Source organism: Cydia amplana, chromosome 25, assembly GCF_948474715.1.
Source record: "Cydia amplana chromosome 25, ilCydAmpl1.1, whole genome shotgun sequence".
Classification (NCBI taxonomy): domain Eukaryota; kingdom Metazoa; phylum Arthropoda; class Insecta; order Lepidoptera; family Tortricidae; genus Cydia; species Cydia amplana.
Genome location: NC_086093.1, coordinates 8529809 through 8584893, shown reverse-complemented (window position 1 = coordinate 8584893; position 55085 = coordinate 8529809). Strand labels below are relative to the sequence as shown.

Sequence of the window (55085 nt, the reverse complement as noted above, 5' to 3'; positions counted from 1 at the left end):
CCATTTTGGCAAACAATGGATATTTAGGCTGCACTAGCACGTAGATATCGGTTTGACATTTCAGTTTGAACACGCTTTAGCGTTTTTGTTGTCGATATGCAGCTGGCATTAAGTTACAAGCTAGGATTATGGTTAATTAACATATGGTGGAATAGTTCTTGAGGCGATCGTTGTGCGATACTGATGACGTGTGGACAATATTAAATTGTTTACCATAAAGCAAGTATATTTTAATATAACACTAAAATACTAAATAGTAGACATATCATTGATTGAATTTCTACTAGTTCAAATTTCTTTCACTATTAAAGTAGATACAAACTGTATAATCAATACATATAAGTTCTTGTATCTCTAAAGTATGCGTTATGAATGATTATAAAATAAAATAAAATGCAAATTTAGAAGAGACTTGTGCAGTTGGATAAAACTAGGTATGCTACCTACTTCTGTCTTTTAAGGTTATTGCATTTTAATTTAAAATAATGTTTCTTTATTAATTTTTAATAAAAATGAAAAGGTGTAACTAACATTTATAACCGAGTTTACCAAGTGTACTATATAATGTCCATTGGGCATCACATGCCGAAATCATTATATGGCATAATATGCAAGGGTATTGTTGATATGAATCGGTTATGGAAACCAATTTCATATATCCACACGTTTCTCGGTAACACTGCAGTCGTTTCTCTAAAGTTACCTTCTCCGAGTCGCACATATACATTCAATATTAAAGAAGTTAGCCTTAGGACTGAGGTGAAGTACCTAATTATGTTTGAAATGTATTTAATGACCCCCCTTTGTTTCCTATAAAGTTTTAAGTCATAATGTATTGTTTGTCATATTATCATTAGTCATAAGACTGAAACCGTTAACTTTTCAGGATTTTCGTAAGGTTATCCTATAGATAGGTGAGTTAAATTGTTTTATGGCAATCCTGAAAAGTGACGCGTTTGCAAACCAAATGAATTATGTCTAACAAAAATGCGGGCAAACAATACATTATGACTTAAAACTTTTTGGAAAACAATAGAGACCCGTATTCAATATATTGACTCTTGACGAGTACGGTCCAGTTCACAAACACCTTGGCCAAAGTTCCAAAAATATTTGTAGGTACATAACCTTATTGTTAGTCTTAGAGGCGTCACAGGGCGGACACGGCATACATCAAAAATGATTTGCGTTTATATGTGTGCGCGGCACGTCTGTACACGCGTCAATGTGTATCTGACGGACTTCTGGCATGCTCTCAGTAGAGCGACTTACGCACACATTCATGTCGCGGGCGAGGTAATCCGAGTCGGGGCGGGGCGGTGCGTGTCCGTTCTGTATGATAATACTATTACTTATTCTGTGGAGGCGTGTAAGTATATTTTTGGAAGGTTGACTTGAAAATATGTTTGTGAACTCGTCTGTACCCAACAGCCAATATGATACCTCATGTACAGTGAAAGATTTAAATTTCGCACCCATTTTATACCTTGTCACTGTGACAATAGTATGAGGTCTCTAGCGACTTTCATATTGATTGTCACTTTGACTAAAGTTTCATTCAATAGAACTTGCGAACTATGTAAACAAAACTTACTAGTAATTTGACATTTAGTGTCAATTTTAGTATGGCGGTTTGTTTACATAGTTAGCAAGTTCTATTGAATGACACTTTAGGTACGAAATGGGTCAAATTAAAATCTTCGACCGTATATCAATATCATCAATGGATTCCAGTCCATAGTCTACATATAGTTGGTCAAACCAATTTGTCAATCAGTAAGAACCAGTAAAACTACACTCATCCTTTTCTTTTGGGTGCTAGTACTAGTGTAAGACAAAGATAGTTTGATTCTCTGTATATTTGAAATGAGACAGTCCTTTGACATAAAGTAATGGGTTGTGTAATAATCATATAATTGTCCTATTTAAAGCACAGTGCGTCTCGGAGGCCAGTGCCATGTCCCCAGCCTCTGCCCGACTCCCGTCTGTACACAAACAAGCGTCAGTTCAATTGTTCTTTATAAAGGACTAACGGTCCAAAATATCCATGTCCATTAAAAAATACATTTTTGCCCATAAAAATCTGAATATTACAATGTCGTTTATGTACGTTTTTTCTGATAATGTTGTGTACGGCACGGCCGGCGCGCGGTGACGTTAGCCGTAAGTCCGCCTCTAACACTTGTGCAATATCCATGTTTGGGGGGTGTTTGTCTAAGCTTCTGTTTTGCATAATTACTTGCTTCAATCAATATAACCTTATGTAAACCTTGAACACAACAGTATCACTATTTTTTCTGTATTCAACAGCAATTCAATTTTACTTAATGTTACTTTACGAGATTAAATACAAAAATAAAATATCCAAATTAGTTTAACGTTTAAAGAGATCAATTATTGAAGAATGAGATACCATCATCATCAGAATCTGATCTGTGGCCCGTTTATCAAAAGCTTGTAACGAGTAATACAAGTGGAAGTCCCTTTCTAACAAATGCTGTCAAAAAGTGACATCCGCTTGTATTATACAAGTTACAAGCTTTTGATAAACGGGCCCCTGCTGTAAATGGGACGAACTATTTACAAAAAAATATCCCAAATCAGCCTAACAGTTTTCGAGACATCTGGAAACATAAGGATTTTATTTAAACGAACTGAGAAATATCAAACAATTGTAATTGTAAGGCCTGAGTGGAGGCTCTTGTTGTGCGTGCAGCGGGGCGGGGCGTGCGGCGTGCATGTTCAACAAATGCGCACGTATAGGAGCGGCCTTAGTGCACGCTGCTCACATCACAAGTGAGCCCACAGCCACGCCGCACGCGTCGCCGAGCGAGCGTCCACTCAGGCCTTACACTAACAGTTTTCGAGACGTCTGGAAACAAAAGGATTTTATTTAAACGAATTGAGAAATATCAAACAATTGTAAGAAGTTTTGACAAACGCCGCCCGCGTCCCCCGCGCCGCATCCTTACTTTACGTTACTTTAATTCGTTGCGTTAAGTTGTCTTAAGTTCTACTTTAGTTAGTTAGTAGGGTAAATGCATTTCCATCGTGTAGGCTTTCTTCCTTTGTTTTTCGGGTGGCGATTATGTAAATATTGTTAAAAATAACGGCGATCATAACTGAGAACTAAACATTTTAATTTGACTGTATTGTGGTTGTTGTATCTGCTCAACTATAACTGCGTCTTTTGTTTGCGATTTTGAAGAAAGAGATACACGAATATTCGCATTAACACGCTATGTGACTCAGTTTACATTTACACTTGCTTCAAGTGACTTTTTTCTTACTTGTTTCATGTTGCATCATGCTTCTTCCTTATATCGTCCGATGTTTTCCTCTCGCCCCCGTTTACACCTGTTTTCCCCTTGTTTTTAGGCTAAAAATCGTACAATGAAAGCAATAATATTCGTTATCGTGTGGGTTTGGGCATTAGTCCATGGTTTGGGCTTAACTTGTATCTAACCTGTAACGCTTTAGTTCAATACTGAGGTATACGAATATGTCCTTTATGAAACTAATATCATGCGAAATCCGTAAACATTTATTTTAAAACATTAAAATTTAAGCTTCGGTGGTTTTACTCACCATTAAGTGCCAAAAATTATGATAAAAATATGCAATGTTCATTCGAATAACATTCAAAAGGGTCAGCTACGCGTTATTTTGAATGTTATTTTACTGGCGAACAATTATATGTATACAAACTCTCCGTATTGAACTAACGCACAAAGATATTGTGAGGAGAATACTAGAGGAACCATTTCACAATATGTATTTAATTTGAAAAGGTTGTTCATACGTTCTCCTTATACCTACACATCTGCGTGTTACTAAACCACACTACTGCGTGTGCGTAGGGAATTTTGGGAACAATAATATCAGTGTTGTAAAAATCAGAATGATTGTGTTTATGGGTGAATTTACTGGCATTTATTAATGAATGGCAATAAAATTATGGTTAATGGTGACGTTGGGGTTGCTTTGGTGTTTACTTAGTTAAAACCGCTTGTCCTTTATAAAGGACATAGTTGGATCGGGTGCAGTACAGTAGGCGCTCGGTAATCCGGCGGCGGCGCTCGGCATACAGTAATCCGGCTGTTTTCGTCTTAGATGGCCCGCTCTGTAACAACCGAGCGCCGGATTACAGAGCGGTTGCGTTGTCTAAAATAAATAAATTTTTCGTTAAGCATCATTTTCTCTTCCGCAACCGTAAACGTTTTACATGTTGAACATAATAATAATGAGACCCAACATGTTGCCATTATTGATTAAACATATTACTTTTATTTTCTACATATAACTTTTATTTCCATACAAATCCAATAATCCGGGGGAAAATTTTCCAGTGCCGAATTACCGAGCGCCTACTGTATATATAAAATTCACTTTCATCATGTCATTTGTTGCCTAGACCGGGTTGTTTTATAGTTTAATAAATTGCAATGTCCTTTAGTTACTTAGTACATTCGACCGACAACGAGAAATGCCTTGTTTTTAAACAAAGTGACCCCAAATCATCCAGATTTTGTAAACCTGCCCAGATCTGTACTGGAGTTGATTGTTTGTTTAGCCTTATACTTTATACTAGCCAAAAAATAGTTATTTACGATACAAGTGCGGAAAAGAGGAAATTGGAAACGAGTGACGATAAATTATTTAATCGACACGAGTTGTGAATTACCTATTCGCACGTGTATCGTACAACGTTGTACAGTACCTATGGCCCTTTAGGTATACTTTTGACATACACACGAAAAGTGCTATATTTTACGCACTAGTGCGTCATGTAGGCCATATGTACTGTAAAATTGATTTATCATCATTTTAATGTCAATTACAGTTTGAATCTATATTTCTAGTACAATATCATGTTTATTCTGACGCCAAATATTCTGTTCAGAAAAAAATTGTTATATTATTTAACATGTTCTAAAAATACGATTCCAACCAGATGTCCTTTATATAAGACATTTCAATTGCAACATTACCCTATGCTTAAAAGTTTTTAAGGATCGATATAAATAATTATTGAGCAGAATATCATGGCCAGGCATGTAAATTACCCGAATATGTACCTTATAAACACTGGACTTAATCCGTTTTCTCCTTTAGCCGAAGAATACTTGAACAATCCTGTCGGTGTTCCAAAACGAAACTTTGTTGTCACATTTATTTAGAAACTAAGCATCACGCGTTTTGGAACGACCCTTTTACACGGCGGTGTCATTGACTTGTGTGAACAAGATAGATAGTCAATGGTCCTTGTCGTTATAGTGTCCAAACCAGCGGGCGCAGCATGGTTCCATTTTTATCGCCTGTCACTTTCGCACTTACATACTGGTTACAACGTGACAGGCATGGTGACAAGCGATAAAAATGCGACCGTGCTACCGCCGCAGACATTATAATTATATATGTAAAAAGTGAAACTATGAATTAGGTCTTCGCATAGCATCGTTCATGAAATATCAGCTGGGTATTTTAATTTTAACGTACAGTCAGTTACGGCAACGGCAATAGTGGTCAAATATAATTACACATTTGTATAAACCCATGTCTAGCTGATATTTTTGAACAACTTTGTGGCTAATACTTGAGGATAGTATGAGGACATTTTTATATTAGATACTTAAAATAGTTATTCGTTTTGGAACGATGCTCTAGCCAATGTTGTCAGCCGTCGTTGAAGTATTAATTGTGCTCATTTTTTATTTTATTAAATGCACTGCTATTGTATTTTCAGTTATTTTATTTTCCTCGTCCTTCCAATCCTTCTTTTTTTTACCTTTTGGACGCCAATGGACGATATATCCGCACCGTAGGTTCAACGCCAAAGACCGAATCGGTCACAGACCACAGAGCAACATCGACCTACGTGCATATACATAACGTTCAACTTCAGTTTTGACACTTCAATGATGTGGCGTCTGAGTGACAGCTTTTGTGTTTGACACGGCGTGGAAAAGGTTAAAGTACAGTCACAGAATACATAATAGTAAGGTACATAAGGTTCACTTCCTATACACCGAAATTGGTGTGGGACGCATGTACTTGTAGCGACGCGACGAAATCGCGGAGTGAGCCACGCCTGGTACTGTGAGATGTGCTGATATTAAAAGGCAGACAACACGAGACCATAACTTTATTAACCGAAGAAATTAATTCTAGGATCATCAGCATATATTTAACAGTAAGACTCTTGTTAGTGGAGCAATTTCCATGTTTAGCGGTCTTCTACTTTCTTTTTGATAGCCTGATACAATAATTAACAATGCTAGTATAAAATTAGTTAATTAAAAGTAAAACTAAGTGAGTGGTGATTTGTCCGGAATAAGCGAAATATTCGTAATTTTGAATCTCGAATCGAAGTCGTGAGAATGAGGCCTGCGCGTTCTATTTCTGACAAGTGAGTTTCCCCGTGGCCACCCCCCGCTATTCTTACTATAGTCCGTCAACCAAATCTTGTCAGTAGCAATGTAAAGCAAACTAAAGTAGGGCAACACTCAAAGAGCAGTATTGCGCTAAGAAAAGCAGCAATGTACATCGAACCAAGATTTTTTTTTCCGCTGAGCGCGCCCTGCGTACGTCAATTCAAATTGTCACTCGCGGTTTATTGAAAAAATTTGAAACGGACGGACAATTTAAAAGCGATGTTAAAACAATGTTAATCAAAATGATGAACAAATTTGAAGATATCAAAAACAACTTCCTATCGTAGTGCTTATATTCTCTTTGTTCCCTATCTATGTCTTCTAAGTTTACTAAAATAAAATCATATCAAAATGCAGATAATTAGATAGTGCATATATTTGTTATTTACAATATAATATGCCACTTGTTAATGTAAATTAGTGTACTCTTCTGGATGAATATGACATACCTGTGTAATTTTTTTGATTGGTATATATTGTAAAATAGGATTACATATTAAAAATAAAACAACTGATATTTGGGTGTTTATTTAATTTAAAGGTAAATAAGATAAGGGTCACTTTAGCTTACACTATAATTCAGGTCATTAATTGAAAAAATATAATGAAGTTACCAATGTTACCGGGTCACTTCAACCAAGCATAATACTCTGTAGTATTCTATTGCATCTTTGTAAATAGTCACAACTGATTGCTGAAAATATTAGACATGTGGGCCTATGGACGGTTTCCAGGACACAATTTATGGTCTTGTTGGATAGATTTAGGCATACGTTTTAATTTTATTTATGCCTTTTAACCCTAAAACAAAAAAACTGAACATAATCTTAAAGTTCGAAAGAGTTCTTCCAGTATGTACTTGTCATAACCTCAATTTTTAGTAATGTTTACCATCAACAAGCATGATTGTATATTGTAGGCCCCTTAGCTTTGCTTATTCTTATTTAATGTATTGGTATTTAATGGTGACAGCAGAAATATCTCTTGAAACAGAAACGATTCAGAATGAAAACCAAATGAAAACAAATAAGGTGACGGCTGTCGTTCACGATCCACATTCCACAGATAAAACACAGATGACACGCATTTTGGAATTATTCGAACACAGTGTTGCTAACCCGCGATTTTTCAAATTTGCCGCCTTTTACTACTGACAAGATTTGGTTGACGGACTTTAGTCTACTCGACTACATTTTTAGTGTTCAGACACGTTTAGTAACTAAAATACTCGCCACTTGACTAAATTAACGCAGTCCGAACCAGCCTTTCATTTTTAACTCACTTGTAACTCGCTCGTCTGTATTGGGCCCAGATTGGGCCCCATACATTACGCGACGATTCTCTTTCCGCAGACTCTATAAGGGTTATGTAGATATGATAGATAGATAAACCATTTATTAGCTTGCCACACATTATACAAATACAAATAATTTATTGAGAAAAGTATAGTACAGTGGTTGCTCTAAAGACTAAGAATTTATAAAGACAAGTGATTTACAAATATCTGAACTAGGATTCCGTGTTTCAGGCAGCGAAGGACAGTAATAATTATTTATTAATTATTCACTTAATTATAAACTAATATCTGGGTGACCGAGCTTCGCTCGGAAAACATATAAAAACTCGAAAATGCGCGTTTTCCCAGAGATAAGACCTAGCTAGATCGATTTCTCGCCCCCGAAAACCCCCATATAGTAAGTTTCATCGAAATCGTTAGAGCCGTTTCCGAGATCCCCGAAATATATATATATATATATATATATATATATATATATATATAAACAAGAATTGCTCGTTTAAAGGTATTAGATAAGTAGTACACAATATAAGTCTTATTACCTAAACAAAAAAGGAGGTTCTTAAGTATTAAATATCAGAATACAGTAGGCAGTAGGTGATCATTTTACGACTATTAGTAAGTTCTCTGTATCATCGTATGTCATTTTTTGAAGGGCGCGTCGTAGAGTATTCCTACAACAAGCATAGCTAAGTGGGTATAGGTCTAGTGTTGCATTTAACCTGTTGTACAGAAATGGGCCCAAAAAGACAAAGAATCTAGATGAAAATACGTGTTTTCTTTGTACGGTTTGCATGCATATAATATCTTTGCGCTTTTTATTTCTATAATCAATGTTGAAAGGAGTTCTGGCGTGCTGCTTTAGTACTGTGCTTAATATATATAATTGACGAACAGTTAGTACTTCACATGATTTATAAAGGAGGTCAGTAGGGTATAGGAATGGGCGGGAAGTGACTACCTTTAATAAGGCTCTTTGGGCTCTTTCTAGGGTTAGTAGTGTAGTTTTAGACATTGACAGAAAAAAACAGAAACAATAACAATATCAAACTAAAATCAGGAACAAGATGTATCAGTAAATGTGCTGTGTGCGTTGCAGCAAAACAGAAGGGTTTTGGCTCAGTAATACGCTCTACTCTTTCGGGTGAAGCACTGATTTGGCACTCTGTTCCAATAGAAAAAGTTGTAAGTAAATTACACAGTTATTTGTAGGGCCTTGTTTATTGTACATATTGGAATTTTCATTGTTCTCTTCTCAGTTATGTTGATCAGTCTGTCAAGTGTGGTTGGTGCAACTGGACCTTGGTTTTTCACCTGTATGTGTCATCTCATGACTCCGTAAGTCTCTTTTCCCTCTGCACTTGTAATCACAGTAGTTGCATTTAAAGGGTTTTTCAGCTGTATGTAACATCATATGAATCATTAAAGCAGCTTTCCGTGTGCACTTGTGATCACAATAATTACATATAAAGAGGTGACCTGAATGTGTCATCTCATGACCTAGTAAGTCACTTTTTCGTCTGCACTTGTAACTGCAGTAAGTACATTTATAGGGTTTTTCACCTGCATGTGTCATCTCATGAGTCCGTAAGCGTGCTTTCTGTTTGCACTTGTAATCACAGTAGTTGCATTTAAAGGGTTTTTCACCTGTATGTGTCATCTCATGAATTCGTAATTGTGCTTTCCGATTGCACTTGTAATCACAGTAGTTGCATTCAAAGGGTTTTTCACCTGTATGTGTCATTTCATGACTCTGTAAGTGTGCTTTCCGTTTGCACTTGTAATCACAGTAGTTGCATTTAAAGGGTTTTTCACTTGTATGTGTCATCTTATGATTCTGTAAGTGTGATTTCTGTTTGCACTTGTAATCACAGTAGTTGCATTCAAAGGGTTTGTCACTTGTATGTGTCATCTTATGAGTCCGTAAGTGTGATTTCCGTTTGCACTTGTAATCGCAGTAGTTGCATTTAAAGGGTTTTTCACCTGTATGTGTCATCTCATGGCTCCGTAAGTCTGATTTCTGTTTGTACTTGTAATCACAGTAGTTGCATTTAAAGGGGTTTTCACCTGTATGTGTCATCTCATGAGTCCGTAAGTCTCTTTTCCGTTTGCACTTGTAATCGCAGTAGTTACATTTAAAGGGTTTTTCACCTGTATGTGTCATTTCATGACTCTGTAAGTGTGATTTCTGTTTGCACTTGTAATCACAGTAGTTGCATTTATAGGGGTTTTCACCTGTATGTGTCATTTCATGACTCTTTAAGTGTGATTTCTGTATGCACTTGTAATCACAGTAGTTGCATTTAAAGGGTTTGTCACTTGTATGTGTCATCTTATGACTTTGTAAGTGTGATTTCTGTTTGCACTTGTAATTACAGTAGTTGCATTTAAAGGGTTTTTCACTTGTATGTGTCATCTCATGAGTCCGTAAGTGTGCTTTCTGTTTGCACTTGTAATCACAGTAGTTACATTTAAAGGGTTTTTCACGTGTATGTGTCATATTATGAGTCCGTAAGTGTGATTTCTGTTTGCACTTGTAATCACAGTAATTGCATTCAAAGGGTTTTTCACTTGTATGTGTCATCTCATGAGTCCGTAAGTCTCTTTTCCCTCTGCACTTGTAATCGCAGTAGTTACATTTAAAGGGTTTTTCACCTGTATGTAACATCATATGAATCTTTAAAGCAGCTTTCCGTGTGCACTTGTGATCACAATAATTACATATAAAGAGGTGACCTGCATGTGTCATCTCATGAGACCGTATGTTCACTTTCTGACGGCACCTGTAGTCACAGTACGTGCACTTGTAAGGCTTTTCGTCTGTGTGAATCAGGAAATGACGATTTAAGGAAGCTTGCGTAAAACACTTTTTATCGCATATGTCACATTTAAATGGTGTTTTACCAGTGTGTGTCATCTCGTGAATTCGTAATTGTCCTTTACTACGGCACCTGTGGCCACAGTACCTACACTGGAAAGGCTTATCGCCAGTGTGAATCATCAGGTGATCCTGTAAATTTGATTTCTTGTTACACTTGTAGCCACATTGGCTACAGCTGAAAGGCTTTGTTTTAAAATTACTCGTGTTTTTATTATCGCAGTATTTATACGGCTTTTTACGGTTGTTTAGCATTATATGATGTTCTGAACCATAATCTCGGGTAGAATTATGTAAAGGTGAGTGAGTGAGTACGTGTTTCTTCAGAACCGATTTGTTCCTGAACTGTTTGCCGCAATGGTGACATTGATAGATGGCGGTGGTGACATTGGTTGTGGGTGCGGGCTCGGTGGTGTGCAGCTTGTATGTGCGGCGCCCGACCCGGCAGGTGCGCCGCGCCGCGTCCACCAGCAGGCGCTCCAGCCTGACCGAGCACGGCCGGCCCCGGCCCGACACAGAGGAGACAAGAGCGGACGCTGCAACACGAAGCTTATCTATAAATGACCAAAATACCAGCCTAAAACCTAACTGTGTAGCAGAGGAGGCGAGTTACACAATATTACAAGCTATTATTTAATTTGCAACGTATGTATGCATGTTCAGGTAAAATTTTACAAGCTAAATTATTTTATTTATTGAAGAAACAACAGAACTATGCAACTGGATAATAGGTTACATCGTTTGGTACATATATTAATGAGATGAACACTTACTTCCTTAAAAGCTCTCACTAAAACAAAGACAAAAATTAGAGCCACTTCTGCTTTGATTCAACTAAAACTTGCTGGTTCAAAACGCTTGAGATACCTACTAATGATTCAAAACATGTGAGGAAACCATGGGGATTAAACAAATTTTGCTACCAAGTGAAACATAATCTTTACCAGACCACGCAAGGAAAAAACTTGCTATAAGATATTATAAAGCAAATCCAAATAAAATGCTATTATTATTCAATCATCAAGGCAAGAGGAAACCTCGAACTTGATGGGAGGATGAACTCAAACTCACAGCGGGCCCAAACTGGAGAAGAGTGGCCCACAACAGACCCCAATGGAAAGAGCTGGAGGAGGCCTTTGCCAAGCGGCACACTGAGACATACTCTGACTCAGAATAAAAGGGCTTAATAGATAGATAGATAGATAGATTCAATCATCACTTACAGGTTCATTGGTAGGCTTTGGCACTCTAGATGATAAAAGTCTATAAATCAACACACCTCTCACCACCAGGTCGACTGTGGGGCGGTGCGGGCACTCCGGCCCCAGCACCAGCTCGTCCTTCACCTCGTGGTCAGCGTACAGACCGGCCAGCATGGCTGCCTCGCTCACACCATATCCGTCTGTGCTGTCCTCACACTCTTCCTTCACACACACTTCTTCATCCACTAATTCTGCTTCCTCCTTAACATGGACTGAAACAAGATAGTTGTATTGTAATTACGGTTTATTATTTATTTTATTTATAGGTTGTAAGTATGTTTATAGATACTTACAAGATGTTGATGAACCGGTTACAGTTGTTAAGGTGCTCTCTGCTGTATGGCTGGGACTCACAATCGGCATATTATGACTAAACTTAGATGGTACAGTGTTTGGTTTCATTCTGATCTTTTTTACTGATCCTATTGTCTTATACTGCATGTAGTTTTCCATGTCTTGTTTTAGCTGAAATCATACGAAAATAATTAGGGCGCGTGTACACGGTGCCGCCTCCGCGCCGACACCGCACCGCCGCCGCACCTCCGCGCTATGTGGCGGTGCGCGGCGGAGCGGCGGCGGCACCGTGTACAGGCGCGCTTATTGTATATGTTGCCCTCAAGAGTAAAAATAAGTTTTTGGCAAAAATTTGGTACAAGCTTTTAGCGCTGACTGTACTTTTCTTTCCACAGACAACTAATACTCATCGAGACCATTCTAAAAACCCCAAACACAATTAGGTTGTGTTGTTTTATCAGAGTTCTTATGGCCATCTCCTGTCTCCATCATCAGATCAGCTCCATGGTACCATAATATGCATTGTCACCCGATTTACACTTGTACATATGCAAATTTTCAGCTTCATCGGAAACTGGGAAGTGGGTCAAATTTAGGGCTTCGCCGAACTCGGACAAAGACTAAAAAAACCCGGACATTTGGCGTAAATCGCCTTTTTTCATCGGACGTATCCGATAATATTATTAAAAAAACAATTGCTTTGTTTTTCATTCTAAAAACTGTCTGGGTCTTCCCCGGACACCCGGACGGATGGCAGCCCTAGTCAAATTTTACTTGTAAGATTTGACCCGTACAAACATACATACAATGCAAGCTAAGTAAAAGCTTGTAAAAATAGACTACTTTTATTATAAGTTATTTAGACATCATAACCTCAATGTCTATGTTACATCGTCGTTAAACCAGTTTTACTTTTGACCATTGTTACTTCAACGGTTAATTACTTACATCAAAGTGATCCTCGCAGATGTGTAGAATAGATTTCGTAGAAAGTGTTGTTGGATCTCGTCCCGAGATGTCTAACCAAACATTTCTCATATAAATGTCGTTCGGAACTTTGATAAATAACTTATCTGGGGTTCTCGATGTTGTGTTGTTGCAATTTGGCACTATACACCAACGATACGGACTATAAAAGCTCATTTTCAGTTTTGGAAAAATCTCTAAAGGCAGTAACTCTGCAAGTTACAAACGTATTATACTGACGTATACATTTGCTGGGGGCAGGGTTGGGGGGCGAAACTTAAAAGGGCACCTTTTGCATAGAAACAGGCGACATCGGCGTCATGTGTGGACAAAATTTGCATACCTGATGCTTCCATATATATCAACTAGATGGCGTCACCGCGGAAAAACATGTTTGCTCATTTATCTGTGGTGACTTAAAAAACTCGTATCCAAGCCATAAATGTTACAAAGAAAATAAAGTAGCTAACACACTATCGCACCGCACCGTGACCTTGGAGCAAAGAGTAGTATAATATATATATCCTTGGAGCGTCGCACCCATAATTGAGAACGAGATATCTGTTTCTCGCTCTCACTTATGGGTGCGACGCACAAGGTCGCGGTGCGGTGCGGTAATGTGTTAGCCACTTAACTTTGTCTTTGCGGTTTTGACACAAATTCCGTTTCATTTCAAGTATAAAACGTTTCAAATTTTCTGTAATTTAGGTACCTCACATTCTTTAATCGTTTTTCTATAAAGCCGTTTATAGCCAGCTTAAACTCTCGCGCGAGTCACGAGACGAGCCGCGAGCCGCGCCACGAGACTCGAGTCCACCGTTTACACTCGCGTTCGGTTTGTCATTCGGTTATAGCCAGTTTAAACTCTCGCGCGAGCCACGAGACGAGCCGCGAGCCGCGCCACGAGACGAGAGTGTAAGCGGTGGGCTCGCGGCTCGTCTCGTGGCTCGCAAGCTCGTCGAGCTAATATAATTTAAACACTAACGGCACGGCATAAGGTTTATAACCGAATGACAAGCCGAACGCGAGTGTAAACGGTGGACTCGCGACTCGTCTCGTAGCTCGCGCGAGAGTTTAAACCGGCTACTATAAACCTTATGCCGTGCCGTTAGTGTTTAAATTATATTAGCTCGACGAGCTTGCGAGCCACGAGCCCACCGCTTACACTCTCGTCTCGTGGCTCGCGCGAGAGTTTAAACTGGCTATTAGACTCTCGCGCGAGCCACGAGACGAGCCGCGAGCCGAGCCACGAGACGAGAGTGTAAGCGCTGGGCTCGTGGCTCGTCTCGCGCTCGCCTGGCTCGCGTGGAGCGGTTTTTGGGCACGAGCCAAAGGGGCTCGCGCGGGACGCACGCTTGCGTTCACACTCGCGTTCGGCTTGTCATTCGGTTATAAACTTTATGCCGTGCTGTTAGTGTTTAAAATATATTAGCTCGACGAGCTTGCGAGCCACGAGACGAGCCGCGAGCCGAGAGTGTAATCAGTAGCTCGACGGGCTTACGCGCTCGAGGCGAGCCACGAGACGCGAGTTTAAACCGGCTATATGATATTCGGCTTAAGCCCCTTCCACACTCGCGTTCGCGGCATCGCTCGCGATTCACGCATATAGTCTGGGGGGGCTTTAACGGCATCCAGGCCATGAACTTAAAAAAAAATGATTTGACACTATCCGTAGGATTGGCAAATTGAAAGTATATACTGGCGCCATCTGTAAAATACTTCGACCAGCCAACCACATTGTCAAGCGCTCTTTTATTATGTGACCTAAAGGCTTGGCCAAACACAGAGCACGACGCAGCGCCGCGTCCGCGCCGCGTGATGCCGACGCGATGACTGTTCAAACAGGGCGCGCGCGGACCGCGCTCTCAATACGCCCTCATCGCGCGCGCGAACGCGGCGCGGGAACGCGACGCGGCCGCGCGCCACCGCTCGCTGCCTAACGTCCGATCCGACTGATGTGACCCAGCGCGACGCGGCGGCCCGCCGCGTCCGCGCGGCGCAGCGCTGAGCGAACGCAAGGGGCCGCGCGGCGCGGGGCGCGACAGAAGCGGGGCGTGATACCGGCGGGACGCAGTCTGTTTGACGTCGGTAACCTGTTAGCATGTGCCGCGGTCGCGCGGCGCGGACGCGGCGCTGCGTCGCGCTCTGTGTTTGGCCAAGCCTTTAAGGTCATCTGTACACTTACCTAAAAAAAAAGTCAGTTACATTTAAAATCACCTATTAGTTTAGCAAGTACCTAAACTAATAGGTAAACGAAAGAATCGCTGGTAGCCTAGCGGTAAGAGCGTGTGACTTGCAATCCGGAGGTCGCGGGTTCTTACCCCGGCTCGTACCAATGAGTTTTTCGGAACTTATGTACGAAATATCATTTGATATTTACCAGTCGCTTTTCGGTGAAGGAAAACATCGTGAGGAAACCGGACTAATCCCAATACGGGCCTAGTTTACCCTCTGGGTTGGAAGGTCAGATGGCAGTCGCTTTCGTAAAAACTAGTGCCCACGCCAATTACTGGGATTAGTTGCCAAGCGGACCCCAGGCTCCCATGAGCCGTGGCAAAATGCCGGGACAACGCGAGGAAGATGATGAGTTTAGCAAGTACCTATTGTTGAAACTTGAAATTATATTCTTTGTTTCGAATTTCAAATGAAACAAGATATACAATACAATAATACTATACAAATGCATTTATTTAATTACAGCTGTTCTTAATTATAAGGGTTAGGTAGATATGGCACTCTGTTCCAATAGAAAATATTGTAAGTAAATTAAAATACATAGTCCTCAATGTCGTATCCGACAACGGCGACCCTTACAATTTTCTCTGATGACCACGTATATGGCTCGTAAGACTCAGTGTGGTACCACCGAACCGGCTAATTCTGGCTTGCGGGTTGCTACACCGAGTAAGGCGCTGTACGTATTAATCGCGCTTGCATTACTCCGCCACGGTTGCTGAAGTGGTGGAGTATGTACACCAGAAGACCGGTTACACGCTGAGGGTGTTCCGGCTTCGATCGCGCCACTACGTGCACTTCAACTCTTGTGGTGCGCGTGCCGCGGCCGCTGCAGGGGACCATCGAGTGCGCCGACTTCTGGCCGAAGGGTGTAGATTAGTGCAAAATAAGGAAGAATGGAGAAGATTGGGGGAGGCCTTTGCCCAAAAGCACACAGAAACGGTTATCCTAGATTAAGGAAAACTTTAATAGGTATAGTATTAAAAAAACCGGCCAAGTGCGAGTCGGACTCGCGCACGGACGGTTCCGCACCATCAACAAAAAATAGAGCAAAACAAGCAAAAAAACGGTCACCCATCCAAGTACTGACCCCGCCCGACGTTGCTTAACGTCGGTCAAAAATCACGTTTGTTGTATGGGAGCCCCACTTAAATCTTTATTTTATACTGTTTTTAGTATTTGTTGTTATAGCGGCAACAGAAATACATCATCTGTGAAAATTTCAACTGTCTAGCTATCACGGTTCGTGAGATACAGCCTGGTGACAGACGGACGGACGGACGGACGGACGGACAGCGGAGTCTTAGTAATAGGGTCCCGTTTTTACCCTTTGGGTACGGAACCCTAAAAATGTATTTCTGATTTAACCTCTAGCCGCCCAGATGTCAAAACGTGCCAAGTCAAATGCAATTTTGATTTGTCATAATAAATATCCAAATTAGAATGGAACGTGAGACCTTTTTATAGGCCTCTGGGCGGCTAGGCAGCGGTCGGCAACCTGCGGCCCGTGAACCTGTCACTTGCGGCCCGCGAGCCTCCCTGGATATTTTGTATGTAATATTGACAAATGACAATGTCTGATAAAGTCATAAACATGAACAAAGTACGGCCCGCGTCAACATAGTTAACTACTATGTGGCCCTTGGCTGCTAAAAGGTTGCCGACCGCTGGGCTAGAGGATAAGGCTATAAATTTAAAAAAAATGTCTGATCGCACATTCAGATGAATTGGTTCGCTGCTTCGGCTAAGTACATCTCTCATCACCGCCGAGAAATACAGAGCAAAAAGAACAAAGTGGGAGCCATAACGCAGCCCTGCTTTACACCACTAGTGACTAAGAATGTGTTAGAAAATTCACAGTTATGCTGAACAGCTGTCATATTGACGTGGAACTGCTTTATTGGAATGGAGAAGCACTGGCAGAATACCAGTGCTTCTCCATTCCAATGGGTGAAGCGTAATACTGAGCCGGAACCCTTTTGTTTTGCTGCGATGCACACAGCATTTATTTGTATGAAAAGTGTTTTTATGTATGTATTCTTTCTTTTTCTATTTTGTAAAAATCTGTGTGACTATTATCTGTCTTTGTAATTTTCCATTTTTCTCTGGATTGTTTTTTGTATGTCATTGTTGTCCTTTGAATATCTTGTGTGTATTGTGGCAAACAAATAAATGGACTATCTATCTTATCCGGACGCGGGACACGGTCAAAGGCCTAAATTACACAGTTACTTGTAGGGCCTTGTTTATTGTACCTATTGGAATTTTCATTGTTCTCTTCTCAGTTATGTTGATCAGTCTGTCAAGTGTGGTTGGTGCAACCAGACCTTGGTTTTTCACCTGTATGTCTCGTCTCATGAGTCCGTAAGTGTGCTTTCTGTTTGCACTTGTAATCACAGTAATTGCATTCAAAGGGGTTTTCACCTGTATGTCTCATCTCATGAGTCCGTAAGTGTGCTTTCTGTTTGCACTTGTAATCACAGTAGTTGCACTCAAAGGGGTTTTCACCTGTATGTATCATCTCATGAGTCCGTAAGTGTGCTTTCTGTTTGCACTTGTAATCACAGTAATTGCATTCAAAGGGGTTTTCACCTGTATGTCTCATCTCATGAGTCCGTAAGTGTGCTTTCTGTTTGCACTTGTAATCACAGTAGTTGCATTCAAAGGGGTTTTCACCTGTATGTCTCATCTCATGAGTCCGTAATTGTGCTTTCCGTTTGCACTTGTAACCACAGTAGTTGCACTCAAAGGGGTTTTCACCTGTATGTATCATCTCATGACTTTGTAAGCATGTTTTCTGTTTGCACTTGTAATCACAGTAGTTGCATTTAAAGGGGTTTTCACCTGTATGTGTCATCTCATGAGTCTGTAAGTCTTTTTTCCGTTTGCACTTGTAATCGCAGTAGTTGCACTTCATGGGGTTTTCACCTGTATGTGTCATCTCATGAATCCGTAATTGTGCTTTCCGTTTGCACTTGTAATCACAGTAGTTGCATTCAAAGGGTTTTTCACCTGTATGTGTCATGTTATGACTCTGTAAGTGTGATTTCCGTTTGCACTTGTAATCGCAGTAGATGCATTTATAGGGTTTTTCACCTGTATGTGTCATCTCATGACTCCGTAAGTCTTTTTTCCGTTTGCACTTGTAATCGCAGGAGTTGCACTTAATGGGATTTTCACCTGTATGTGTCATCTCATGAGTCCGTAATTGTGCTTTCCGTTTGCACTTGTAATCGCAGTAGTTGCATTCAAAGGGGTTTTGACCTGTATGTATCATCTCATGATTGTGTAAGTGTGTTTTCTGGCTGCACTTGTAATCACAGTAGTTGCATTTAAAGGGTTTTTCACCTGTATGTGTCATCTCATGACTCCGTAAGTCTCTTTTCCGTCTGCACTTGTAATCGCAGTAGTTGCACTTAATAGGTTTGACACCTGTATGTAACATCATATGAATCTTTAAAAGAGCTTTCCGTGTGCACTTGTGATCACAATAATTACATATAAAGAGGAGAGTGAGTACGTGTTTCTTCAGAACCGATTTGTTCCTGAACTGTTTGCCGCAATGGTGACATTGATAGATGGCGGTGGTGACATTGGTTGTGGGTGCGGGCTCGGTGGCGTGCAGCTTGTATGTGCGGCGCCCGACCCGGCAGGTGCGCCGCGCCGCGTCCACCAGCAGGCGCTCCAGCCTGACCGAGCACGGCCGGCCCCGGCCCGACACAGAGGTGACAAGAGTGGACGCTGCAACATAAAGCTCATCTATAAATAACCATTACCAGCCTAATTTTTAACTGTGTAGCAGAGGAGGCGTGTTACACAATTTTACAAGCTGTTATTTAATTTGCAATGTATGTATGCATGTTCAGGTAAAATTTTGCAAGCTAAATTAGAGCCACTTCCACTTTGATTGAAGTAAAAGTTGCTGGTGATCCAAAACGCTTGAGATACCTACTAATGATTCAAAACATGCCAGAAAACAACGGGGATTAAACAAATTTTGCTACCAAGTGAAACATAATCTTTACCAGACCACGCAAGGAAAAAACTTGCTATAAGATATTATAAAGCAAATCCAAATAAAATGCTATTATTATTCAATCATCAAGGCAAGAGGAAACCTCGAACAAGATGGGAGGATGAACTCAAACTCACAGCGGGCCCGAACTGGAGAAGAGTGGCCCACGACAGACCCCAATGGAAAGAGCTGGAGGAGGCCTTTGCCAAGCGGCACACTGAGACATACTCTGACTCAGAATAAAAGGGCTTAATAGATAGATAGATTCAATCATCACTTACAGGTTCATTGGTAGGCTTTGGCACTCTAGATGATAAAAATCTATAAATCAACACACCTCTCACCACCAGGTCGACTGTGGGGCGGTGCGGGCACTCCGGCCCCAGCACCAGCTCGTCCTTCACCTCGTGGTCAGCGTACAGGCCGGCCAGCATGGCTGCCTCGCTCACACCATATCCGTCTGTGCTGTCCTCACACTCCTCCTTCAAACACACTTCTTCATCTGCTAATTCTGCTTCCTCCTTAACATGGACTGAAAAAGATAGTTGTAGTCCGGTGGCCGTCTGCATGAAACAAACCTGATAAAAAAATAGAATATACCTACCCTGTGCAGGTACCTGACATTTAGTAGTTTCCAACGCACTTGGTCGGCCTAGGCTTAACCTGGCAGATTTTGTACAAATGGCAAAAAAGTTGGATAAAAATTCATCAAAAAAAACCTCATCGAAAAATAGAATGAAACTTGTATAGTAGGATACCTGACTTTAAGGACAGTAAAAAAAAAGTGGTCGGCCTCACCTTAGCCTGGCAGTTTTTGCAGTACGACCAGATTTATTGGACCACGTGACAGCTACAATTTACCTCATCGAAAAATAGAATGAAACAAACGGATTATAATAGCTAAAATAAACCTGTTGACGTATGTCTTGGTCGGCCTCGCCTTAACCTGGCAGTTTTTGCAGTCCGACCAAATTTATAAAAAAAATCATCAAAAAAATCTTATCGAAAAATCGTATGAAACTTGTATGGTACGATAGCTGCCTGACAGTAAAAAAAAGTGGTCGGCCAAATCCTGTGTTGGCAGGTTCCTGTGCCCGACCAATTTTGTGGTACCACGTGAGAGCTACAATTTACCTCATCGAAATCTTATCGAAAAATCGTATGAAACTTGTATGGTACACAGGAACCTGCCAACACAGCATTTGGCCGACCACTTTTTTTTTACTGTCCTCAAAGGCAGCTGTCGTACCATACAAGTTTCATACGATTTTTCGATAAGATTTTTTTGATGTTTTTTTTTATAAATGTGGTCGGACTGCAAAAACTGCCAGGTTAAGGTGAGGCCGACCAAGACATACGTCAACAGGTTTATTTTAGCTATTATAATCCGTTTGTTTCATTCTATTTTTCGATGAGGTAAATTGTAGCCGTCACGTGGTACCATAAATCTGGTCGGACTGCAAAAACTGCCAGGCTAAGGTGAGGCCGACCAAGCTATACGTCAACAAGTTTATTTTAGCTATTATAATCCGTTTTCTTTTTCATCCTATTGTTCGATGAGGTAAATTGTAGCTGTCACGTGGTACCACAAATTTGGTCGGACTGCAAAAACTGCCAGGTTAAGGCGAGGCCGACCAAGACATACGTCAACAGGTTTATTTTAGCTATTATAATCCGTTTGTTCCATTCTATTTTTCGATGAGGTAAATTGTAGCTGTCACGTGGTCCAATAAATCTGGTCGGATTGCAAAAACTGCCAGGCTAAGGTGAGGCCGACCACTTTTTTTTTACTGTCCTCAAAGTCAGGTATCCTACCATACAAGTTTCATTCTATTTTTCGATGAGGTTTTTTTTTATGAATTTTTGTCCAACTTTTTTGCCATTTGTACAAAATCTGCCAGGTTAAGCCTAGGCCGACCAAGTGCGTTGGAAGCTACTAAATGTCAGGTACCTCCACAGGGTAGGTATATTCTATTTTTTTATCAGGTTTGTTTCATGCAGCCGGCCACCGGACTATTGTATTGTAATTACGGTTTATTATTTATTTTACTTACAGATTGTAAGTATGTTTATAGATACTTACAAGATGTTGATGAACCGGTTACAGTTGTTAAGGTGCTCTCTGCTGTATGGCTGGGACTCACAATCGGCATATTATGACTAAACTTAGATGGTACAGTGTTTGGTTTCATTCTGATCTTTTTTACTGATCCTATTGTCTTATACTGCATGTAGTTTTCCATGTCTTGTTTTAGCTGAAATCATACGAAAAGAATTAGGGCGCGTGTACACGGTGCCGCCTCCGCGCCGATACCGCACCGCCGCCGCACGGGCTCGTGTACACGGTACCGTGTACAGGCGCCCTTATTATATATGTTGCCCTCAAGAGTAATAATAAGTTTTTGGCAAAAATTTGGTACAAGCTTTTAGCGCTGACTGTACTTTTCTTTCCACAGACAACTAATACTCATCGAGACCATTCTAAAAACCCCAAACACAATTAGGTTGTGTTGTTTTATCATAGTTCTTATGGCCATCTCCTGTCTCCATCATCAGATCAGCTCCATGGTACCATAATATTGCATTGTCACCCGACTTACACTTGTACATATGCAAATTTTCAGCTTCATCGGAAACTGGGAAGTGGGTCAAATTTAGGGCTTCGCCGAACTCGGACAAAGACTTAAAAAACCCGGACATTTGGCGTAAATCGCATTTTTTCCCCGGACGTGTCCGAAAATAATATTATTAAAAAAACAATTGCTTTGTTTTTCATTCTAAAAACTGTCTGGGTTTTCCCCGGACACCCGGACGGATGGCAGCCCTAGTCAAATTTAACTTGTAAGATTTGACCCGTACAAACATACATACATACAATGCAAGCTAAGTAAAAGCTTGTAAAAATAGACTACTTTTTATTACAAGTTATTTAGACATCATAACCTCAATGTCTATGTTACATCGTCGTTAAACCAGTTTTACTTTTGACCATTGTTACTTCAAGAATAAAAACTGTTAATTACTTACATCAAAGTGATCCTCGCAGATGTGTAGAATAGATTTCGTAGAAAGTGTTGTTGGATCTCGTCCCGAGATGTCTAACCAAACATTTCTCATATAAATGTCGTTCGGAACTTTGATAAATAACTTTTCTGGGGTTCTCGATGTTGAGTTGTTGCAATTTGGCACGATACACCAACGATACGGACTATAAAAGCTCATTTTCAGTTTTGGAAAAATCTCTAAAAGACACTCACTTTGCACTACACATTTGAGTGAATTGACATTTGACGTTATAACGATAAGATTTTTTTTTGTTACTTCTATTGTGACGCTGACCGCTGACGACAGGCCTGTTCACTTCCTGAAAAGCGTTTAGACTCTCGCGCGAGCCACGAGACGAGCCGCGAGCCGAGCCACGAGACGAGAGTGTAAGCGGTGGGCTCGCGACTCGTCTCGTAGCTCGCAAGCTCGTCGAGCTAATATAATTTAAACACTAACGGCACGGCATAAGGTTTATAACCGAATGACAAGCCGAACGCGAGTGTAATCGGTGGACTCGCCTCTCGTGGCTCGCGCGAGAGTCTAAAGAGGCTATAAGAAAGTTATGTCCCCTTATAAATATAGCTGGTCAACCAAATCTTGTCAGTAAAAAAAGGCGCGAAATTCAAATTTTCTATGGGACGATACCCCTTCGCGCCTACATTTTTCAAATTTGCCGCCTTTTTCTACTGTCAAGATCTGGTTGACCAAGTATATATATTCTTTAGTCCACACGTACACAAATTAAATCACCAATTTGCATTCCATAGATAATTACTATGAAAATTGGCATTTTTGTGTCCGCACCTGCTGATTTGATCGGGGAATCAAATTGGCGTTTGCGTCCGCAGGCAGCAGGTGAGGACACAAAAATGCCAATTTTCGAAATTAGTATCTATCGAATCTAAATTGGTGATTAAATTGTTTACGTGTGGACGCTAGATGAGATTAGCTGATTTGATCGGGGAATCAAAATTAGCGTTTGCGTCCGCACGGCCTGTTTCGATCGGACAATTTCATCAGAGGGCCTACCGCGAACCACGTTCGACGTGTTGCCTTTCTGTCGCACTTGTGAATTCGCACGTAAGTGTGACAGGGAGGCAACACGTCGAACGTGGTTCGCGGTAGGCCATCAGAGCGCCTACCGCGAACCACGTTCGACGTGTTGCCTCTCTGTCGCACTTGTAAATTCGTACGTAAGTGTGACAGGGAGGTAACACGTCGAACGTGGTTCGCGGTAGACCCTCAGATTGGTGAAAAATTGTCTCCTCTCTGGACTCCACTTCATTTTCCTGATCAAATCGGTCGATTTGCCCAGCACGTCTGGATACGGATACGGCTTCATACTTGCTCATGCTCGTAATAAATTAGAAAAAAAAAACTTGGCAATGCCATAAATGATAAATGTCATAATCATAATGACATTTCCTTCGAGCTTGTATTGATTGTTTAACTTTTATTTTCTCAAGCTACTTATTCAGTATTAGATAGGCTATCATAGTAAACTTTTCTCTTACGTATTATATCTCTGCTTCTATAGCCTTTGATACAAAATAGAAATCGTACAAAGACTTCTTATACGTATGCATCGGCATATATGGTTGTCATCAAGTGTAATTTTTTATAGTTTTGCGTACAAAAAATATCAGTGCAGGACTGATTTGACTTTAAAAAAGGAACAGATAGCTCACAGCCGTCTCCCGAGGATACTGTCGCGCAAAGTAGCATCGTATACCTAATACAGTATACCGGCTTCACAGACCGCTATAATGGAGACGCATGGTGCGTGCGTGTCAGTGGAGGTTGCGTGCGTGAAGGAGGAAGTTGAAGAAGTGCCAGTGGAACCAGAACACAGTATGTTTGATCAAGTTTTTCAGTGGCTGTCTTAAGCCCCGTCTCCATATCGCGCGGCAAGCTATCGAACATTGGCTCGCGCGGCAGCCGCGCGCAATGGATACCGAGCCAGCGAGTTGGCTCGCGAGCCAATCCGGTATCCATTGCGCGCGGCTGCCGCGCGAGCCAATGTTCGATAGCTTGCCGCGCGATATGGAGACGGGGCTTTAGATATAACCAAACGGAGAGGCCATTAACAGGAATTCCACTCTGTCGAAAATAGGCGGCCAATGGTCATACACATTGTATGGACTGGCGTTTATCTGACATGGCTATTTTTACGTTATGTATACATTTGAGTCATTTGACGTGCCCCTCCCCCGCTAAAATCCGCAGTTTTGTACAGAAAATTACAGACAAGGCGTTATATCCTCTAAGGTGGCTGTGTTTCTGTGTATGTTGTGTTTTCTGACAAAGCCCAGTGGTTTTGTCAGAAAACTAATTGTGCACAATGATTTAGGATTTTGCAATAAAATAGTGTGTGCAGTAGTAGTAGTGTAATATATATATTTTTTTATTTATTTGTTAACATAAAAATATACAGCTTATACAAGTACAGTGTCCCACAAAACAGTTTACACAGTTTGACTGTGGGATCGTGCAGTCTCTAATCTCTTATATTACAAAATATACTAATATGTCATTACTAATAATGGTCAACAATTACTATACGCGATTTACGAGGTAACTACGCAGCTTTTTACCAAATTTTACTTTATTGGCTTCCTGTCTGATGTCAGAGGGCAGGCTGTTGAGTATGTAGGGAAGGCGTTTATGAAGACATCTATCGCCGTAGTAATTAGTAACCCTCGGCACAACAAACTTGCCCGCAGACACCAACCTGGTTCCACAAATGTCATTACGGTGTAACTGGGTATGCTCTCGACTGCTATGATTGTTGTACAAAATTAAATATTTATGCTAAAGGCTCACCGGAAGAATATTACATATTTTAAACAAATTTCTATAGTCTTTTTTTAGGGTTCCGTACCCAAAGGGTAAAAACGGGACCCTATAACTAAGACTCCGCTGTCCGTCCGTCCGTCCGTCCGTCCGTCCGTCCGTCCGTCCGTCCGTCCGTCCGTCCGTCCGTCTGTCACCAGGCTGTATCTCACGAACCGTGATAGCTAGACAGTTGAAATTTTCACAGATGATGTATTTCTGTTGCCGCTATAACAACAAATACTAAAAAAAGAATAAAATAAAGATTTAAGTGGGGCTCCCATACAACAAACGTGATTTTTGACCGAAGTTAAGCAACGTCGGGCGGGGTCAGTACTTGGATGGGTGACCGTTTTTTTGCTTGTTTTGCTCTATTTTTTGTTGATGGTGCGGAACCCTCCGTGCGCGAGTCCGACTCGCACTTGGCCGTTTTTTTTACATATATTTATCTATGGCATACAAAGATCCATCTGAGTCTGTCTGTCTGTCTGAGACTTGGCCGGTTTTATTTATTTTTATCTCTAGTTTTATTATTAACTAACAGTTTTAGGAATCTAACTTGCATACATTCTAACTTGTTTAAATTAGTTTTAGTTGTTAATCCGTAACAGTCAAGTGCATAACCAATTATCGATTCAACTAAAGGTAAAAAAGCGGCCAAGTGCGAGTTGGACTCGCCCATGAAGGGTTCCGTATTTAGGGGATTTATGACGTATTAAAAAAAAACTACTTACTAGATCTTGTTCAAATCAATTTTCGGTGGAAGTTTGCATGGTAATGTACATCATATATTTTTTTTTTAGTTTTATCATTCTCTTATTTTACAAGTTACAGGGGGGGGGGGGACACATTTTACCACTTTGGAAGTGTCTCTCGCGCAAACTATTCAGTTTAGAAAAAAAATGATATTAGAAACCTCATTATCATTTTTGAAGACCTATCCATAGATACCCCACACGTATGGGTTTGATGAAAAAAAAATTTTTGAGTTTCAGTTCTATCTTAATGCGGTTCACAGAATACATCTACTTACCAAGTTTCAACAGTATAGTTCTTATAGTTTCGGAAAAAAGTGGCTGTGACATACGGACGGACGGACGGACAGACGGACAGACAGACAGACATGACGAATCTATATGGGTTCCGTTTTTTGCCATTTGGCTACGGAACCCTAAAAACTTTATGAAATACCCCCTTGCATGTGTGTGTGATATGTTCAAATAGACATTTCATGTTTGTAATATACACTTGTTTTGTAAACCCATTATTTGCTTGACTTTCAAGTTTGATTTTTCCTGTCCACTTGTCAATTTTGAGTAACTGTCTTCAAATTTTTTGCGTAGTTCATGAATAATACAATTGCAATTACAATACAGTATATTACAGAAGTTAATTTAAAAACATTGAATTTCAACTCGGCTAGGCAAATGTATTACCTCCTAAGGCCCAGCCATACAAACAAAACATCCAAAATTTGCCACTGAAAATTGAACCTAGAGTGTAGGAAATAGAGTTGATTTTGCGTTGTTTGAAAATTGAACGAAACAAAGCAAAAGCGACTGTTCCAATTGTACATGGTTTAAATTACATCCACAGACAATCCAACCTCTAGACATAGCATAGTCGCGCTACCCCCTACATACGGTAGCGTTACTCCATCTTCGAGTCAATCTCGTGCCGTGATTGGTCCGTGTCTTTGAACGGACCAATCACGGCACGGGATTCGCTCACCTCGTCCCCCCGCACCCCCGTATTTTTGGCAGCATCGGTTTCATGAAAGAATTGGCCTAAGCTCAGTCTAGAGGTTGGATTGTCAGTGATTACATCGAACTGAATAGGTACTACATGTAGGACCTTGGGCCTTAGGAGGATATGTTATGGCACGATGTCCTGAATTCGGTTATTACATGTTTGTTTGGTATATTTAATTTATTTTCTAAGACGACATAAATGTCCAAAGCTCTGACCACATGTTATCAGATCAATATGAGGCTGGTGGCCTTGCGGTAAGAGGGTGCGACTTGCAATCCGGAGGTCGCGAGTTCAAACCCCGGCTCGTACCAATGAGTTGTTCGAAACTTATGTACGAAATATCATTTAATATTTACCAGTCGCTTTTCGGTGTAGGAAAACATCGTGATGAAACCGGACTAATCCCAATAAGGGCCCAGTTTACCCTCTGGGTTGGAAGGTCAGATGACAGTCGCTTTCGTAAAAACTATAAGTGCCACGCATGGGATTAGTTGCCAAGCGGACCCCAGGCTCCCAGGCCGTGGCAAAATGCCGAGACAACGCGAGCAAGATGAAGATGAGATCAATAGATTAATCGCAAAACAACATGAAGCGAGTTAATCTGTTTTTATTTGCAGTTGAAGTGGAAATAGAGTTCGTGCCGTGTGAAGTGAGCGGCGGATCGTGCAGTGATGGAGACCAGGAGGGGGAACTGGACCCTGAAGGTATACACATCTCTCTCTCTTTAGCCCTTTTCTACCCTTCGGGTGTAGGCCTCCTTCATTTTACGCACTCGTCACGGTTCTGTGCGACCTGGAGCCACTTCCCCGCAGTCCTTTTGATGTCGTCGTCCCAACGCATATTGGGTCTACTTTGAGGTCGCACGAAGGTACACACATAGTTACAGTTATTTATTTATTTAATCATTACTGCACATATAAGAAATACAATAATAAGAAAAACTTATCGTAAAAAAGCGGCCAAGTGCGAGTCGGACTCGCCCATGAAGGGTTCCGTATTTAGGCGATTTATGACGTATTAAAAAAAAAAATTACTTATTAGATCTCGTTCAAACCAATTTTCGGTGGAAGTTTACATGGTAATGTACATCATATATTTTTTTTAGTTTTATCATTCTGTTATTTTAGAAGTTACAGGGGGGGGGACACACATTTTACCACTTTGGAAGTGTCTCTCGCGCAAACTATTCAGTTTAGAAAAAAATGATATTAGAAACCTCAATATCATTTTTGAAGACCTATCCATAGATACCCCACACTATGGGTATGGGTTTGATGAAAAAAAATTTGAGTTTCAGTTCTAAGTATGGGGAACCCCAAAAATTTATTGTTTTTTTTCTATTTTTGTGTAAAAATCTTAATGCGGTTCACAGAATACATCTACTTACCAAGTTTCAACAGTATAGTTCTTATAGTTTCGGAGAAAAGTGACTGTGACATACGAACGGACAGACGGACAGACAGACAGACATGACGAATCTATAAGGGTTCCGTTTTTTGCCATTTGGCTACGGAACCCTAAAAAGTTGTACTTGATGCCAAAAAGCATTATCTACCAGTAAACCTTAAGGCAAAGCAGAGATTGGGCGGTGTTACTACTATTAACAATATAAAAAAAACCGACAAGTGCGAGTCGGACTCGCCCACCGAGGGTTCCGTACTTTTTAGTGTTTGTTGTTATAGCGGCAACAGTAATACATCATCTGTGAAAATTTCAACTGTCTATTACTTATCACGTTTCATGAGACACAGCCTGGTGACTGACAAGCGGACGGCCGGACAGACGGAGGGAGGAGTCTTAGTAATAGGGTCCCGTTTTTACCTTTTGGCACAGGGCGGACACGCCATACATTGAAAATCATTAGCGTTTATATGTGTGAACGGCACGTCTGTACACGCGTCATTGTGTGAGTAAGTCGCTTAGGACTGACTCTCGTGCGGCGCGCGGGGAAGGCTAAAGCCGGGTTCACATTTGTCTGTCGTGTTGTGTTGTGATGCATCAGAACGATATCGGTTTCATACATTTAATATGGTTGCGTTCACATTTCTCTGATGCCGTGTGTTGTGGCGGCTTGTGTTGTGTCGCATCACAAGCGATCCCGGTCCGCGTCAGGACGGGTGAGGTGCGGGGGGCGGTGCAGCGACACGACACAGCGCATCAGACTAGTGTGCACGCGCCAGTGTTGTGTTGTGACGCGTCAGAGCCGCATTAAGTATGGACGAGGAGCTGCTGATTGAATGAGAGCCAAGACGGAACTGATAAAAAATGCGTCATAACACGTCATATAGATGTGAACAGTATGCCATCACGACAGAGAGCATCACAACACAACACGACAGACAAATGTGAACCCGGCTTAAGCCGAAGCTTGCCAAGGCCGGCCGAAGTGACGCAACACAATTCAACCGAAATATGTTAACTAACATTTAAGTAATGTTTAAGTTTAATTACGCTCCAATTGTTTTGTTACGCCATTATTATATTTACGTTATTGTTGATACCTATTGATTTTATATAACATACATACCTAATGGAAGATTCAATAGGTATATAGGAATATTAATAACAGAGATTGAATAACAAAATATATTAAAAATCTAACACTAAATTAGCCTGAGGCAGTTCCCAGGATACTGACCGCGTTCCCCCTCTGCACAGTGAGGCTGAGTTTTTGGGCAAAATACCCAATTAATTGTATTACAAAAAAAAACCATCTCTTCTTAATCTCTTATTAATTTGGGATACTCTGTATAAATAGCTGTTGGATCTCCAAAATATAAATAAATAAATAAATAAAAACGCGAATATTCCGAGCATAAATTCTTTTTTGTGAAAAGAGTGTAAAACTAAAAATAAAACATTTACAAGTAATATCTGTGTAGGTATTTACATTAAAATGTTAACTTAACATTCCTAAATTCAACGAACAAAAAATCGGTAGGCGTGTATGTATGTGACGTACGATATTATTACCTGTTATTATACAAAAGTTTAGCCTTATACACATTTCATGTACTTTAAATTGAAAAACTTGATTACTTATTTCTAAAATAACACACAGGGTATACTCGGTACTCGTACATAGCACAATAGACCGGCATTTTGAACGTTCCGTCCGTCATCGCGTCGCTAACCGAACTGAGCGCGCGGCTAAAACTCGGCTAACTGCTGTTGAGGGGCGAGGTAATCCCAGTCGGGGCGGGGCGTTGCGTGTCCGTTCTGTATGATAATACTATTACTTATTCTGTGCCTTTGGGTACGGAATCCTAAAAAACACAAGCTTCAATTAAAGTTTAACATACATTTTGCATGGTTACAGCTTCGAAGAACCGTGGAGGCAGAAGAAAACGCGGTCGCCAGCAACCCTCGAGGGGTTGCCGTGCGAAGCCCGAGACAACCCTCAGCCGAACCCCAAAACCGAAAAACCCATACCCCTGCGACATGTGCGAAAAGCGATTCAGCAAACTAGATAACTTAAACAAACATAGACGAATTCATACCGGAGAGAAACCCTATTCATGTGAATTTTGTAAAAAAGAGTTCTCCCGTTCGTCTGCTTTAACCAGCCACATACGTGTTCACACTGGTGAAAAAGCTTACACCTGCGAAATATGCCAAAAGCAATTTGCACATTTAAGTAATTTGACTATACATAGAAGGATCCATACTGGCCAAAAGTCGTACAAATGTGAAGTATGCGAAAAGCAATTCGCTCACTTAAGTAACTTGACTGTACATAGAAGAGTACACACTGGTGAAAAATCATATACATGTGAAATATGTCAAAAGCCTTTTGCGCATTTAAGCAACTTGACTGTACATAAGAGAATACACACTGGAGAAAAGGCGTACACGTGTCAAATATGTGAGAAACAGTTCGCCCATTTGAGTAATTTGACTGTACATAAACGTACCCACACTGGCGAGAAACCACACTCTTGTGAAATATGTAAGAAACAGTATACGAGCTCTGTTGGATTGGTTAAACATAAAAAGATCCATATTGTTGAGAACTGTTAGTTTGTATGAATGTTTTACAAATTTGAATGGAATCAGTCTGTCAGATATGTTAGTCAGTGTACGGCCGCCTAGAATTTAGGCCCGAGATACACTTTAGTTTTACTTACGTAAGCAGGGACAAAGCTATTAGTTAGAATAAGATAACGATATTCATCTCTCATGCTGTAGTATAGCTGTGTCCCTACTTACGTAATAAAAACTTACAAGTGTATTGGGCCTTAGAAAATAACGTGAAAATAAATAAGAAGTAGGATCTAGAAATTCTGAAATTAATGAACGTGAAATGAATGTTAATTTACTAAATAACTTGACTAAACTATTTAGTCTTAGCCAATTGACTTTTCTCTTTCTTATGATTTTTTTGTTAATGTTATTCTTTTTCTTTATTAATTTTAACTTAATTTGCATTAGAAATTTTTATTACACATTATTTACTTCCCTATACTTTGTTTCTGATAATTGTATGAAAGTATTTATATTAGGGCTAGTTAGTATAAATAACTTTAATTAATAAAATAGGCATATACGTATTTAATAATAGGTTTATTAAATAATAGACAAATTTACATTCTTTAACACTCGGCGCCATTGACCGCAGCAGGTCACTGTAAATGTTAACCTTTTCGACGCCGTGTCAAACACAAAAGCTGTCACGCTGACGCCACGTCACCGAAGTGTCAAAACTGAAATTGAACTTTATGCATATGCACGTAGGTCTATGTTGCTCTGTGCTCTGTGACCGATTAATCGGTCTTTCGCGTTGAACCTACGGTACGGATATATCGGTCATTGGCGTCCAAAAGGTTAAACGCCTATAAATGAAATGATATCTTTATTTTCAGACAGCCAAGTATCAGTCTTTACAAACAAGCGTACATTTTATTTAAAATGTGTTTATGTATTGTATTTATTCGGGATGCTTACTGCCTAATATATAAATGATAGACTTATTTTTAGAATTAAGCTAATTTCCAGATATATTGTAATATTTTGAAATAAAATACTATTTATATTCTCATAATGTGTGTATAATTTGCGACGTTACAAGTGGATGACTGTTTTACGTCGGAGCCGGGTCGACTTGCAGCGGTGGCACCGTGCCCTGAAACAAATTAATCATTCAATCAATTAACGCATGTCGTGTTTACCTACTATTGAATAGACACTTATTCATGTACTTTTGGCTTTTATCTGTAATTTCTGTAGTGTTGTATCTATTGGTAAACCTTAAATAAATAAAATTAAAATCATCAGCGCAAGTCTGATTGACCTCTGCGGGCATTCCGATGTGTAAGATTGACTCATCATATTATTTATCACAGACCTCTTCAAGTGCATCGTAGTTACTTTCTCTGATATCAAATATTACATTGCGAAGATGCAACACACACACACACACAGAGAGACATCATATAATCTCGGCAGAAATAAAGTGGAGTACAGACGAGACAATTTTTCGCCAATCTGAAGAAATTGTCCGATCGAATCAGGCCGTGCGGACGCAATCAGCAGGTGCGGACACAAAAATGCCAATTTTCGAAGTTAGTATATATAGAATGCAAATTGGTGATTAAATTGTGGACGCTAGATGAGATTGGCGCCAATTATTTTCCTGGTCAAATCGGTCGATTTGCCCAGCTCGTCTGGAGACGACTTAAGCTCGCGCTCTCAGCTGATAGTTACGCCGCATGTTTCGCAGGCGCATGGTTTTATCTCCACTGTGAGTCTCCAACGTACTTTGAATACTTAACAGCGTAGTATCTGCTGGAGTAAGCGCGCGCGCACAGTAGGCAGCAGTGAGACAAGAACAACAGGCGTATTATGCAGCATATTTCGCATGTGAATGGTTTCCCTCCACTGTGAAGCTGGTCGTATTGCATCTGTTACCTCTAGAGTGTCAATGATTCTTGCTTCCTTGTCTAAAATGTACCTTAATGCACGGCGCGCAAGTGTTTTACAGCGTAATGTCTGCAGGAGTAAGCGCGCGCGCACAGTAGGCAGCAGTGAGACAAGAACAACAGGCGTATTATGCAGCATATTTCGCATGTGAATGGTTTCCCTCCACTGTGACGCTGGTCGTATTGCATCTGTTACCTCTAGAGTGTCAATGATTCTTGCTTCCTTGTCTAAAATGTACCTTAATGCACGGCGCGCAAGTGTTTTACAGCGTAGTGTCTGCAGGAGTAAGCGCGCGCGCACAGTAGGCAGCAGTGAGACAAGAACAACAGGCGTATTATGCAGCATATTTCGCATGTGAATGGTTTCCCTCCACTGTGACGCTGGTCGTATTGCATCTGTTACCTCTAGAGTGGCCATGATTCTGGCTTCCTTGTCTAAAATGTACCTTAATGCGCGGCGCGCAAGTGTTTTACAGCGTAGTGTCTGCAGGAGTATGCGCGCGCGCGCACATTAGGCAGCAGTGAGACAAGGACAACAGGCGTAAGTATTATGCAGCATATTTCGCATGTGAATGGTTTCCCTCCACTGTGACGCTGGTCGTACTGCATCTCTTGAAAATTCTGCACTCCCAGAAACCTATAAAACGACATCCATGACGACTTTTATGACAAAGTGCACGGCCGCCATGTTTGATTCCAAAACAGGACCTCTAGTGTCCATGATTCTTGCTTCCTTGTCTAAAATATACCTTAAAGCCATGCACGGTGCGTAAGTGTTTGACAGCGTAGTGCCTGCAGGAGTATGCGCGCGCGCACAGCGGGCAGCGGTGGCGCCGCGCGCCGTGCCGGGCGGCGCGGTGCGCGTGTAAACTGTTCGTCGCTTTGAACGCCGCGCCGCATAGGCCACACTGTTAACAAGATGGATAAGGGATGTCGTGTTTTATATATATAGCTTAATAAAATAAATAGTATTTTATGCAACCGTTGTTTAAGAGAGGTCAAAAAAGGCGAGTGGCGTGAGTAACAATTTGAGGCGAAGCCGAAAATTGTTAATAAAGACGCCACGAGTATTTATTGACTCAGTTAAACAACGTTGCATACAATACCTTTTCTACGACCAAGCACTTTGAAATAAAATTGTAAATTTAACAAATATTTTTCATTCAAGAAGTAGCAAAGATGGAGGGTACGGGCGGGAAAAGAATGAATGAAATGAAATAAACATGTCTACTTCACTCATCTGTCAGAGATGACAATTAAAATTAGGTTGGCAACAATGTATTTCATACAATATTTTTTAAGTGGTGATTACACGAAATATCGTAAAAGTGCCAAAAAGATACTGCGTGTATGCACAAATACTTTTTTGGGGAATAGACTAAAGACTTGTCTTCACAACTATAAGATAGGGGTTTAAAGGTGTGTGCACGACCCTTTAAATGACAAATAAAAGTACGGGAGTAGAAAAACGATTAAAACGGATTATATCGCGTATATTGAACGGATTATATTGCATTGTATGTAACTATTATGTATATTTGTACGGGTCAAATCTTGGAAGTTAAATTTGGCTCACTTCCCGGTTTCCGATGAAGCTGAAAATTTGTATAAGTACATGTGTTAGTCAATGCAATATTATGGTACCATGGAGCTGAACTGATGATGGAGACAGGAGGTGGCCATAGGAACTCTGTGATAAAACAACGCAACCTAATTGTGTTTGGGGTTTTTAGAATTGTCTCGATGAGTGTTCGTTGTCTGTGGAAAGAAAAGTACAGTCAGCGATAAAAGCTTGTACCAAAAATGATTTTTTTGCTAAAACTTATTCGTAAATACTATTCAGAGTTTACTTGAATTTTGTGAATAAATTGAGGAAGACTTATATTATAGAATGACCGCGAACAATGCTTTATTTTTGTGTTTTAAGATCATCATGCGAAAGGAATAATACAAACATACTAAGCCATTAGTTTCTTTAACGAGGCATAGGGACCGTGCGCGTTGGAGGGTCTGCCACCTTGTGGCCTGAATCGGAAACATATGTGCACATGTACATTGCCAAAGCAAGTGCTACCATCTACCGTTCTCGTCGGCATATTTCCTTGTGCATATTAGGTCCTGCCATCTTGTGGGCTACATCGGAAGCATAAACGACACATTTACGCCTCGCGCCAAAAATCTGACAGCTCCTGTGCTGCCCCCTATAGTTCATGCACGGGGCCTATAGTATTTTATATTCACAAAAATGTATGTACCTTGATGCGCTTTTCGGTGCGGTGGCTATGTCGGTGCTGGGCTAGAAGATACGCCGCGTGAAACTTTGCGCCGCACGTTTCGCAGATGAATGGTTTCTCTCCTCGGTGGCGTCGCTCGTGGTTCTGCAAAGCAACAGTATTTTAAACAATTTCTATTTTAAAACCCGTACATAACTATAAAGAGTAGGTAATTAGATTGTGACGTCACATGCTAGTGTTTCTTATAAATTCCATAGTAGCAAAATCGTTTTGACAGTTCGAAAAAAGAAACTTATTTGACTTGTAGTCAAATCTATTACAAATAAATATTATTGTATTATCTGCCGACTATGAAGGCACCTGGTAAGTGGGTGACCTGAATGTTTTTTAGTTTTATGATAAATCACTACACCTTATAAACCTAAGTCCCCCGCCGCGTCTGTTTGTGTGTATGTAAGTTCGCGATTAACAGAAACCGGCCAAGTGCGAGTCGGACTCGCGCACGGAGGGTTCCGCACCATCAACAAAAAATAGAGCAAAACAAGCAAAAAAACAAACAAAAAAACGGTCACCCATCCACCCATGTGGCCATGAGTAAGCCCATTTTTAATAAAAAAAAAAAAAAAAAGTACTGACCCCGCCCGACGTTGCTTAACTTCGGTCAAAAATCACGTTTGTTGTATGGGAGCCCCACTTAAATCTTTATTTTATTCTGTTTTTAGTATTTGTTGTTATAGCGGCAACAGAAATACATCATCTGTGAAAATTTCAACTGTCTAGCTATCACGGTTCGTGAGATACAGCCTGGTGACAGACGGACGGACGGACGGACGGACGGACGGACCCTTTGGGTACGGAACCCTAAAAAACTACTAAACGGATTTTCATGCGGTTTTCACCTATCGATAGAGTGATTCTTTAGGAAGGTTTAGGAGTATAATTTGCTAACCCGTGCGACGCCGGGGCGGGTCGCTAGCAATAAATAAGGAAACATTATTGACACTATAGTTATTAGGTACCTAGCTAAATTTAACTATAATCGTTTATTAAATATCTGAAATAAATGAATATTTAATTTTATCAGGTGGGTAGCTTAGTTTAATTAATGAATGAATCATATTCTGGCATGGTCTTCAGTCTTGCATAAATATACCAAATTTGTGTCTAATCGAATATCGAAAATTTTGTTTAGTTAACATATTTATGTCCAGATGTGAGAGTAAGTCTAATCGAATATCGAAAATGTTGTTTAGTTAACATATTATTATTTCAAGACGTGAAACTACGCAAATAAAAATATAAGTCATGAAAGGGAGCGTTCAAGTATTACGTAACGCAATTATTGGACATTTTTGACCCCCCCTCCCCCCCATGTAACGCGCCGTAACGTTTTTCTGTACCCCCCCCCCCTCCCCCTAGTAAAACGTTACGTAACCACCAAGTGACCATTTGTGACGTCCCACGGCAAAAGGTACATTAAGGCCGCTGGCGCTTACGTCGCATAGCGCCGCAATAATATTGGAGCGGCGTTAATAATAGCGTAAGCGCCAATCGCCATAAGGTACCTTTACCCGTGGGACGTCACATTTTTTTATCTAAAGGCCACAATTATGTGGCGTAAAGATGCGAAAAGTTCTGAAGGGTTAAAAAACAATGTTACGTAACGCGTAGTTCAAACGAGCCCCCTCCCGCCCCTGTGACGCATCATAACGTTTTACAAGACCCCCCCCCCCTCCCCCCAAATTCGTTACGTAATACTTGAACGCTCCCTAAGGTAAAAAAATACAATATCTAAAAATAATATTAACTCGCAGTGTGTACACTGCAGCTTGTCGTAGCCATGTTTGGTGCGGAGATGCTCTTTTAAAAACTTGTTGCATAATTAATCTTAATACCACAATAATAAGGATCATTTTACCATAATCGCACCTCAAGGGCTAACTCGCAGTGGCTGCTGTTTGTTTTTACATAATTAACCATAGTGCTATGGTAATAAGAACCATTTTACCATAATCCTACCTCAAGGGCGGCCCGGCTCGAGCTCTTGAATTCGCAGTGGCTGCACTGCAACTTGTCGTAGCCATGTTTCGCGCGGAGATGCTCGCTCAGCCGCAACTTGTTGCCGAAACCACGGCCACAGTGCTACAACAAATACGATTAATCCATACTAACATAGAGTAATATAAATAAAGATAGTGTGGTAACTCCATACATCAGTTTTCTTACCAAAACGCGAGTTATTTCGTAGTCGACATCTAGCGTCGAGTAGCGGACATTATCAGTTCTGCTAGTTGACAATAGATGATACTAATCCATACGCTTAAACCGCTGAACTGAATTTGGTATGGAGATAGAGTCCCGGGGAAAGACATAGGGTAGTTTTTATCCCAGAAATCATGGAAGTTTGTATCGGGAATCGATATACCCAAATTACTAACTCCACGCAGACGAAGTCGCGGGTAAAAGCTAGTTATACATAAAGAGATTGCAAAGGGGGGTGGAATTGAAAGAGTTAATGATTTGCCTTATAAGTTATAATTTATGTAAGCAATGCTCAAATTGAACGATTGCTATTACGTTTTATCCAGGCGCTATACGTACTCTAGCTGATGTTCTGATTCCATGCAGTAAATCGCGGGCAAAAGCTAGTATATCAATATCCTAGCGACCCGGCCCGGCTTCGCACGGGTTAACAAATTATACATAAACCTTCCTCTGTCCTGAATCACTCTATCTATTAAAAAAAAACCCGCATCAAAATCCGTTGCGTATTTTTAACCTTTTCAACGCCAAGAGCCACTAAAGTGGTCGAGTGCTGTCGTGCCCATGACGCCAACAGCCACTAAAAAGGCTATGACGGACGCTGTCAAAGCAATTTTCCTGCTGACAGATAAGGTTTATTTTCGCTCTTCATATTGCAACCATTTGGCGTATAAGCCACATTTTAGCATGGGACGAAAAGCGTTGAAAAGGAGATCTAAGCATACATAGGGACAGACAGACAGCGGGAAGCGACTTTCTTTTATACTATGTAGTGATAGTGTAAGAGTGTGTGAGGCGATGGATGATCGTCCGTCTTCAGTTAGTATTTAAGATTATTGTTATTGTATAACACAACTTTATGTTAACGTTTTAGGATAAGCATAGAGAAATATAGTAAGACAAGAGTGCTCACTCCATACATCAGTTCAGACTATTAATTTCAGTGTCTACATCTAGCATCGAGTAGCGGAACTATCAGTACTGCTACTTGACAATAGATGTAGCACCGACCGGAAAGTCTTATCTCAACAGCATAAGACTTTCCGGTCGCTGCTACATCTATTGTCAAGTAGCAGTACTGATAGTTCCGCTACTCGATGCTAGATGCTAATAGTCTTTTTGGTACTAAAATTGATGTATGGAGTGAGCACTCTATGTATTTTTTTCTCTATGGGATAAGTAATAATCATATTGTATGCATTCCACAGTGCCTTAGTGTCTCACTGTAATACTGTGTAATATGTTTGAATAAATAAAAAAAAATAAAAATAGTGAAGGTATATCTGCGACTCTACGTACCTCGCATACAGGCCCGAGGCCTTTGTGCTTGACGGCCTGGTGCGCGCGCAGACTGTTCCTCTGCATCGGCTTGTGACAAACGTCACACGATACTAACTCCTTGCCCTAACAGTCAAAAACACAGACAAGTTTAAACCATCGTGAGCTGTACACGTACAAGTGCAACAGGCGGCAAATTTGAAAAATCGCGGGTTAGCAACGCTACGTTTGAATTGTTAGAAAATCGCGTGTCATTTATATCTGTGGGTTTTTTTTTACATTTCATCGTTGTTCGATGTACATTGCTGCTTTTCCTTAGTTTCCTAGGGCACAGAATAAATAATAGTATTAATAGTACTAGGTACAGAAGACTCACTCTCTAACAAAACGCGTCTGTTACGATCTTACGATCAGCACAGATATGGCCGCTAGGTGGCGACAGCGCCACGCGTGGCTTATTGGCTAGCCACCAAAATTGGTGTGGAACGGATGTACTTTTATAGTTCGTTTTTTTTAGCATTGGAAATAAGGTACACAATCTTGACGTGTCTTTTTATTGAAAAACACGTTTTAAAAATAAATAATGGCAAATATGTAACAATTATGAATCTAATACGATCATTTATATTCTTCTGCTTTCATAAGTAATAGTTACTGATTTTTAAAATGCGTTTTTCAATTAAAAGTCATGTCAAGATCGCTTACCTTCTTTCTAATGCTAAAAAAACGAACTATAGCTACCTGTAGCAAAGCGACGAAATCGCGGCGTGAGCCACGCCTGCCTAGGGTACCATACTTTAGTTTGCTTTACATTGCTACTGACATATCCGGTTTGACAGACTATAAATGCCTTTTTTTTTGATTAAGTACGTACCGAATCGGAAACCCGTCGTTTTTTCTTCAGCGGGCACAGCGCCGTATGTGTCGCAAGCGCCTCTTTACTGCCATGCTCTAACGCGCAGTACTGCAACCGAAGAGAATAAATAGTATAGAGGGTTACTGTCATAGTAAATTTACTGCCATCTGTCGACACACGATTAGAACTAAAAATTAAAATGTATAAAAATATCAAAAATTGTATAGGTGGTCAGGCAGATCTTGTCAGTAGAAAAAGGCGGCAAATTTGAAAAATGTAGGCGCGAAGGGATGACGTCCCATAGATAATATGAATTTCGCGCCTTTTTCTACTGACAAGATTTGCTTGACCATCTATATATGTATACCTGTATATGGATAAATGATTTATTTTATTTATTATTTTTATATGATTTTGACACATGTTCTTTCACTGATATGGTGTTGAAATGGTTAAATATCAAACGGTGTCGTCGACGCCATTTAGCCGAGCATAGACCAAAGGTGTGACGCCATCTACCCGAGAATGACTTTTTCTTGATTTCCGAGGCACGTTTTTTCCTTAGACTTTATTAATCTTATACGGAGTTACATATGACTTTGCTACAACAATAGTGTTTCCAAAATACATAATATATAAGTAAGTAAAGTCTATTTTTTTATTAGGTAGACTAAAATGACATTTCATAATATGAACATAAAATGACATTTCACAATATGAAATGTCATTTTAGTCTACCGAATAAAAAAAAAAGAATTTAGTAGTAGTAGTTTAAGTATGTAGTATTTATATATGTGTACTACCATAGAGAAAAAAATACATAGATTGCTCACTCCATATATGTATCAACATCTAGCATCGAGTAGCGGAACTATCAGTACTGCTACTTGACAATAGATGTAGCACCGACCGGAAAGTCTTGGAGTGAGCACTCTTGTCTTACTATATTTCTCTATGGCACTACATACTTAAGACCCTAAATAAGAGCTGTAACAGTGACCCACAGACAAGACATCCTCTAGACTGAGCATAGTAGCGCTACCCCCTCTGCCACAAATATACGATAGTTTTACGCCATTTTCGAGTCAAAGTGTCTTTGTGTGAGGTCCGTGTCTTTGAACGGACCAATCACGGCACGGGACTCGCTCACCTCGTCCCCCGCACCCCAGTATTTTTGGCAGCATCGGTTTCATGAAATAATTGCTCTAAACTCCTAGTCTATGCAGTGACCTCACAATCAGATGGGAATAATAATGCTGAGATTGCTGAGAGGTACGCACCCCGCACCGCAGGCCGGCGGCGGCCGGGTGCCGCGCCGTCACGTGCGCGCGCACACTCCGCACCGACAGGTCCTTGCCGCATATCGTGCAGGACACCCTGGACACACATCATTCATAATTCATATATTTATTGCATCCATGGTAAGTGCACAGGTGTTACATAGGTAATAGTTGTTTCACATGGGCCCTGGTAGGGCACGGCAATATTCTTAAATCTATTGAGTTTACAGGTTTCATTATAAATTAATAGAAATATTATATCATTATTACTATCATCAAATAACAAATTATCAAATTATGTCACAAAAAAAAACATGCTTAAAAAATTCCACAAACACCAATTTAATTAACCTTTTGGAAGCCAATGACCGATATATTCGCACCGTAGATTCAACGCCAAAGACCGATTAATCGGTCACATACCACAGAGCAACATCGACCTACGTGCATATGCATAAAGTTCAATTTCAGTTTTGACACTTCGGCAGGCGTGTCTCGCTCCGCGATTTCGTCGCTTTGCTACAGGTAGCTAAAAGTACATCCGTTCGGCCCCAATTTTGGGGAAATCCATAAGCCGCGCGTGGCTCTGTCGCCACCTAGCGGCCATATCTGTGCTGATCGTAACAGACGCGTTTTGTTAGAGAGTGAGTCTTCTGTACTTAGTACTATTATTTATTCTGTGACTTCGGTGACGTGGCGTCATCGTGACAGCTTTTGTGTTTGACACGGCGTCGAAAAGGTTAATACAGTCAGCAGCAGAACTTGCTAAGCGGGCGAGGTGTTCAAAATTACTAGAGATGCACCGGATATTCGGTTATTATCCGGTGTCCGGCCTTTATTTTAATATCCGGGTACTGGATAGTAACTTTGCTTGTAGTTAAGGTTTTAAGTAACAAAAAAAGGTCGAACCTTTTTTTGCTTGATTAAAGCATGAAACTTGGCACAGTTGTTCCTTCCCCCCCTCTCGGGCTCCAGTGGGGGGTTCCTTCGGGCTACCGATCTTAATCGGCTTATTTTGATATAAGGAACAACTGTGCCAAGTTTCATGCTTTAATCAAGCAAAAAAAGGTCATTTCACTTAACACCCTCACTATTGGTTTCGGATTAAACAAATTGGATTTAAGAAACAGTCACGGTCATAAGTCATAATCATACTCGTTTATTATTTTAAAACAATTTAAACAGAGTTGAAGTCCTGTCCTATGTTTTAATGCCCTAGATGAGATGATGACCATCTAAATTATGAAAACATTTGAATTTATCGCTACATAGTATAAAACAAAGTCGCATCCCTCTGTCTGTCTGTCTGTATGTATGCTTAGATCTTTAAAACTACGCAACGGATTTTGATGCGGTTTTTTTTAATAGATAGAGTGATTCAAGAGGAAGGTTTATGTATAATTTGTTAACGTGCGAAGCCGGGGCGGGTCGCTAGTTTTAAAACAATTTAAACAGAGTTGAAGTCCTGTCCTATGTTTTAATGTCCTAGATCAGTGGTTCCTAACCTTTTCAGTCCGGTCACCCCTTTGACTAACTAGGGAACCTGATTTTACCCCTCCTCCCAATGATAATAAAAAATAAAACGTGTACGTTTGTTGTATTGTTATATTAGGTTAGCTTATTACCCCCATAAAATACCAGTTTTACCCCCACGGGGGTAATTACCCCCAGGTTAGGAACTACTGTCCTAGATGATATGATGACCATGTACTCTAAATTGTGAAAATATTTGAATTTATAAAACATAAATTACCTTTGCACTTTCCTTTTTTTATCACCCTTTGTATTTCCTATCGCCTTCACATTCAGTACATCACAATTCTTCTCTTCATTGTCTTTACTTTTAAAACAGCCGAGCGGTGCATCATTTTCTCCAAGAGAATCCTCACATTTCACACTTTCCATCTCTTCTGGCACATCAAATTCATATTTCAATTCAGTCTTCAAAATATTACATTTGAAATCTTCAGTGTCACAATCGTCTATTTTCTTACTGTTAGCTAATGTTTCTTTATTTGATTGGTTCAGTTGAAGATCCAGTACATCGCAATTATCTTTATTTTTAAAACAGCCGAGCGGAGCATCATTTTCTCCAACTGAATCTTCCCAATTCACAGTTTCAATCTCATCTGGCACTTCAAATTCATATTTCAATTCAGTCTTCAAAATACTGTTTAAACCTTCAGTGTCACAATCGCCTATTTTGTTACTGTTAGGTAATGTTTCTTTATTTGATTGGTTCAGTTGAAGAAGCTTGTCTTCCGAGTTTTTACACTGTCTTCGGAATGTTAGTGAACTGTTGATGAAGTCAAAGCACGTTGTGCACATTTGCTGCGGCAGGCCATCGTTTAGTTCAACCTGTAAGCAATTTTTGTAACTACAAAGTAATGTGTTATTAACATTAACATGCTCACAAAGTATAGTAGTCATAGTATGTCTAAGTATATGACACCGTTAATGTAAGGGCCACCCCACATCTAGCGTCTTTCGAGCGTTGGCGTCTCGTCGGCGTCTACAACTCTATGGCCCTGCTCGACGCAACGTCGACGCAACTGCGCAGCGACGTCATTTTCCATAGCGCTGACCGACGCCGACGCCCGAAAGACGCCAGATGTGGGGTGGCCCTAAGGAAGCATATCAAATGTTTTTGTATTTTATGGCAATTAGATAATTTTATTTCTTTCACTTATTTATTTTCAATTCCTTTTGTACAAAATATGTATTTGTTAATATCAATGATATGAAAAATAAGTTGACATTTATAGCTGGTCAAACAAAACTTGTCAGCAAAAAAAGGCGCGAAATTCGTATTATCTATGGGACGATATCCCTTTGCACCTACATTTTTCAAATTTGCCGCCTTTTTCTACTGACAAGATCTGCTTGACCAAGTATATAAACATAACAGCAATGATATTATATAGATAGGTTATACTCATATTTGAGAAGCATAAAAAATACTTTCATATTTATATCTGCCTAAGAAGAAATCTGTTATTTTTGATTAATTTTCGAAATCGATCCATCTTCGTCATACTCGTTGTTAACATAAGCTTGTCTCTTTCTCTTTCGGTGTGCGGGAGCTCATTGGCACGTGCACATTGCTCGCGGGCCCAGGTGAGACTAAAGGCAACTTGTACAATTTGTCACAAGGTAAGCCCTTCAATTTTGGAACGCCTATAACCTATCTTAAGTTATAAATCATTGCATAAGAGTTAGTACTTACCTGGGTAGTCATAACATTATAATAATCTTTATAACAATATTTTTATTGACAATAAAAGTTTAACAGGCACATTACAGTGAACCCCGCCTGGGCATGGCCTGTATCGCTCGGGTCATGATCATCACGAGTTACCAGTAAAATTTATAATTATATTAAACATAAGAATAGGAAATAGGAAACAAAGAGGAGTGTGAACTAAGTGTGTAAGCTTGTGAGGAGGGAGTGAAGTGTGTGAATGAAATCTAAGGTTGTAATGAACGTAAAAGTGATAATTTAGCTCAAACAGTACAGTACTTACTTTTATGCCTGTAGTAATGAACACAGTAGTAGCATGACGCTTGTGATCCGCATTCGAAGCGAATAAGGGTCTCAAAGCCGTGGTACCAAGACAAGTGCGGCATAACGTTGAGAAATCCATTGTCTCATTCGAATTATTTTATTTTATAATAAATTTTATTTTATTGTCGAATAATGTTGCTTAACGACAAAGCTAAAGCCTGACCATCTAAATTAATAGAAATGAGTCAAATAGCGTAATTAAAATTTTGTTTCCTATGGAAAAGGACGAATTCATGAATTTATTGGGAAAATTAGATTAGATACGACATACGATACGAAATTTTAACATGACATAGATAGACGCGGTACGTTCACGTTCGGAAACAACATGTTAAAAGCGAACTAATTACTCGAACCGTGTAAACCAAGCATAAGAAAACGATTAAGTGGAGTCCAGACAAGACAATTTTTCGCCAATCTGATGAAATTGTCCGATCGAATCAGGCCGTGCGGACGCAACCGCCAATTTGATTCCCCGATCAAATCAGCAGATGCGGACACAAAAATGCCAATTTTCGATGTTAGTAAAGCTGGTCAACCAAATCTTGTCAGTAAAATTCAAATTTTCTATGATACGATATCCCTTCGCGCCTACATTTTTCAAATTTGCCGCCTTTTTTACTGTCAAGATCTGGTTGACCAAGTATATATGTGTTTCTCTGTATTTATTTATGCATTTAATAAATCTAAAACACGACTAATAACGCAAAAAACGCGGACTTAATGCCAATGGCACTCTCCTGCAGCTTGCAAATAATTTGTTGAGCATTAGACGTTGAGTTGCCGCGACATCTATTGTCAACTAGCAGTACTGATAATGTCCGCTACTTGACGCTAGATGTCGATAAGAAAACTGAGGAGTTACCACTCTTTCTTTACTTATATTTCTCTGATTGGAGCACACACAACACACTCACATCCGGATGGCCTAAGACGAAAGTGGCCGACCATCCCGGATCCAGTGTTGGCCGAAACGTTAATGCAATAGGGATGATGACACATGTTTAATTTTATAACAAAATCTAGTAAAATAGATAGCAAACGAGCAATTTATCACAATAATGTGGATATTCAAATAAAATATTGAAAAATTACAAAAATACAGGACCTGAAAGTTTCAAAATTTAAGTTTTTTTTTAACTTCCAAAAACGATAAAGTAAGGGTACCATTCGATTCCTTACATTTCGTCCAAAAAAATATTGTATAGCAACTATATACATAAACGCAATATTTCACCGACAAAAACGCAATTTTCTTGTTTTGTCCTACAAGATGGGCTCCCAGAGACCTTGACGTCACGGCCTCTGGCCGTTTTGTATAGAGCGTTTCGCGAGTGAAGTGCGACTGTCGGCCTTTGACTACAATTTCTGACTTTTGTGTTACTTTAATGCAATGGGTCCCATATAGACATTTGATCCTAAAAACAAACCCGATCGATTGATACCATAAATGAAAATTAGTCATGTAGCCTATTGACTATTATAAATTGAACCTTAAACTATAACCGTCCGTTCTTCTTCTTCTTGTTAGGGGCTATATAAGGCTCCAAAGCCTATGTATCACTGCGACCATCGCTGATCTATTGTGATCGCCACCTACTACAACTCTCGATCCAAACATGCAACTTCAAATAGCTGCAGGATCTTTTTGAACTCGAGAGACTTTACCTCCTCCGGGCGCAATATGTGCCCGCCCAGGATTAAGTCACGAGTACGCATTAGGCAAGGGCACTCTGTGAGGATGTGCAAGGGCGTCTCCTCTGCCTCCATACAGAGTCTGCACCGCCCCATGTCACGTTTCCCCATGGTGTGCATGTGCTTATTTAGGCAACAGTGCCCAGTAAGCACCCTTACCAAGTTGCGCAGTTGGTTCCTAGACAGCGCTAAGGCGTTCGAGGACGCCTTTTTGCTGAAGGCCTTGATAAGCGCTTTGGAATGGTTCAAACCTGTTGTTTCCCTCCAGAGTTGAATTGTTGTGTATTGACAGTAGGTCTTTAGGGTGAGCCGCGTTAGGCTTTTGGGGATACCACAAAACGGCTCAGGACTGTAGTTTATCCCTTTAGCCCCTGCTCGCGCGAGCTCGTCGGCCTTTTCATTTCCTACGATACCCGCATGCCCTGGGACCCAACGTAGAACAACTTTGTTCCTGGCTCCAAGGTTGTTCAATAGTTGCCTGCAGTTCTCAACCAGCCTCGATGTGGTGACATCAGAGGTTAGGGCTAAGAGTGCCGCCTGGCTATCCGAATGGATATAGATTGTGTGATTACCGTAGTTGCTTTGCAGATTTAACCGTCCGTTACTGTTTATGGTTCAATTTGTAATGGTTATTGGTCAATTGCAATTAACGTTCGGCCAACACCATAGATTAGTATATGTTATTACTGGCCAACCACTGACAATCCAACCTCTAGACTGAGCTTAGGCCAATTATTTCATGAAACCGATGCTGCCAAAAATACGGGGGTGCGGGGGGACGAGGTGAGCGAATCCCGTGCCGTGATTGGTCCGTTCAAAGACACGGACCAATCACGGCACGGGATTGACTCGAAGATGGAGTAACGCTACCGTATGTGTGGCAGAGGGGGTAGCGCGACTATGCTATGTGTAGAGGTTGGATTGTCTGTGTGGCCAACACTGCCCGGATTCCTCTACCATAAAAACGTAGTAGTATTGAAAATATTTCGATGCAATTTGATGTATTATTAATATTTTAATAGCAGGGATGTTGCGGATGCAGATTTTTTGACATCCGCGGATGCGGATATTTAAAGGCTCACATTCGCGGATGCGGATGTCAAGATTAGGTACTTAGAAAACGTCAAATATTACATTTTTAGTATTTTTTTTTATTAAAAAAAAACGTAACGTTTAGTATTTGAGCAAGAATATAGGTGCGTCATATTTAATAAACAGTAACTTGGCCGACTTTTCCGGATCTAGACGATTTCGTTATAGGTAATGACGAAATTACCTAGCACTTACGCCGCCGCTAAGACGTTCCTGGGTCGACTTGTTCGACATCCGCATCCGCATAAGCTCCGCATCGATTTCATGCGGATGCGGATGCGGATGCGGATGTTGAAAATAATGCGGAAGTTCCGCGGTTGCGGATGCGGATGTTCGCAACATCCCTGTTTAATAGGTATAGTCTTCATTTTGGAAGCATGTCAAATAAAACACAATCGTGAGGTTTAAACTAGACGATATAATTAACGACATAATTTCTTACAACTAATATTTATATAACTAACATATGTCTAAAGGATTCATCACGATCACGGATGGATCACGGAATATTTCATAAGCAATTATGGAAAGTTAAATTTTTAACCAATAGAAAATTTCGACCCCCATACAAAAACATTTATTTTAAAAATGTGATAATTCCGAAATTTATTAATGTGAACATTTTACACAGTCACTGCGACGTGCAAAATTTTCATCCCCCCCCCCCTGTATTTAGTTCAACATTAAGTTCATTACAAAACAATTCATCGGCGAAGTATATTAATTCGTTTAGGTGTATTAAAATTATTGGTTACTGTATGATTCAGTCTATGTCTAAGCAATTCGATCTTATGCACAAACCGTTCATCACACAATTCACAACTATATATATAGCTATGAATGTCATTATGTTTAACAAACGCACTATGATTAGAGAAGTCCTCATTACAAATTTCGCAATAGTATGGTAATTTCGTATGATTTTGTATGTGCGCTGTAAATGTTAAAAGCTGAGAAAACGGCTTACTGCAAATAACGCAAAAGAATGGCCGTTTTTTGACTAGTCTCGTGTAGTCTTCATGGTTTAATTTGTGCCTGGCCATATGGCTGGCGTATTTGAACTTTTTGTTGCATATATCGCAGGCGAATGGTTTTTCTATCTGGCGTTTGCGCGGAACCGGTGGCTTCAGTAACGCCTGGCTCGAAGCTGGAAATACAAGATTAAATGTTACACGAGGTCATAGAGAAATAAGTAAGACAAGAGGGCTCACTCCATATATCAGTTCAGACTATTAATTTCAGTGTCTACATCTAGCATCGAGTAGCGGAACTATCAGTACTGCTACTTGACAATAGATGTAGCACCGACCGGAAAGTCTTATGCTGTTGAGATAAGACTTTCCGGTCGGTGCTACATCTTGTCAAGTAGCAGTACTGATAGTTCCGCTACTCGATGCTAGATGCTAAAAGTCTTTTTGGTACTAAAACTGATGTATGGAGTGAGCAATCTATGAATTTTTTTCTCTATGACGAGGTCTGACAAGGATATACGAAGGGTGTTCAAAATATTCTCGGTATGAGAATGAAAACAAACAAGTACGAAAAGTTTGATATTTTTATTTTTCAATATACTCCCCCCCCTATGTTCATACACTTAAAAGATCGATCAATTATTTTTTTTAATCCCTCGTAAAAATATTTTTTATCTTTCGTGTAAAAATGCTCCTCCACTGCCGCCTTCAATGCTTCATCGTCAGAAAATTTATTTCCACGCAGATCCTTTTTAAGATTGGGGAGCAAAAAGAAGTCGCTGGGGGCTAAGTCCGGACTATACGGTGGGTGAGTAACAGTTTTAAACCCACATTCAACAATAGCTGCCTTGGCAATATGAGCAGTATGGACGGGGGCGTTGTCATGCAGAAGCAGAATACCTTTGGTTAACTTTCCTCGCCTCTTTTCTTTAATTACATCCTTTAATTGACGTAGAATGTTAGCGTAGTACTGTCCTGTGATATTTACACCTTTTTCTTTATAATCGATCAGTAATACTCCTTCACAATCCCAAAATATCGTGGCCATGACCTTGCCAGCTGAAGGGATGACCTTGAACTTCTTGGGATGAGCTGAACCCTTAATGTGCCACTGCATGGACTCTTGTTTACTCTCTGGGTCATAATGATGAACCCAGGTTTCATCTCCAGTAACTATTCTTTGCAGCACCTCATCAGGATTTTCACCGCACAGGTCAATAAAATCGGAACAACAAGCTACACGCATGTCTTTTTGAAGCCGAGTCAGCATTCGCGGAACCCATCTTGTACTTACTTTTGACATATTAAGATGGTCATGTATAATATCATGTACGGTACCAATAGAGAGATTGGTTACTTGTGCTATAGATTTTACCTTCACTCGACCATCTTCCAATATAAGTTTTTCCACTTTATCAATATTTTCTTGTGAAGTAGCTACTACAGGCCGGCCAGGTCTAGGGTCATCTTCAATACTCTCCCTTCCGCGTTTAAACTCGCTTGACCACTTTTGAATGGTAGATAAAGAAGGAGCAGACTCACGGTAAACACAATCCATTTCCTCTTTTATGGTTTTTTGATTTTTACCCTGTTTTGTCAAGAATTTTATCACGCATCGATGTTCTAATTTAGTTAACATTGTCAATTCGCACATGATGTTCATGTTTGTTCAGCAATTGCAGAAAAACAAAAGACTATCTCGGTTCGAATTATACTTTTTTTTAATGTCAATGAATAAACCTTAGCGGCCAGTAACGAAAGAAATTTTAGAAGAGGTCGTAAGATATCAATACCGAGAATATTTTGAACGCCCCTCGTACAAATTGTACCTACCTACCATAGAGAAATATAAGTAACTAGCGACCCACCCCGGCTTCGCACGGTTTAACAAATTATACATAAACCTTCCTCTTGAATCACTCTATCTATTAAAAAAACCCCGCATCAAAATCCATTGCGTAGTTTTAAAGATCTAAGCATACATACAGACAGACAGCGGGAAGCGACTTTGTTTTATATTATGTAGTGAAGAGTGGTAACTCCATACTTCAGTTTTCTTAGCAAAACGCGAGTTATTTCGTAGTCGACATCTAGCGTCAACTAGCGGACATTATCAGTTCTGCTAGTTGACAATAGATGTCGTGGCAAAGTAAAACTTTAATGCTCAACAATTTTCAGCTAATATTATAACCGGATGCACCAAAACTCTATTTTCAACTCCTTCTGCTTATAATATTAGTTGTAAATTGTTTTAGTAGTAATTTTTCGTCAGTAGCGACACTTGTGATATCTGGTGTCAAGTAGCGGTACTGATAGTTCCACTACTTGACGTTAGATGTCGACTACGAAATATGTCGCGTTCGTTTTTGTAAGAAAACTGATGTATGGAGTTACCACTCTTTCTTTATTTATCCCCGCTCTAGGCATGGCCTGTATCGCGGGGGTCAAGGTCATCATGAGTTAAATTTATAATTATAGTCTGTCAAGCTAGATATGTCAGTAGCAATGTAAAGCAAACTAAAGTATGGTATCCCTAGGAAACGAACAAAAAGCAGCAATGTACGTCGATCAACGATGAAATGTAAACAAAACAGTTCCAATAAGATATAAATGACACGCGATTTCCGAACAATTCAAACGTAGTGTTGCTAACCCGCGATTTTGTCAAAATTGCCGCCTTTTTCTACTGACAAGATTTGCTTGACCATATTATATATTAAACATACCTAAGCATAGGAAAGAAAGAGAAGTGTGAACTTATTGTGTGAACACTGTGTCTCACCGTTGAGTACGTAGACGTATTCCGGTACCATCAGTACCAGTCGAGTCACTTGGTGGTCACCACCCTCGCCAGTCGTCACTTGGTGGTCAGCCCCACCCTCGCTAGTCACCACTTGGTGGTCACCGCCACTGTTGCCACACGAGCGTTGCTCGCCGGACCCACTCTCGCCACACGGCGTGTCGTCCAATCGTTCTTTCACACACACTGGCTTTTCTAAATATAAATACAAAATTGTGTTAGTATTTTAGCTGCTATATTTACTTAGTTTTTTATATCCAGACTTAAAACAACCGCTTGTATTACAAGTTACAAGCTTTTGAGAAACGGGCCCCAGGCTATTTACAATTCAATTCTTCATTGATAAAATAAAATATTACATCCCCACTCCTCCTCCTCTTTTATATCACGCTATAATAACGTTATAGAAAATGTTTTTACGTAAATAACATTTATTTACGTACAGTTACATACATTTACAGTTATTTAATAACAGTTATTTAATAACTGTAAATGTATGTAACTGTACATAGATCAGCTAATAGCCGAGCCGAACATAATATGTGAAGCCAAAGTGCATCGTCTCCGTTGGCTTGGCCATCTCCAAAGGATGGGTGAAGATCGGGCCAAAAGGGCCTACTTGGGTCGACCAACGGGACGCCGTCCTGTTGGTCATCCTAAATATCGTTGGACAGAGTGGAGGCAGATCTCCGTGAGTCCGCGTCGGCGGAAGCTGGCGTGATACCGCTCTGGACCGACCAAAGTGGCGTGCTCTTGTGTTGGAGGCCAAGACTCATTTTGGGTCATCGCGCCAGTCAAGTAAATGTATGTATTTCTTACCATCTTCCGGCTCGAGTTTGAGCTCATCCTTTATCGTATAGTCATCATAAAGAAATTGACTCTCTAGCCCGTCTGAGTGTGAGGGCTCTTGTTTCACACACACCGGCATCTCTCCTGTAGGTATATAATACAAAATTTGGTCAGAGTTTAACGGCTCGGCCACGACATTGAGCGACTTGTGACGGCGGCAGCGATAATCATAGGAGCAGACACAGCGATCGGACCTTTCGTTCCCACCTATGGGTGTTGATCGTAATATGCCAAAACGCTGTCCTGTATCTAACCACACAAAGCCCAGAATCCAGTGGCATATACATACTTACTAGATAAGATAATATCGTCGCTATACTTACTCAACCTAATATCTTTAATATAAAAATTGTGCAAAAAGTAACATGTTATAATATAAATATAAACATACCAACAGCTACTATTACTACTAGCATAATGATTGAGGTCTTATTTTGCTGTACTGGAGTTTTGTCTCTATTTTTAATGTTAATTGCTGTAATATTTTAACGTAAAGTAACGCACCATTACTGGGTACTTCTTGCTGCTGCAATACTACAGGCCCCAACACAAGTTGTTCCTCAACTTCCCGGGCAGCGCAGAGTTCGGTGCTTTCACTGTACGAGCCAGCATCGACAGAGAAAGGAGGCTCTTCCTTTATACATACTGGCTTCTCGTAATCTAATAAACAAATATTATAGGACATTCTTACACAGATTGACTAAGTCACACAGTAAGCTCAAGAAGGCTTGTGTTGTGGGTATTCAATGATATACACAGTGGCCCATTTAGATCGGTCAGTATGGGAGTCTGAAACTATAAGACATACGAAGACCTGTTCTTAGGAACCATGTCATCGGTTTTAATAACAAGAAAAACTGCATGGATACATTTTAATAAAACCGTGTGGACACTACAAAAAAGTCATATTACCTTTCCCCAAATTTTACTATGCTATTTTACTTTTATTTTGTTTATTATGTTTTATACTATGGTACAACCACATCATAAATGTATTACATAATATGTTGCATTACAATAGTGGTAAGAGTACTTCACCTGATACAATACAACAATTATGGAGTAGGTTGTCCATGTATAACTATTGGGAATGTATCATAAACTATGGAAACACATTAAATTTGGTAACTCTATTCTTTCTTCGAGTCAGTTCAATCAGTCAGTTGCACCGACTTGAACAGTACAAAGTGAGGGAGTGTCATTATAAACGTCATTTTTTTATGCAAATATGACAATACAGCCATTGACGTATATCTCAGGACTGTCCTTACGGGCAATAAGAATGGGGCCAGTACAGCGGTGTGACACAGCTACAACGCGATTGGTTGATGAGTTCGCATCACGCGCGATTGTCGCAACTAGTTGCGTTAGACTGCACGATTGGTTCGAATACGTGAGTGATACCGCTGAACTAGTACCATTTTTAGTGCCCGTAACGCATGTGCCTCCAGGCTTCAGGCTCTTAGGACGTCCTGAGATATACGCCAATGAATACAGCACTTTGTTATTCCAAATGCCAGGTGTTTTCTAGACTAGCTAATAGTCTAACGAACAGCTATAACTACAGACCATATTCCGTTAAAATGTCCGGCGCTTGCACCTCATCCTGCTCCCACATAGGTTCCTCCTTCACACGTAGAACCTCCACAGACACACTAACGCGCGTCTCCATTACAGCACCGTAGGACTCCAAACTCTAGTTCTATGTAGTTTGGGTATGATAATGCGACCATACGGTGTGAAAAGATTACTAAGTTTAATTAATAATGTGACTTTATTGACTGTTATTTGAGAAATAGGAAGATTAACAATGAAACAACAATGAGCGGGAGTGGCGACTCAAAAGCGATGCTAAAAGAAACGTCAGTGTCAAATTCAAATGTGAAATGACATTGACAATGAAGGGCTCTACAGATAGTGCAATTTATGTATATGTTACCGTAAAATACACTCGTCAGTTTATAATCTCGCTAGTTAAATTATAAACTGACGGCAGGGAGATTATAATCCAACCTAACCTAACCTACGTTAGATTGTAAACTAACGGGTTCACAATTTTACGGTATCATATACAACAGTAAGCCCCCATACGCGCACTCTAAATTCGATTTAACGACCAAGGGTTAAAGTCGAAAATCCAACAACGTTTTATAAAAAGCACCACCGCTGTCGTGTGAATAAATACATGTATCCATTTGTGTCATTCAAACGCTTTTTTAACGTGCGTTGAAAAAGCTCTCGTGCGAGTGCGAATGGGGTGGAATGGGGGCTAAGGTGCAAGTGTAAAGCCCCTCCAGACTATGTGTGCACGAGTGCGGGGGGCCCTTAAACCAAGTGTAAACGCTCTTAAAGTCGTAACAGACTACCGCACCACACCGCGACCTTGGTACGGTCAAAATATCTCTTTCTAGCTCTAACTTATACACGCACGTACGGCGACTACCTTACACAGTAGTAGGTAGTCTGTTACGGCTCTTATCAGCATCCCTTGCTCTGTCAAGATAAGGCGGATTATAAAAGCAGTTCGCGACGCGCGCGATTGCATATTATAAATTATTCGAATGTGCAAGTGAAGACATTTGGTGACATTTCAAAATGGCGTCCTTACTTTTGTTACTTATCACGGCTATGCTGGCAAGCGGCTTGGCTGATATTCCTGTGAGTATACATGTTTAACTCTTTCAACGCCACGTCTATCGTGCGCGGCGCGTCATTGTGAACCTTGCGGGAATGCACGAAGGCTGATATTTGGATGTAGCCCCGCGCGTCAGTTGACGTCTTTGGCGGTCACAGGGTTAAACCGGCCGAAAAAAAATTATGGTTCATTGAAGAACATTATTTTTAAAATTAATCCTATTTTTCAATTAATAGTTTATCTATAATATCACCTACTTTTGACCTGAAAATAGATAAACTTTGCTAATTACAGGCAAAAATAAGCAAGTAAGGCTCACTGGTGCATGGCTGAGCACTGGTGCCTTTACCCTATGAGTTTTCTTATGTTTTTGTGTCATTCTCGTTGAGCTCAAGTTGAGTTATTCAAATGGGGTTTTCACATTTCCGTGTTTGCTAATACATATTCTGGTCTGGGGCAAACACATTTCAAAAAAAGGTCACTTCTGTGGACGAAACACCAAAAGTTAACGACCCTGGTACTTATTACCACGTTTTTCTCGTTTGAGTCTCTAATACTGAAAAAGAAATCCCATCTAAAGTCTATTTTTTAATTCGGTAGACTGAAATGACATTTAATAGTATGAAATGACATTTCATGT

The 55085-nt window shown here is 40.3% G+C and overlaps 2 protein-coding genes and 1 long non-coding RNA gene across 3 annotated transcripts; 1 reads left to right on the top strand and 2 right to left on the bottom strand.

The window, feature by feature from the left end:
- Positions 1 to 1908: 1908 nt before the first annotated feature.
- LOC134659469 (zinc finger protein 845-like) lies at positions 1909 to 20005 on the bottom strand. The gene is made up of 8 exons (XM_063515110.1): positions 19999 to 20005; positions 19719 to 19913; positions 18887 to 19107; positions 12165 to 12336; positions 11889 to 12083; positions 10813 to 11145; positions 9295 to 9966; positions 1909 to 1985 (listed from the first exon to the last, which is right to left on the bottom strand). The coding sequence occupies exons 1-8, from the start codon at positions 20003 to 20005 to the stop codon at positions 1909 to 1911; spliced, it is 1872 nt and encodes a 623-aa protein (XP_063371180.1).
- Positions 20006 to 32040: 12035 nt separating this feature from the next.
- On the bottom strand, positions 32041 to 44493 carry LOC134659849 (zinc finger protein 724-like). Its single transcript, XM_063515557.1, has 9 exons — positions 44363 to 44493; positions 42592 to 43196; positions 40835 to 40935; positions 39577 to 39725; positions 38724 to 38828; positions 37182 to 37304; positions 35184 to 35306; positions 33678 to 33836; positions 32041 to 32132 (listed from the first exon to the last, which is right to left on the bottom strand). Exons 1-9 carry the CDS (start codon positions 44480 to 44482, stop codon positions 32091 to 32093), a joined length of 1527 nt encoding a protein of 508 aa, XP_063371627.1. The 5' UTR covers positions 44483 to 44493; the 3' UTR covers positions 32041 to 32090.
- LOC134659660 (uncharacterized) lies at positions 38207 to 38693 on the top strand. The gene is made up of 2 exons (XR_010097828.1): positions 38207 to 38291; positions 38605 to 38693. It is a non-coding gene; the product is annotated as an uncharacterized LOC134659660 (long non-coding RNA).
- Positions 44494 to 55085: the final 10592 nt, after the last annotated feature.

Coding starts and splice junctions, on each gene's coding strand:
- LOC134659469 (XM_063515110.1), bottom strand. Junction 11,146..11,888: donor AGTCGACCTGGTGGTGAGAG/GTGTGTTGATTT, acceptor TTCGTGTTGCAG/CGTCCGCTCTTGTCTCCTCT. Junction 1,986..9,294: donor TCATGAGATGACACATGCAG/GTGAAAAACCCT, acceptor GTTTGTGTACAG/ACGGGAGTCGGGCAGAGGCT.
- LOC134659849 (XM_063515557.1), bottom strand. CDS start 44,482: ATGGATTTCTCAACGTTATGCCGCACTTGTCTTGGTACCACGGCTTTG. Junction 38,829..39,576: donor AACGACGGGTTTCCGATTCG/GTACGTACTTAA, acceptor TTTGACTGTTAG/GGCAAGGAGTTAGTATCGTG. Junction 32,133..33,677: donor GCACCGTGCATGGCTTTAAG/GTATATTTTAGA, acceptor AATTTGTTTCAG/GGCACGGTGCCACCGCTGCA.